Source organism: Oryzias melastigma, linkage group LG4, assembly GCF_002922805.2.
Source record: "Oryzias melastigma strain HK-1 linkage group LG4, ASM292280v2, whole genome shotgun sequence".
In the NCBI taxonomy this organism is placed as follows: domain Eukaryota; kingdom Metazoa; phylum Chordata; class Actinopteri; order Beloniformes; family Adrianichthyidae; genus Oryzias; species Oryzias melastigma.
Window position 1 is genome coordinate 8,827,910 of NC_050515.1, and position 72,089 is coordinate 8,899,998.

At 36.6% G+C, this 72,089-nt stretch overlaps 1 protein-coding gene and 1 long non-coding RNA gene across 36 annotated transcripts in view; both read right to left on the reverse strand.

The window, feature by feature from the left end:
- Positions 1-24,526: 24,526 nt before the first annotated feature.
- On the reverse strand, positions 24,527-54,882 carry LOC112150758. Of its 2 annotated transcripts, XR_004947734.1 has the most exons (6): positions 53,927-54,882; positions 53,728-53,789; positions 51,589-51,746; positions 34,782-34,850; positions 24,967-25,054; positions 24,527-24,815 (listed from the first exon to the last, which is right to left on the reverse strand). It is a non-coding gene; the product is annotated as an uncharacterized LOC112150758 (long non-coding RNA). The 2 variants fall into 2 exon arrangements; XR_002920009.2 differs by lacking the exon at positions 51,589-51,746 and having other exon boundaries at positions 34,782-34,871.
- Positions 54,883-69,024: 14,142 nt separating this feature from the next.
- adgrl2a (adhesion G protein-coupled receptor L2a) overlaps positions 69,025-72,089 on the reverse strand; it is a 222,131-nt gene continuing 219,066 nt past the window's right edge. For 17 of the 34 annotated variants that reach the window (XM_024278248.2, XM_024278274.2, XM_024278271.2 and 14 more), the window contains one exon: positions 69,025-71,513. In XM_024278248.2, the coding sequence (XP_024134016.1) occupies positions 70,675-71,513 (839 nt within the window). In that variant the 3' untranslated portion in view covers positions 69,025-70,674. The remainder of the gene's footprint in view (positions 71,514-72,089) is intronic. The other 17 variants (XM_036211497.1, XM_036211495.1, XM_036211488.1 and 14 more) reach the window with 6 other exon arrangements.

Below are 72,089 nucleotides of genomic sequence, written 5' to 3' on the forward strand. Positions count from 1 at the left end.
CTGTGGATTATGACACATTTTGTACAGCCATCAAGCTACGGTTTAATTCTAACAGCATTTGCTGTATAATCCTTTGTCACCTCATCCAATAGGTCAGAATTTGTAAATTGTTCTGTAAGTTTTTTTAACATTTCAGGAAGGAGGTCATGAATACTGCAAGTAATTAAAGTGAATTTTGAATGAATAGATGTCACTTGTTTATTTATATTTGTTTTTTCCATATCAGTTTAGAATAAAACGGTCTTTTTCAATTGTTTAAGACTTCCCAGTCACAGCTAGTTTGGCTTCCAAAATATTTAACAAACTGATTTGTCCAGAGGTCTTACAGAATTGTATAAAATCACTCCAGCCTGTCACTCTTGCCTGTTTTTGAGCCTGTTGCCTCTCATTATGGATCGTTTCCCCTGAGCGGTATGGAACAGTATGGTAGAATGAACCGTTTCCACTCACAGTTGGACTGTGACGGCGGATGCGGGATGAAGCTAACAGCAACAACTACGGAGGTCATCCAGCAACTCAGTTTTTTCCCACTTGGTTTTTGGTTCCTCGTATATATAAATTATACTTGAGAGCAGCCAAAAAAAAAAATTCCAATGTACTCGTTTAATTTAACATACAAATGGCAATAAACTCTCTTTAATCTTTTAATCTTTAATGTTGTTTGAGAAAAGATTGCGGGTGGAAAAGAGGAATTTTCTTTTGTTTTAATGGTCAATTTCAATGTCAGCTCCATGCAAACTGGACCGTTTTATTTTACCAAATGTTAAAGATTTGTCTGGTTTAAGGGGTTGATTTTATAATGGAAATGTTCAAAATACCCGACTTCACCATACCACAGTGTACTGTACCACTTGGTGTTCCACTGATACATCATAACAGTTCAGGGAGTTTGACATTTTTTTGTTTTTCTAGCATATGGGTGAGAAAAAAAATCTTAAACATATCAAATTCTTTTCTTTAGAGTTACATTACATTCTCATCACTTTATTTTTTTTCTGTTTCGCCTTCACATGGCCAATCAGCAGTCATCAGATTTCCTCTGACTAGCTGTAAGAATGTAAAGTAATGAAGCTGTAATGACCACACGTCACACTACGCTAACTCTGAGTTTTTAGATTTACAGAGTTGCTTTTTTCAAGCTTTAACTCAGACAATCCTCACGTATAGGAATGAAAATTATTACTTTTCTTGCAGATTAATGAAGCAGATTGGATATTAAAGTGTATAACCTGTGCAGTCTTCACTGATGAGAGAGAACAGAATTTAATCCTCATAATTTAAGGGTTCTCTAAATTTAGAAAACAAAAATATTGAATTTGTGTTGTAAAAATTAACTTGTTTTTGTGTTTATATTGCAACAGACAAAAGAAGAAACGTTTTTGAACAAAATTTCCAAAAATTGTTTTGCATTAGTGATAATTACATGTACTTCTACACATCTTAATAATTAGTGAGTATAATGTATCTTTCCTTCATACCAAATTTACAAATGAAGGGGAAATACTAAATATTCATTATCTGTTTTTAACTATATTTTTTCCTAAATTAATAGAAAAGAAAACATACTTTACTGCATTGTTTTAAAGTCCCACTCCAAACATCTTTTGATCTATTTTTAAAGCATCTTTTAATTATGATTATTCCATTTTTAACCAAAAACCTTCTAGGACATATTTGCTCCAAAGCGACAGTATCAGAAATCACCTCTGTATTGTGGGTGGGGTTGTTGGCATGGAGTAAGCCTGTACATATTTCCCATCATCCCTTTGTTTACACTCTTTCCTGCTAGCTTACAGCTCCTCACAATCCCAACAAAAATGGTAGAAATATCTGGGCTGTCCAGCCGGAGAGTTTTGATCCAGATTCCAGCTCAGATGAGGAAAACAAAGACGTACACGGATCTATTTGTGGATCCATCGGAATGGAGCAGAGCAGGGAGCTTGTGGCCTGCCGATTTAAGATTTTTTAACTTTTTTGGTTGCTTCTGCGTCACAATTTGAAAAGAGAAATAATCAGAAATGCTATTTTAAACTTAAATGTATTTCTTTATGTCCTCAATCATGAGAAAATGCTCCAAAAACACATTCAAAACAATAGGCTAAGAGACTAAATGCCAAAAACACATTTTCACATAAACGTTGTTTATAATTAATCGCGAAAAAATTAACTATTTTGAAAATAAGATTGTAATTATTGGTAAAATGTTCCATCTTTTCTAACAATGATCTCATTATGACAGCATTTGCCACAATAATTTTAAGGATGTCTGTATATGTTTAAGGTCAAAAACTGGAAATTAATGGAATTTCTCTCCAACCAGCCAAGTGAAGCTTTACATTGAAGATGACTTTACTGGATGTGATTCAGCATTAACGGACTCATCTCCATCTGATGATTCATTCTGTTGAAGCCTCAGTAATAACAAAGAACAGCACTTAAGAAGCCCCTGGCTAAAGAAAGTCCATATTTCACAGTGCTCTTCTTTTCTCTCTGAATTTCATTCCTTTTCTGCAAAGCTCTAGTATGAATCTCAAACTGGAGTTGTATAAACTAAACTTTAGCCGTCTGGTAATAAACAAGTAGAATTTACCTCACAGTAAAAACATTTCCCTCTAAATGTGTTTTTTTCTAAATCTAAAAACACTTTTTTTCTCTTGTATTCTCACTAGAATGCTTGACCAAGTTGTGAGAAGTGTTTCCTCTTCTGTTCATGGCTCAGAAAGAGAGGACATGTGCTCTCGCCACATACACACCCATGTCTGTGAGCTGTAAGAGGGAAAAAAAGGGGTTTGGGATGTGCCCTATAATTGCCTCTTTACATGGTAAGAAAGTTCTGCAGCTGTCACCATGATATTGTGATTTACAGATTTGCCTGCCAGGACAAGAGTAGTCTGTGTATGACAATTGCCAAATGTGTAGCAAAGAGATGTGTGGCTAAAGCCAAGATTCACCACGCCAAGCGTCTGAGAAAACACTTGCAGGAGACTGTGATTGTTTCTGTTGTGTATCTGCTCCGTTTTACTGCCCTGCCACAGTAAATGGCTATTTATCATGACAGAGATGGATCTGACCGTCGCTCCTTACCTTCTGGATCCAGCAACAATCACAGGGTAAATTATGCCCTGGATTCAGATGGAATCAGCTTTATGAGGGGACATCTATTGGGTGACAGACTGGCCTGCAGGTAGCGAGGCTGTATAACAACTAAAAAAGCTGCTGGCGAAATATGCAACTAGGAGAGGTGACTTTATTCCAGCAGTAACATGACAGACGGTGGGTGGCCATCAACACACGCTTTCTTTGCTGAATTATTATAGTTTCCAATGAAAGTCGTGTTTTTGGAGTTTTTAACATGTTCTCCTTGCATTTTTCTCATTATGGAAGGCATATATAAAGTAATTTAAGATTTAAACTATGTATGTCTAAATCTTGGGTTTATGTTATGTTGTAACTTTGATATTTCTACGCCCCCCTTTTTTTTCTTTTTTGCTACGCTAATGTTAGCTTGAGCTGGTGAGGTGCTACAAGCTAGCAAGAGAGTGTAAATGAAAGGATGTTGCTAACTTGCACGCTAACAATTCCATCCACAAACCAGAATCGAATTTCTAATGAGTTCCTGCTGATCTGCAGAAAATATATCTTAAAAAAAAACACACATTTTTTTGTGAAAAACTGCATTATCATAATTTAAAAACCACTGGGAACAATTTTACAATAGAAAAAAATACTGATGCAGGTAAAGAATTCATTCATAGCCAACAATGATCTGATTTTATTTAGTATATAAATAGGTAAACAATGAGCACAAAATATTTTTTTATTGCAAAGCAAAAAATAATACTTTTAACTCTTTAAATATTGGTACTTTGCCATTTTTTGGAGAATGCACCAAACTGATACAAATTACAAATTGAGTAATAGTTAAGTTTGTATTTAATTTTATTTTTATAGATTAAAAATTTTTAAAAATCTGACTTTTTTTTGTCTAAAAACTGCATAATCATGATTAAAAGACATCTGGGTTTAACAAAAGAAAAAGTACAGTTTAAGTGGAACTTCTATGAGTGAATGTATAGCTGACAAAAAACTGTTTTGTTTTTTTAAGCGATAGTATACAAGGACAGCAAGCACAAAACTTGTGTTTTTTTGTTGATTACAAGGCAAAAAAATAGATGATTTACCTTCTACAGTTTTAAATTTTTGGTATATTGCCAATGTTTTATTTTTTAGAGAATGAGCTTGAAGCAGCTGATAAAAATTGAGGAACAGTTGTGTGTTTTTTTATTTTTTGTGAATTTAGAAAAAAAAAACTGAATAAATTGTTTTCCATTTTCATTGTTCACCTTGACAAAAAAGCTTCACACAGCATTAAGGACAGTCATATAACATAAAAAATATTCAAAATACAGTGGCAAGAGAAAGGATGTAAACCTGAGAGTAACTCAATTTCTGTACGAGATGAACACATGTTTTTCTTTTCTTATGTCAATCTAAATCACAATGATGGAGAAAAACATTGCCTTCTTAGATCACACCAATTTATGTTTTCATGTTTTTATTAAATACTCTCACAAGTAATTCCAAAGGGTTGACATATTCTCTCCTGCAGCTGTAAGTAAAATGTAAAATTTGTGGGAATAATTTGGCTATTTTTCCACCCCTCGTCCCCAAAATATCCATTATTATCAAGACAGAAATATGAAAGCACATTTCAAACATAAAGGCTATGGAGTGTTTGCATAGACTCTGAAGTTTCAGTGCAGGCAGCACAAAAAAACCCAATCAAAGACGAGGGAAAATTGCTGAACAACAAAAGCGTCTCTTATTGTTCTTTAAGAAACTGATTAAGGAAATGTTTTCTTCTTACTAATAATACAAATATTTTTAAATGTCCTGTTTGGAGATTTGTTTTCTTTTATTTATTAAGTTGAAGAAAATGATGGAGTCTCTAAAAATCCCTTTTGAAAAAAATAAAACAATAACATTTAGAAAAGATTTTTTTAAATCCAGTGTTTGAAAAGTTCTGAAACGCTCAACATATAAACATTTAGATAAATAAACCACTTTGGTAAATTAATTAATTGGATAAAAATGGGTTTATTTTGCTTTTTTTTTATAGATTTTGATGGGGTAATATGCTTAATGAATATTCAGAAAGTAAGTACAAACTTTACATAATAAGTAAATAAATACAGTATGTTTTAAATTAAGATACTTTAAAAAAATGTGCATGTAAACACCTGACTAGTTGCTTGGAATTATTAGAATCTCACTGCTTTTAATCTATTTTTACTCATCCCTTTTGCCCTTCTGATATCGTCCTGATTATCCTTTGTAGATCTGCTTTTGCATTTTTGTTATCAACCAAAAAAACAGATATTGTGTGTATAAATATGTCGACAAAAGGAATATTAGGGATCCTGATAGTCCTACGACCTGTGAGTCACAAAGAAATTAGAAAAAAAGGGGAGAAGGGAGGTTCCACAAACATAACACAAACATCACACTAGAACATTAAAATAAACTATCCTGATATAGAGTAAAGGTTTGGACATATTAAGACGATTTCATTTAATTAAAAGGAAAAAAAGGCTCAGTCTAGTGAAGACAGAAGGAATAGATGTTGTTGCCGTGCAGTCTTTAAACACAAACACCCACCGATGCGTTGGTGCAGATGGCCTGGAGGCAAAAGCCTGACTTGATTTAAATTGGGGCTCATTTCTTCTATTACACTCCTGGAAAATGGTTGTAAATGAAAAAAGTCTTAAAATATTTGATCTAAGAAGAGACATTGAAATTTATAAAGATGTGAAGGTATTTTTGCCATTAACCTTGTTATGTTGTATTATGTTTCAGTGAAAAACTGGATGGATCCCACATCTTGTTCCTGTAGTTATTTCAGTTGAGTTTTTTTTAAGACTTTTACCAAATGTACTGTTCAAATTCCTCCATTCTTCTCTACATGACTTTTGTGCGGAAGTGTGAGGACGCACATACAAAACTTCATTAAATGCAGTCTTTCTTCTCCAAAGAAAAAAAAATTATAATCACCAAGTCACCTTATGTAGAACCAACAAATCCACTTTTTATTAAACTAAAACTATTGAAGCTTGTATACTTGATTGATTCCAAAATAAATCAATTCATGTTCAAAGTTAAAGATAAACAATTACCAGAAAGTGTCCAAAAGTTCTTCCAGTTGAGAGAAATAAATACAGTCTGAGAGGAGCAAACATTTACATCAAACTACCTGTAAGAACAAACATTAAACTCCACTGAATCTCAACAAGAAGGGTGCAGTTATGGGATAACTGTAGGGAAGACATCACTTTATCAAACAATACAGAAATTAAGGCACTCATTAAGGGTGATATAAATTAATAAATATGGAGAAAATGCTAAAAAGTACTTTTTTATATGTATATATGTGTGCAAGTGTATATATACAATATATATATTACTGTTATTTTGCTGTCATTTTCAACAAATTGCTGTTGTTTTGTGTTACTATTACTCTGTACAGATAAAGAGATTATGTTAATAGTCGACTAATCACCGATTATTTTTTCCGATTAGTCGACTAATCGGGTCAAGGCAAGGCAACTTTATTTGTATAGCACATTTCATGTGCAGACACAATTCAAAGTGCTTTACATAAAACGTTAAAAGAAACAATCAAAAGAAATAGTAAACATGTGATAATTAAAATAAAATTAAAAGATTTTAATTTAAAACAGACATAGATAAACAGTGCGGACGTAAACTGGATGTAAAGCACACACCTTAATCATCATTAGCTTTAAACTAACTAAAAACTAGATATATAGCATTACCTGTGAATGATAGTGTGAATGCTGTGAGCTGAATTTGCCAGCTGAAGACACTAGTGCTGATAGCTAAAAACACTAAAATTGATAGCTGAAAATGATGAAGCTGATGGCCAGCTAAAAATATTAGTTAAATGCCAAATTAGGCAAAGAAACTTAAAAATAATACTAAATTAGCCAAAATAGCTAGCATACAATTGAAATATTAGCTAAACTAAAAAAAAAAATCCTTAATAAATGACAAAATAGTCCAAAAAACTAGCATAATGCTGTTATAGCTTTACACTTTACTACTCTATATAATATAGAGCAACAACTAATCGACTATGAAATTAGTCATAGACTGTTTTAATAGTCGATTAGTTGTTGGTTAGTCGACTAATCGTGGTATCCCTAAAAGTGATATTTGTTTATTTAATGTGGGCTAAATAAGAACAAAGTGGCTAGGACTTGATTAGCTTTTAGCTTCATCCAAAGCCCTTTTTTTCTAACCCTGAATATTCTTGTAACATCTGAGATTTGATTGTGGGATAATTTGCATTGTTTCTTTATATTTTATTTTTTTTTTTGGGTTGTTCGAAATAAAAAAAAAAAAAAAATCAAGAAAAAAAATTAAATTTAATCTAGGACACCGTATTTGGATTTTTAGACATAAAAAAAACACAAGTAAGATAGTTAAAGCAAACAAATGAAAAGCTTTCTTTATCTCCGTGTGAAATGACAATAAAAATAGCTCAAAAATGTTTTTTAAACAGGCTGTAGCTAGATGCCCTGGGGTAATGAAATTTAATATCACTCAACGAAGATAGAAGCTTCCAAGGTCTGTCCTCCTGTTAGCTAAAACTTTTCTCTGAGAGCATCACATTAATAAAAAAAATGTCTATGAAGGAGCTTCAAAGAAGATCAAGAATCAGAAAAAACTTGAGGTCAAAATAAAAATAGCAAAAAACAACAGCAAGTTAAATCATTCCAAAATGGTGGAATAAAAATCAAATGAATAATTTATACATTTCAAAAGAGAAGACATTGATTCAAGGATGAACATGCGACGTTGTCAGTGTTCAACCCATAAACGAGCACTTATCCTTGCCGCAGCAGCTGAGCCCATTCCAACATCCTAGATATGTGGCACTCCTGGGAGGGAGAGGTGTCACTGGATTGGGATGGCAGAAATAGTTGTTGGTTTCCATGTAGCCTTCACTCATGTACCCAGCAGTAAACATCTGTGCCATTACGAGCGTGAGCTCTAGAGGATGAGGCCTGGAAAGGATCCGAGCAGGCAATTAGACAACCTTAGGCCAGCTGCTCTGCATCCCGCAGCAGCGGGCCTTCTTCTCTTGAAGCTAATTACATAACAAAGACAGTCTTTAATCAGGTCTTGCCTGTGCGCTCCCCTATCCCCGCATCCCCCAGCAACTTCCTTCCCCATCCTTTTCTGTCCTCTATGTCCCTCATCAGCCTCTGGCAGATTGTATTATCATGCAATCTATGAGATGGGGAAAAAGAAGAACAAGAGAGTGAAAAAAATAAAATAAAAAGGCCTCTGGTTGGTCTGCTGCATATTCTGGTCAGACGGCTGACCCTTCCTGTGTAATGATGGTTAGTAGGACAGAATGCAGACTCGCGGGAGGAAGACGTTCAGGTTTAAAAAGCAACACGATATTTTCAGCAATTCCATAATGCTACAGGGCAAGAAATTCAAGAACAAACCGAGTCCGAGCTCAAATCGGAAGAGTGGCAGCCAAAGAACTGCGCGTGGGGAAAACCGGAGAGAAACCACGGAGAGGCTGCTGATACGGAAGAAAATACACGGGAAAACTTCCAGAAAATGAGCAGAGCTCAGTCATGTATACAGATATTTGACTTTATTTTTATAGTATTTTTCTTTTTATTTAAATAAATACAAAGTAGTAGTTAAAAATAGCAATCATAAAGACAGATTCCACAAATACAATCAGTTGATATAATCAAATTGAAATTTTAAAAACGACTTAAAAGCTTTGCTAAAAAGATTAGTTTTTTTCCTAAAATAAAACCTCCACAATGGTTGAAACCCTCACATCCTCAGGCAGACTGTTCCACAGGTGAGGCCCACCAAAGGTTTTTATTTACAACTTTTGGGACTACCAGAGAACCTGCACCTGAGGACCTGAGGGCACTTGGAAAAAAAAAAAAAGAAAAAGGTCCAATTCCATTTAAACTTTTATAAACTAATAAAAACAATCTACCCTGAAGCTGATTGGGAGCTGGTGCAAAGATTTAAAAATTGATGTAATGTGCTCATTCTGTCTGGTCCTGGTTAAGAGGCATACAAATGAGTTTGAACAAGCTACAGCTGATTGTCACATTTTTATCTAAAGTGTGTCTTAAAAAAAAGTCTAAAACACACTTTTTAAAATATGTAACAAAATAATAAATAAATAAGAAGGAAATGAAAGAATGATCTCAGATGCAGTAAAGCCGGGATGTCGAACTCAATCGCAGAGGGGCCCAAAATCCAAAACACACCGTAGGTCACAGGCCGAACAGGATAAACATTTATTGAACAAACTAAAACTACATTTTTAAAACTTTAAAACCATAACACTTTGACGTAACTATGAATAAAAACAAGAAGGAATATTATTCCAGAATAAATCAACAAATCTCCCATTATTTTACTCTCATAAAAATATATTTTGTCTAAATTATACAAGTTAGAAATAAGATCATCGGGGAAATACAGTAAAATAAGATGATCTGGAGGGCCGGATAGAATTACCCAGAGGGCCAGATCTGGCCCCCGGGCCTCGACTTTGACACATGCAAGAAAGCTTTTACATATTCACACATATATATACATACTGTTTTTAAATGAAATAAAAATAGATACATTAATAAGGATTAAATGCTTTTAATTATTTCTTTTATTTGTCAAAAATAATTTAAATGTTCTTTGAAGTAAATAGAGTGACTTTTCTTGTACTACTCTTATTTCACAACCTGTCCAGATTTTTTAAAGTACACGATATATAGAATAGAGTAGAGTAAAATAGAGTAGAGTAGAGTAGAGTAGAATGGAGAAAAGCAGAGTAGAGTAAAATAAAGTAGAGTGGAGTAGAACAGAGTGGAATATAGTAGAGTGAAGTGATATAGAGTAGAGTAGGATAGAGTAGAATATAATATAATACAGTAGAATACAGTAGAGTAAAGTAGAGTAGGACAGAGTAGAGTACCATAGAGTAGAATACAGTAAAGTAGAAAAGAAAAGAGTAGAGTAAGATAGAGTAGAGTAGAATATAATACATAGAGTAGGATAGAGTATAGTAGCATAGAGTAGAATACAGTAAAGTAGAAAAGAAAAGAGTAGAGTTGGATAGAGTAGAGTAGAATATAATACATAGAGTAGGATAGAGTATAGTAGCATAGAGTAGAATAAAGTAGAATACAGTAAAGTGGCATAGAGTAGGATATAGTAGAGTAGAATAAAATACAGTAGAGTAGAGTAGAGTTGGACAGCGTAGAGTACCATAGTGTAGAATACAGTAAAATAGAAAAGAAAAAAGTAGAGTTGGATAGAGTAGAGTAGAATATAATACATAGAGTAGGACAGAGTATAGTAGCATAGAGTAGAATACAGTAAAGTAGAAAAGAAAAGAGTAGAGTTGGATAGAGTTGAGTAGAATATAATACATAGAGTAGGATAGAGTATAGTAGCGTAGAGTAGAATAAAGTAGAATACAGTAAAGTGGCATAGAGTAGGATATAGTAGAGTAGAATAAAATACAGTAGAGTAGAGTAGAGTAGGACAGAGTAGAGTACCATAGAGTAGAATACAGTAAAGTAGAAAAGAAAAGAGTAGAATAGGATAGAGTAGAGTAGAATATAATACATAGAGTAGGATAGAGTAGAGTAGCATAGAGTAGAATACAGTAAAGTAGAAAAGAAAAGAGTAGAGTTGGATAGAGTAGAGTAGAATATAATACATAGAGTAGGACAGAGTATAGTAGCATAGAGTAGAATACAGTAAAGTAGAAAAGAAAAGAGTAGAGTTGGATAGAGTAGAGTAGAATATAATACATAGAGTAGGATAGAGTATAGTAGCATAGAGTAGAATAAAGTAGAATACAGTAAAGTGGCATAGAGTAGGATATAGTAGAGTAGAATAAAATACAGTAGAGTAGAGTAGAGTTGGACAGCGTAGAGTACGATAGAGTAGAATACAGTAAAGTAGAAAAGAAAAAAGTAGCGTAGGATAGAGTATAATAGCATAGAGTAGAATACAGTAGAATACAGTAAAGTGGCATAGAGTAGAATATAGTAGAGTAGAATAAAATACAGTAGAGTAGAGTTGGACAGCGTAGAGTACCATAGAGTAGAATACAGTAAAGTAGAAAAGAAAAAAAGTAGAGTAGGATAGAGTATAATAGCATAGAGTAGAATACAGTAAAGTGGTATAGAGTAGGATATAGTAGAGCAGAATAAAATACAGTAGAGTAAAGTAGAAAAGAAATTTAAAAGTGCTCACTGGTCACCACCTCATTCATGCCCTTTCTAAAATAATAAAATTTTCATTTATTCCAAAAACTTTAGGAATCAAATAAAATAAGTAAATGAATAACGTAATATATAAATAAATTGTCATATCACAAAAATGCTTACCTGAAAAAAATATATTGCTTGTTTTTTTTTTACTTGTGCTAAACAACATTTCACAAAAACTCTATTATCATCTCTTGTTTAAAAGCGTTGTCATCAGAAAAAGACAAAGATGAAAGAATGGAAAAGGTCCAGTTCTTTCTTTCTGTCTGTAGAATCGTGTGTGAATGGGAAACGGCTCACAGAGTCACAGAAGACCCGGTTTATCACTGCTGATCATCATCCGAGCTGTGTGCTGCACCATCCGAGACCGATGTGTTTAAACGGATCTTTACTTCCTTTCAGTTTGTCACAACTCCCGGCTGGAGAAGTTCAGCGGCTCTGAGTCAGGGATAAACGATCCATCAGATCCTCAAAAAAAAAAACCTGGGATAACCGGATTTTCACAAACAGAACCGGTGCAATTTACTAGTTTAGTCAAGTGGTGGCTTTGTTTAATTAGCTGGGTATGTGCGGGGAAAGGGAGGTAAAAAGACAGAATTCTGTGTGAGTTTTGAGAGACTGTGAAAACAAAAGAAAGATAAGTGAGAGTGTGCACATAGTGACAGCCTAAAGACACATGGAATTAAAAAGAAAATTAGCAACTCATTGAACAATTTGCACTGGAAGCACTAAAAGAATCGGATTTAAAACTACAACATAAAAACTTCTATTGTACCACAAACCAAAGTGGTTATGGCATATTATTGTAAAATTATAATAAAATATCTTAAAAAATACTTCATAATTAAATTAGCTAGTGTTGTTTGCAATAAGTGTATGCAGGTTTGCCTTTTCTCCATAGACGGAATATGTTTATAATTAGTCTAAAGTTCAGTAAATGTCATTAGATGTTAATTGCATATTCATTTTTATGTAATCTGCCTTGGATTGCATTTCAAATTTGCTTTTGTTTGATAAATTAAGGGACATGAAGTAAGAGATTAGTCACACTTTTGAAGTCAGATGTAATTGTATGAAAAAGGTTCAAATTAGCATTGGTCTGCTAATAATCACCTTCATTACAATACTTATTTTGTCCTCTCAGAAACATTGTAATAACTCCATGACTTTTGCAGACAAAGGCAGCTACTATTCTTTTGGAAAGACTAATGCATAGCATTGTAAAACAACAAAAACTCCTCTTTATATTTTAATATTCCAAATTCTGATTTACAATGAAAAGTCTGCATGTTTTAATTAAAATAGAGCATCTGAGTCACAGCTTTGCAGGTGAATTAGGGAGGGGAGATGAATTATAAATGTCTGAACAAACTATTCTCCCAAAAAAATCATTAAAAATAAGTGGTGTAAATGCATTCCATGATGCACTGTTAACATAAAAAGGAATTAAGTTCAGAATTTAATGCTAATCATAGAACTTTTCATTATTTATTGCATATATATATATATATATATATGTACGTTAACAATCAATGTGAATTATGTAGAATACATGATTTCAGACTAGAATTGAAATATCCTGATAAGAAAAACTACACCCAAGAGTCCACAGTTCACACAGTTCTCAGTTCTGTCATACATTTTCATATATAAGGCCACTATATGGTTCCGTAAAGCCTTTTGGAAGATTGTGTTCCTCAGCTAGAGCTCCAAGTACTGAGGTGATCCGCTCTGCATCCCACACTGCATCTCATCTATCCGGCTTTCTGAATCCAACCTGCTACGGTGTCAGATGAAACCAATCACATCTCCCACCAGTCAATTGTTCCCAGCAACAGAAACAACATCAAACCCATCGATTTAGAGCACGGCTTCACATAAGGTGATCAACCCCTCACAACTGTTTTCAGCCGCATTGATTTTTTTTTTTTTTTTGGACACTGCACACTGAGCAGATAAGTAGGTATTGTAGACAACTTTAACTTCAGATGTTTTTGATCGAGGAAAACTTGCTGTGAACAGAAGAGTTCTGTGATTTTAGGAGAACTCTTGACGTTAAACAATACAAATCAAAGAATAACCTCGTTTCAACCCTAGTCAATTTGTTCCACACGCATGTTTAATGCAACATTTATTTTTCCCTTATTAAACAGACTGGCTTTTAGAAGACTCCAAATTGTCAGAAGCAAAAAAATCTATTATTTACATGATTTGCTGTGAAGCTTTGCTGAGACAATGACACAGCAGTGGGTAAGTACACAGTTCAATTTAGTTGACAAAAATGTCATTATTCCCAGCAGGGAATTGACAGTGTCACAGTACGAGTTTACAAGTGAAATGTGTCATTTATTAAACTCTGTATTGTTTTATTTGATATCAACAAATGCGTGCATCTTAAAGTCCCTCTCCTTTTCACTTTTGACCTTTTTTAAAAGCGTTCCCAGTGGTATTTTAATTAAAATTTTACTTTTTAGCTTAAAAAAAATAAATAAAATTTTTTCTAAAGGTGCATTCACACCTTATTTTCTTTATATATATATATATATGTCTTCCATCACATGATGGACACACAAACACCACAAAAACATTATTAAAAGACCAAATAACATAATTGTCATCAAAGTGAGTATTTTAAAAGTCAGTCTTTAAGCATCTTTCAGCGGCATTAAACTTTTTTGAAATTTTAAAATATGTAGATTGTGTGTATTGAAGGCATTAATATGTAACAAAATATTTTTTTTATATAATGGGTAGGTATAAAAATAAAAAGAGCAGAATTCTTTTTTTTTTTTTACTTTGTAAAAACTTTATAGGTAAGGTATGCTAAAGATGCAATCTCATCAAACCAAATTATTTCTTGCAATTTGCATTAGTGCCTGCAATTAAACACATACGTGATGCAAACATCACTGAAAGCATCCGACTCCACAGGATTTGTTTTCATTAACAAATTTGACAAACTGCCTTGATTGGAATTAATTAATTGCAGGTATAGTGTGTCATCAACACTTTAAAATTAAAAAGATTGCTATAGAAAAAAAAAAAAACAATTGAAATAAAGAAATTAAATATGAAGAAACGAGCCGGAGGGGAAAAATCTAAACACCCGAAAGTTTAATTTACCAGCTGAGATAAGCTTAAGTGCAGAAGAAATGGGGGGAGAGATGATAAGCACAGGAATTAAAAAGAAAGTTCCCTTGTTTTCTGCACTTAAAGTGTGAAAAACACTTAGATAAACTGCATTATTAGCATCACTCAGCTATACTTTGTATTTTTGCTTTGCAGTAATCTAATTTCTCCGTCTCACACACAAACAGAAAATGAATGGGTTAACGGAGGAATTATTTCCTCTGCATTAGAATTTCCTACAACCAATAACACTTAATTTCATTGCGTAACGCTGCTCTGCTTTATTCTCTCTGCCTCCAGGAAGGCAGATAATTATATTAACTATGTCTATTGTTACTTTCATATACTTTCAACCTTTTGGTTTAACAAATGCAGTGCTCCGTTTCCCTCCTCTCAGAGGAAATATTTAATAATGCACTCTGTGAATTGTCAACCTTGTCACTCAAAACAGTACAGAGACATTTTGCCACAAGGATATGTATTTCTTCCCTCCTTTGTGTCTATGTGGACTCGGAAACAAACCTTCTGCCCTTGTTGGTGCTCAAGGACACACAATACAGTGTGACCGGTGTTGTTAAATAGTTACAAAGACAAACACCAAGAGCTGCAGGCTACAACTGCCCCGAGAAAGTTTTCCATTTTTTATGCAGCATACTTGATGCACCGTCTGAATCACTGTTTAGCAGTTCTCCGGACATAAATTCACTTTACATTGAAGGATTTGTGCAATGGATTTAACTTAATTTAAAAAAAAAATTCTTTCTTTCATTTTCTAAATTAAATCTGATCAAACTAGACTGTGCTTCCCTTGAGTTTATACAATTAACAAGCCAATTATCATAAAAGATCTTTTTATCCTCCATGTTACATAAAAAACCCAATCCGTTTGTATTTTGATCTATTGTGAAAGCATTACCACTGGATTTGAAAAAAAAAAAAATAATTATGATGATTTTTGGTAAAATCAAAAAAGCGTTGTCATTTTCTTGAACATTGTTTCTCCAGAGCGGGAAGAGTTCATTAGAAATGTTGTTTTAGCTATGGGAGCGATGCTAACCAGCCATTCAGTGGCTAGCGTAGTATGCTAGCGAGCTCTGGTGTAGCGAGCTTCTCTGTAGTGAGCTAGCGAGTTCCTCTGTAGCATGCTAACGAGTACCCCTTAGAGAGTTAGCGAGCTGCGTTGTAGCGAGTGTCACTGTAGAATGCTAGCAAGCTCCGTTCTATAAAGCTAGCAACTTTTCCTGTAGTGAACTGTAGCATGCTAGTGCGCTCCTCTTTAGCAAGCTAGCAAGCTCTACTGTATCGAGCTAGCGAGAACCACTGTAGCATGCTAGCACGCTCCGCTTTAGCAAGCTAGTGAGCTCCACTGTAGCATGCTAGCAAGCATAAGACAGATTTTTTTTGCATCAAACAAACCAGCAAAATCATTGGTTCAATCTCACAATGATGAATAATATATCTGAAATTTTAATTGGTCCTAAAAACAGTCTCGATTTATTTTGGAATGGATCTATTTGTCTAATTGTTTAAATACTTTTTTTTTTAAATCAAAACATCACAAAAGTTTCACCTCCTTTACAAAAAAAATGTTATTTATGCAATAAGTCTTGCAAAATTAGCCAAAAAAAAAGTATTTTTTATAAGATTCACTCTTTGAAAATACAACTGAAGCTTGTAAGCAAACCTAAAGCGTTTTAGTTGATAACATTCTTCACCATAACAGCACAGATTTATGATCCGACACAGTTTACCTTTACAAACATGTCCGTACATCCAGAACTGTTTACTTCCTCATATTAGGAAACCTTATATTTATACACAGACAAGCATGTGACATATCAAGCTTAATTTTTTCAGGAAAGAATTAAATGATCGGCTGCAAAGGGACATTACTTACAAGAATTTGAGAACCAATTAACTCTCTCACCGTGTGGCTGAGTAAATACTGTACAATAAAGAGAGATCTCCCAGACACGGAGGAAACAACATGCTGCGCCTTGCAGACACTGCTGTCCAGACAGTTAAATGAATTAAGCTGAATAAATTAGAATAAATGTTTTAGGAAAGGCAGTCACAGGTCTGAACTCTGAGAGGCTGACAGGACTGACTCCTCTAATTCAAATTTAGTAAATGCAATTAGACTCTTTTCAAAAGGGGTGTGCAAATGTAAATGCAACAAACAGGTCAAAATCGAAAGCTTTTAGGAAAAGGAAGCAGTCAAGACTAAATTCATTTATTTATCTGCAGAAATTTTGCAATCGTTTATAATACAATCTGCTTTTAACAAAGTTCTGGTTTATTACTGAGAATGTTATATTAACATGATATATTTAGGGTTTTATTTATGAAAAATATATCTGGGAAAAGTAATCAAAAACAAATCTTTTAAAGGTTTAATGATGATGTCTTCAAGATAATGAGTGGCAGTGAGGGCAGAGCTGCGGCCAGGTAGATAAGCGTCATTATAGTGAAAATGCACAGCAGTCGTTCAGAATACTTAATACCCTTTTAGTAGATAGAAAATTAAATAAATCATTGACTGAGGAGATAAATGAATTTTGGGGAGAGGAACAATTTATCTTCACCGCTTCACTGCACTTATTTGCCAAATCTTGGCTTTTAGAAAGGCCGGTAACGCTGGCCTTAACCTAGGAAGACATGTCAGTGGGGCTTCTGTGGCAGCTGTGGTCATCATTCATCTCAGCTGAATTCAAATTCCCCAGAGACACCCAAACATCTGAATGGTTTTCGAACAGACGCTTATGGTGCAATATATCCCAGCAGCTCGAGTGAACACGTCTAGTGACTGTATTTATGTTTCCCTAAAACTGAAATGTTTTAGGAGAATATAAAATATCAGATCAAAATCCAAACAGTGTCTTTATAAAATATGAATGCAAGCAGCATAAATAACAATAAAATGATGATTACTTTTACAATTTACAGAGAAAATCAGTATTTTACACAATAAAAGGTAAATAGAAATAGATCTTCCTTGTATGACAAACTAATAGGTACCAAAATGCACAACGATAAGAATATGACACATTTTTGAAATATGTGCCCATTTAAATTGGATGCCAGGTGTTTCTAATTAACATTTTTATTGCTGTGATCTTGCTTTAAAAACAAATGTTTATTTTTTTTTCCATGATAATTATGATCATGGTGGCTGAATAGATGCCAGCCTTTTGGAACACGGTCCATATTTTTTGGGGACCAAACAAAGCTGGCTTTTCCTGCCTGTTATGTGCAAAACAAGAGATCAGATCCTTTGACACCAAATAATCATCCTTTTGTGGTTAATTATTTGAGACGGTTACATAAATTAGGGAAACATTACAAGTAGTTCCAGACAACCACGGGGTCTCTAAATTAGAAGGAAACCTCAGAAGAAAAAGAATTTCCCTATTTGTTTTCTTTTTTAGTCTTTTAAAAAAGCCTTTGAACCACTGAATTTGTTGGGTTTTGAACATTTTTTCTATCCTAAAATCATTCCTAGTGAAAGAAAATAAATAAATAAAATAACATAGTTCTCAGTGGTCTTTGAATTATACAGTTTTTAGCCAAAATCATAAAACCTGTGTCATTTTTTTAAGACATATTTTCTACAAAGCAGCGGGAGCTCATTAAAAAGTCACTTCAGTTAGCCTGCGCTAATTTTCCATCTTGTTTACATTAGCTTATAGCACCTCATAAACTCAAGCTAACATTAGCTGCGTTTCCATTACACTTTTGCGCAAAACTTTTTCGAAATTTCTAGAATTTCGATAAAACAATGTTTCGAAAAAACAGCGTTTCCATTAAACCATGATTATGCGAAAAACTCGAAGTAATTCCCGCGATAAGTCATTAAAAAAACATGACGACGGATATAAACACTATTTTCATGTGCAGTAGATTCATTCACATTTCTGCCACGGAGCTAGCTCTCATCCTTCCCATCAGAGAAGACGTCTACGTCTGATCCGAGCCTTGGAGCGGCAGGCTCCTTAAACGTGGGAGCGGCGTAGAGTCAAACAGTTTTGGGGAATCGTGGTTGAAGAATTCACCGAAGAGCTGTGGATTCAGCATTTTCGCATGACACGCTCAACTTTTGATGAGCTGTGCGGTGCTCAAGGCAGCCAGTTGCTGTGAAAAAGCGCATTTGACCAGCTTTTCCTGCTTCCTGTCCGAAACGTCATATCCGGTTAATGGTCACGTGACTCGTTTGTTTCGAAAAAAGTGTTTCCATTACAGTTTTTCGAAAAACTACTGTTTCGATACGGCCCAAATACCACCTCCTCTAAGCGCAAAAACTTTATTTCGAAAAAGGCGAGTTTTTTCGAAATTGTGGTGTTTCCATTAGGATAATTTAATATCGAAATTCCGTTTTTCGAAATTTCAGAGTTAATGGAAACACGACTAGTAGCGTAGCAACAAAAACAGCGAGTGATGTCGGAGATATCCAGCCAAACAGTTTTGAACCAGGTAGCAGCTCAGAAGAAGAAAAAAAACCTTAAAGTATCTATTTGTCTGCAAGTGTATGCATCAAAATTGTAGGGGCGATTTTGGCCCGCCCATGGCAGTTGCTGCAGTGTTTGAATAAAGAAATACTCAGAAATGCAGATTTAATCTTAATTTTATATATGTGAAAGATTCACAAGATTTGCATTGTAAAATTGTGTTTGTAAATCAGCATTGGTTTAAAAAATGCTACTAATTCAAATTAATATCATCACAACTTGGAACAAATAAGGATTTCTGAGAATTTTTGCTACAAAAAGAAAAAAAAGTTCTTGTACCGGAGCGACCAGCTCCGTTTTTATTAGTTTTATTAGCAGAATTAGATTTATGAATAAGCTCAGGTATTCAGAGGAGAATCTCCAGAGCTTCGAGAGCAATCTCTGAGTCCTGAAATAGGAGCAGCGTAGGTCAGCCTGGTTTTAGCCTCTCAGAGAATAATCTTCAGTGATTATGTTATTGACCACAGGAGTCTCTTTAATGAACACGGAATTATCCTTGGAGAAGGTAAGGTGAGTTATTTTCCAGGGAAGGCTCACAGCTGGGAGAGATGGCCTATTTGAACTTGGTCTATTTGCAGGCGCAGGTAGTTAGAGGGCAGGTGAGTATTCAACAGATGAATAATTACGGCTGGGGTATCCGATATCGAGTCGCCTGAAAAATTTAGGTGAAAGTTTCAAAAATCTATAAACTAGAGTGGGGCAGAAATCTAGAAATAGAAGACTATGACAAAAAGATGGCGAAGGACGAGGAATAACAACATTGAGGACTTTAGTAGACACTTTTAGAGAGTCCTTGACAAGTAGAAGTGATCTACAACTCAGGTGAAAAACATCTAGCACTCAGTGCCAAAGTCACCAATAAAGAAGAAACAAGAAGTCAAACTGTGATGCAAATTTGAGCTCAATTCTATGGCTATTCTTGGGGGCATGGAAATGCCATCAGAACTTTGTCCGTACAAAATAGCATGGTTGTAGACTACTCGGTAAGCCTGTAGAGCAGGAATCTCAAACTGTTGGCCATTTGCAGCCCCCAAGTCAGTATATTGCATCCCTCACCTTAATATGAAAGTTCATTGTCTACTAAGCAATAACTTCTGCATGTCTACGCTTCTTTGATGGTAAGATTTGCTTTGTGATGCTTTAGCTTGCTTTATGCTAAAAACTGTTGCATTGGCTATTGTCGTTGGATCTCGTTGTCAGAAAAGTCCTTAGCAACATTTGCTAGCTCGCTAGCTCCTGGACACACACACACACACACACACACACACCCACACACAATAGCAAGGTTGATATGAACAGTAGTAGTTCACTTTCAGCTTATCTCTTTCGGGGTCGCCACAGCGTAACAGCACCCACTGTTTCGCATCAGTGATTTGGCAGAGTTTTTACGCCGGATGCCCTTCCTAACACAACCCTGTACTTGAGGGGAGGGGCACAGGGACCAAGTTAGGCACCAGAGTCAAGGGTCTTGCCTAAGGACCCAATCTGGCTGGGAATCAGTGGACAACCCTGGGAATCGAACCCAGGGCTCCTGCATGCCAGCCCTTCACGTAGCCCACTGAGCCACCTAGCCACAAGGTTGACAAAAACATGTTTTTGGCACAAATGGAACCCCATACAGCTCCAAGGTAGATCAAGTTTAAGAACCCTGTAGTAGAGCAAAAATGTTTGTGCACATTTTTTTATGGGAATACTACGAGCAACAGGTTGGGGCAAACGCTTGTTCCAAAAGCATGGGAAGTAAGGCAGGGTATAGGTGTATAGGAATGTTATAAAGATTGTACTCACCCCCAACCCTGCGGACTGCACAAGGAGCCCGTAAGTCAACAGTCAACCCCCATAAAGGTACATGTGACTACAGCTTGATGTCTGCCTCAGTTGCCACTCTCTCCCTTCTGGGGTACACCCTGGATCTCCTCATCCATCTACCTCCAGAATTTCTCCTCCTCCAGCTCACATCCTATGGGGGCGCATAACCACTGACAACATTCAACAGCACACCTTCAACTTCTAGCTTCAGACTCATCACCTCATCTGGTATTCTCTTTACCTCAGAACTTTTAAAGAAACCCCTCCTTCAGGCTCACTCCTACTCTTATCCTCTGTCCATCCACACCATGATAAAAGAGTTTGAATCTTTAAGCATTTCTCTTTATCCATTTGGTTGCTTGAACACACAATAAATCCAGCTTTGTTTTTCCTTCATGTCAGGCCAACTCTAGTTAGTCCCTACATTCAAAGTTCCAACTCTAAGTCCGACACTCCCACATTTTCTTTTCTCTTTCTGCCTCCAAACACGCCTTCCTCCTCTCCTTTCTCTGCTGACTGCAGTTCAATTCCAATTTATCGTATTTCAAATGTAAAAAAGATTCTGCAAAGACTTGCAACCCTTACAGATAATTTGACACAGATTGATGCCAGTGAAAAGCTTGGTCTATTTTAAGTGTTTTCATGGTTAAACTTGTCAGAAAAATGCATTGTTTTAGATTAATTTTGTTCACTGCTTTGGTCAACTTGAAGACTTTGTGTGAATTGTTACTTATTCCCTGGATCTCCTTTTCATTTCCACTTAGATGCAACTCGTAACTCTAAAAGCTGCTTTCTTTCTATTCATCCATTTCTAGGAAACAAACCTGAAAATAGATTTGCACCATACTCTCTAAAATGTGATTTGCCATTTTCTTGTGCTGCCTTTTTGCCAGAGGATTTCCAAGAAGTCTCAGGATTATTTAGGTTCTATAAGTACTTCTTCACTTGTGCTCTCTGTATCGAGTGATGGAAAAAAAAAAAAAGAAAACTGTGTGAGAGGGAATATTCTGTAATTGCTGAGCTGCTAGACCATCACTGTCCATCCACAAGTGTTAAAGCAGGGGATCCAGAATGTAACCACCGCAGCTGCAGATGGGTGGGCTGCAGCCTCGTTCATCAGAATAGACCCAAGATTTGCCTGTTTCTGCCTGAATGAATCTTCCCACCACAAACCACGGCTAACCAAGATACTTAGGTCAGTGGGATGGTTCCTCTTATGGTCGTTAAAGACTTAAAATCTGCAAGCTCTTGCCTGCATTTAGCCAAATGAACCGCAATTCTGTTACAAATAACACAAACCTCATAAAGATGCACATCTGGCACATTTTGTCAGATGTGCGTCTTGTAGTGGAGTTTCATCTTAGGTGCATGTCTACTGTTAGAGACTGACACAGGTGGTGGAATTAGGACCAAAAAGTTATATTTTGGTCTCATTTGACTACATGACTTTCTCCCAAGAATCCTCTGGTTCATTGGAAAACTTACGAATGGCCCGGACATGTGCCGCTTTAAGCAGGGGAACCACCCGTGCCATGTATGATTTCAAACCATGTGTATTATCTACAGTAACCTTGGAAACAGTGGTCCCAGCTCTTTTCAGGTCATTGACCAGCTACTCCCGTGTAGTTCTGGGCTAATCCTCACCTTTCTTGGGATCATTGAGACCCCACAAAGTGAGATCTTGCATGGAGGCCCAGTTCAAGGGATCTCAACAGTCCATGTATAGCTTCTTCCATTTTCTATTAATTGCTCCAACCATGGAACTTTTTCATCAAACTGCTTAGTAATTGCCCCCATTGCCCTTCCCAGCCATGTTGAGATCTACAATTTTGTCTCCAGTGTATTTGGACAGCTCTTTGGTCCTTGCTTGTTAGTAGTTGGAGTATTACCGATTGCATGGGGTGAACGGGTGTGTTTACGCAGCAAATGGTGGACTGTTAAAGCAGTGGTGTCAAACTCAATCGCACAGGGGGCCAAAATCCAAAACACAACTTAGATTGCGGGCAGAACAGGGTAAACATTTCTGGAAAACCACATTTTAAAACTTAACTTAACCTTGGGACGCTGCCAGTACTGGTACCTTATCCCTAGCCTGGTCTACTTCAGGTAATGTGTCCGGAACCAGTACTGATCCACGTCCGGCACTGACTGTCCGGTACCGAGTTATGGATAGGGTTAGGATATCACTGCGGTCCACGTCCCAGTACTGGATGGGTAACTGTTTGCGGCCTGGAGGTTGGGAAGCCTTGATTTAATTGGACGTCAAACAACGACGAGCGGGGAACACCCAGAACGTCAATTTTTGACATGAAGGGTCCTTAACCAAAAGTCATGTGATGACTTGGGAACGAGTGTGTTGCAATATGTTATCACCCAGCCCGGTCGAGACTCAGACCCGGCCCCCGGGCCTTGACTTCGACACATGTGGTTGAAAGGCTAACTAACAGATCTTTGAGGGTCAGAATTACCTGACAGACAGATGTTCAAATACTTATGAACCAGTAGTATACAAAAACCTTATTAAAAAATAAATATATTTAATGTGATTTCCAGATTTTTAGTCTCTCTCAGGGGACATGCAGCTCAGATGAAAACTGCAGTTCCCTCCATGATTTTTAAGTGGGATAACTTACAAAATCACAGGGTGTTTAAATATTTGCTTCACTCCAAACAACTGTGAAAAATGAGATACTCAAGTGTTCCTATAATGCTAAACTCCTTATATTGAATTCTTTAAACACTGTGATTATATATGTGCTATTTCCTCCTCACTTCAGTTCACCCTCATTTGGACAAAGTAGATTAAAGTGAATCTCAGCGTTAATCTTAATGAACGTCTGCATGAGAGACACGCCAACACTGTCTGGTCAGAGGGCAACATTAGATGCTCATTTCTGTGGGATCAGTGAAGCATTTTGTCCAAATTGATTGAAAGAGCAGGTTGTGGGGCACGGCTCAGCATACATTAGATTCATATTTGTTTTTAGTGTCATTTGTATGATTTCGTCTTCTTTTTCTTGTTAACCACTCGCTCTCACATGGTGCCAAAGTGTGTTTCATTTTAAATACACACTCGCAGAAGCACACATGTTCAAACGCTCAACCAAAACAATTCTCGGTCCAACACCATGAAGTCATTTTTTGAGACAGTATCTGCAAAAAGCAGATAAAGTTTGGACTTGTCACTGCCCGACTACATTGTAATTAAGCACGGATTACCAGGCTGGAGCCAAGAGCCGATCACTGAAGGGGATACTCTGCCACTGATGAATATCTATCAAGATAGGGAAGGAAAACAACATGCCTCCGTTGATCATTCGGAAACTTTTGGCAGAAGTTGAAAGTCTTAGTGAAAACTGCAGCTTGCTCTTAATCACTGTGTGGTTTACTCAAGGATACCAATGTTTACAGAGAGGAGCCTGATGAAAAACCTTTGATTGCATAAAGAGCATCCACATACTCCCCGTTTCTACGTTTTGGAGCTTCACATACTGTAAGTTCAACGTCGTCAACTGCAGGCCCCAAAAGAAAATAGAAACCACCAGGGATCCCCGTCTAGATTTGTTGTCAAAAAACTTTGAAATCTCAAAACAAACTAGAACCCTTATGATGCTAAAATTACAATACGCAGTCAACAAGTTATCTAACTTTTATTTCAGTTTGTGTGGTAACCTAGAACAAATATTTTTGGTTTGGGTTTGTTTATTGTATCATTAAAAACTTAGAACATGACTGTGAGCAGAGTTTATATTTTTAGGAAACCCACAAGTGGAGTGCAGAATGATACACTAGGACGCAAAAGCAAAGTCAACCCAGAAAGCTGCTCAGTGTCTTACATGGATAATATTAATTCAATCACAAAAATCACAATAATTTAGCCAACTTTTATGTTTGACGCTTTTTTATAAAGAAATTTAAAACTCTTGTGATCAAGCATGTTAACAATATACTCAATTAAATACATTGGTAAGAAAAATAAAAGGTTGCACTTTTTGTACGGTGAAAATCTTGCTTTGTATAGAATCTGAAAAAAAGAAAATCAAACAAATGAAATTACTAAGAAGTAGTAAAAAGGAGGAGAAATGGTAATTTAATTTGTCCTTCAGAATATAAATAAATATATAAAAGTCTGTGTTTTTGTTTGGATTACAAACTGGTACAAATCACAGCCATACCGTGAACTGGAATTGCTTTTTAATCTGCTATGGCAGTGGTCCCCAACCCGGGTTGCCGGTACCAATCCATGGGTCACTTGGTACCGGGCTGCAGACAGAAATAAAGAAATACATGCACTAACTTATATTATTTCTGTTTAGTCTATTTTTTATCCTGAAGGAAGTTTTATTTTGAAAAATTGCCGGATTCTGTTCACATCGGTCTCAAAGTGCACGGCTGAGCTAGTAGCCAAAAGCTAACAAAAACCAAACAATAAAAAGTATTTGAAACGTTTCTTTAAAGAGAAAAGAGCCAGAAGAACAATAACTCACCTTTAAAGAACGATAAAGCTGCTGTTTACAGACAAAACCGGGAGTTTTTCTCGACGCACAGAATTATTGAGACGGTTGTTCTCATGTTGCAGAAGCCGCTCTAATACTAATAAAAGAATTTTGTGGATAATAAAGTTGGACACACAATTTATTATTAAGAAAATACCAGTTATTCGATGGTTACATTATTTTAATTTGCTTTATTTATCCGTGCCACCTTAAAAGTCAGCCACAGCTAAAGCTAACGTTGACTTGTTAGCCTCCACTTTGATGTTAAAGGGAAAATCTTCATCACGTTTTACATTTTATAGAGAGTGAAGATTCAATCAGATTTAGTTGCTGATTTGTGAAAATCTGTAAAAAAAAGAAAAAAAAAAAAAAGGAGTTTTCCTACAGGCTGCATTTGTTCAGAAACTTTAGCACAGAAAATGTTCTTTTAAGCTTAAAAAAATACCCAATAAATGAGGATTTCTGTAGAGAAAAACAGACAAATCTTTTTGTTCTGAAGATAATCGGAACCTGGATTGAGCGTTAAAATGTCATTCTATGGGGGAAAAAAATCATGTGGTGTTCCCTTTAGGAAATCAGAAACGACTTCTTAAACAACAACTTTGTTTAATTGAATCTTCATTGTCTGTATATTAAAATATCTAATATGTTTTAGACTTTTTAAACTACATTTCTTGTATTTTAACAATTGATTTTCAGAAACCAGAAGCTCAAAATGCAAACTTCTACTCCATTTGATCCGTGAAAATATAGTCTAATTTAAACCAGTCTGATGCCTGAGAATCGAGACCACCATCACCACAATCAGGTAGCTTAAACTCAGTGGATGTGGACGGATGTATGGACCTAATTGACATGATTCATCTTTATTTTTTTATTTTTGGTTTAATGAGCAGCCATTTGGACTAAATTATCTAAAAGAAACTCTTGACACGTGATTTTTAGGCTGGAAACTTGATAAGGACCCACTGGATCTTCACCAGGCAGACAGTACTGTCTTGTTCAAGTTTCAAAATCACCAAGAATGACAGCGATTGTGTCTGTTTTGATTTTTAACATTTAAGGGTGAGACAACATGAAAGAAAAAACAACACTTAAATGGTGTGAAATAGGTTGTGAAATTGTTTTTAATTTTCAATTTAGACAGTTGCACTCTTAATACTTTGATGCATCATTGCTCTTATTCACCAAATGGAATATAAAGTGGTTCTGACTCCTGAAAAGACCATTTGCTGACAGTCAACAGTAACGCCTACAAAGACATTTCTGGGTCACTTCCTGATTGGCCTCCGTCGTCATAAATGATTTCTTCACCTGAAATATGATTTCCAGACTTTGACAGTGTCAAAGATGGTTTTCAATGTGTTATTAGTCAAACTGTTGAAACAGAAACTACCTGCTTTTTTTCCCAAAGCAAATAGCTGTGAAGGTAATTTTTTGAGGCCAAAATAACTGGGTGAGAAAAAAGGGAGTGCGGGAGTCATTATTGTAAAGATGGAAAAGAGAGATTAAGACAAAACCTATCAAGCTTTTGTCGTTTCACAACTTGTATAAAATTCTCCGTTGAGTGATGACTAACTTTAGCTGTCAGAATGGGCCGCACTGTAACGCAGCATGACAAACACCTTCCTGCTGCAGATGCTGCAGGCAGCAATTTGCTCGACCAACATGATTTTTTTTTTTTTTTTTTTTTTTTCTGCTGGCAGATTGCGTGACAACTGCACATTCCTAATGCACAAGTGTGACAATTGCTAAGCTTTTAAAAAACTTGCAGTGTTTTAACCCCCCCACACACTTATAGCCACATATGTATTTCACTGTGATGGGGGCCATTTGCTGTGATGGCCTAAAGGCTCTTTGAGGAATGCAGCATGACCAGATTTAACACAAAGCTGGGCTGGATCTGTTAATGATTGGCCCACTTTGCAGAGCGAGATGTGGAGTTGACCTACAGCTGCCCCCACGCCTTCCGTTTGGCTTGTTCTCTCAAAACTTGTAACAGGTGTGTCGCTGAAACCTTTACTTAACGCTTTATATATTCTATTCTAGTAAGTATTTTCCCCTTGCAGCTTTAAAAGAGTAAATATTTGGTTAATGATGCTTATCTATGTCTTATGTTTATATATAACCTTTGTTGACATCATGAATCTATGCAAAAATGTGGTTCTAATGTGCATCACAAGAATAATATTAAAGTAGTTCAACATAAAAATGACTTTGTACGGATTTTTTGTGTTGTTGGTCAAAAAAACTTGAAGTGTGCTTAGTTTAACTCTTCAACACTGGAGCTTCGGTCTCTACTTTCTTTGATTTACTGTAATTTTTTTAATTGTTAACACGCCTCTTTTCTCATTGAGAATCTACTGGAATCATGTTGATCATGTTAACAGTTAAAAAGTTACAATATGTTAAAGATTTTATGTTTAAGCGTCACTTGTAACGCCTCAGGTGTTAAAGGGTTAAAGTACAATTTAAAAAATGTGGCAAAAGAGATGGATTTCTTTAAAATGGTCAAAATGAGTTTTAATTTAAATTTTACTACAGATTTATGAGGTAGAGCACCATTTTTTTTTATTTTATTTTATTTCAATCTTTTTTTGTCAGAAAATTTGATTTTTTTAACTTCCAGATTTTGCTGAAATGAGATTCACTGCAAAATCAGACTTCCTTTCTAAAATTCTTTAAAAAAATAAAAATAAAAATAAAAACATTAAATAAGCAAAGTGTCTGCCAATCAGGAAAGAAATGTTACCAAGACTCCTTATTTTAGGAGAAAACATTCTAGTCACTAGCTGTGTTTTTATCGACTAGGAAATTGTGCAAATTGGATTTGCATTAATAATTTGGCCTAAAAAGAAAAAAATGTTTTTGCGCTTGGAGGAGGTGTTTTTTAGGAAATCGACATATTTCCCAAAACTGAAATGTAAAAACGTTTTCAAATTATATGAGTCATGTGACCAACTTAGCTGTACAGTGAGGTCCCACAGCATCACACAGCTCATCAAAAGTTAAGCATGTCAAGATGAATTGTTGGATCCACAGTTCCTCTTTAAAATCACCAACCACAATTTCCCAAAATCGATTCATCCATAGCCACACCTACGTAGCTCACCGCTGAATAAGACGCCAACGTCTCCTTTGATAGATGATGTTGAGCGCTGGTGTCAGAGCAGAAATTTATATATATCTGCTGTGAATTCAAATATTATTCACATCCGTCGTCGTGTTATTGAACGACTTATTGCACGAGTTGGTTTGTGTTTATTCGCATAAATATGATTTCATAGGATTTTCTAGGATTTCGATAAAGTTTGTGCATATGTGTAATGGAAAAGCAGCTACTTAATTTCTTTACGATTATTATTATAGTAAAAAGACAAAATAGACATATAACAATTTAAATGAGGTGCTGCAAAACTCTCAATATAATGTTGACACGAGTAGTTAATACATTTGTAAAGTCTGTAAGCAGTTTATTAATAAAGCTTTTGGAGACAATAGCCTCACTTTAAATGATAATGAATCTTATTAATTATGTTAATAAACGTCTTTCGGCTTATAGTGGTAATAAATGTCTTACAGCCTATAAACACATTAATAAGAATTGTTTGTGTTGATGAAGCTTGTAAAGGAATCTTCTTATAGTGTTTCTTTCTTGAAACAAGTGCCTTTTTACTTTCTGAAGATTCCATTTTTTGCAGTGTGTCCATAGAAATGTTTGACATATAGCAGGTTTTATGCAGAAAGTGAGTAAAAACGTTTGTGATTTTACGCAGACATTTGAAACAATACTTTTAACCTTTGCACCAGTCAGCATATGAAGCCATGTGCTTGGACTCATCTAATAGCAAACATGAGAGGGCTTATATACAGTTATGTGTACAAAAGCATGAAGAGTTTATTCTGAAACCAAAGGGCGTTACAGGGAGATCCACAAACAGACATTAATCACGACGAGTCAAACAGATTTGTCAGTGGGAAATTATGTCTGTTTAGTACTTTTTTGACTCTTTATTTGGATTTTTTTTCCTAAAAGACCACAGATTTTACAGTTCTTGGCCCATTTCACAATATTTCATTGACCTTTTTCAACCTTTATTGGCATTAAATGTTCCTTATTACTTTACCACCTTGTATTGTGAATTTATTACATTGTTATATTAAGAATTGCAGCATTGAGGCATAGCCTGACATGTTTAAATTCTTTTTTTCGCTGGTCTGTTGAAAACTTAAGAATTCTGTTGAATTTCAAACAGTAAAATTAAGATTACAGCAGGTTTGGAGATGAACGTGTGTGTGGTAGGAAGCTGTGGAATGATAAGAAAAAGTTTGTCAAGGATGTTTCAGAAAAAATCTGTTTCTTATTTAGAATAGAATAGAATAGAATAGAAAATACTTAATTATTACCTTTGGAAGTCCTCAGGGAAATTCAGGTACCAGCGTCCGTACAGCACACAAATGGAGTAAAATACAAAATAAGTAAAATAGACTGAATATAAAGTATAATTTAATTGTAAGTAATTTCATAGACAAAATATTATTTGTGAGAAAATATTACACTGTAAAAAGTGAAACAATGGATCAATCAACAAAGGTTCTGTAATTTGTTACATTTATTTATTTTTTTAGTTTCATCAAATTAAAATTTTGGTCTTATGGTTGACTCAACTTAAAAATTTAATTAGATAAAAACTAATATTTTGAATTGTAATAGATTACAGAGCTTTTGTTAACTGATCCAATTTTCCATTTTTACAGTGATAAACTGCTGCCTAGGAATTAAAACAGCTAAAATGTTTATAAGCTCATTTTTTAAATAATTTACTAAGAATTTTTTTTTTTAAAATTCTGGACTTCAACTGTAAAGTTAAAAAGCAGTCACACTTTTTAAGAAAGAAGCTGTGCATTAAGCTTTTTACTTCTAAGATGTTTTTTTTAACCAGTATTCAGTCTGAAGGATCCAACTTTTAAAAAAAAACTCTTTTTCTACATTTCTCTCTAACTTAGATACATTTCATGTGCACCCTTTAGATGTTTAACGTCTTGGACCCAGGATTTTGGACACCAGAGTTGTAAATCCATTGCTCGTCTTTTCTCTTTTCATATGATGGACAATGTTTACCGTGGCCATGATAAACTATTTCCTCATAAACGATTTTGTCGCGCCTTTCTGCTGGGCTGTCATGTGGGATTCCGCCTGCAGACTAAAACAACCATAATTCACCGGCTGTATTTACCTCCTCAGAGGACAGAAGCTTGACAGATGATAAATTGCCAGTACTGACAATCATCAACACATACCGCCCTGTGTTTGCCTTGAGTATAAGTGGCGCCAGGACATGGAAATAGGACTTTGACATATTACATATGTGGAGAAAGATAGAAAGAGAAGTACAGAAAGAAAGAACAAAGACTTTGAGAGGCACAGTGCTATAAGCAACTGGTTGAAATCTTTGATATGTATATCAAGCATGTTTGTTTCTTTGCCTTCATGCGAGTCAACTGCGTAATATTTTCCCACTGTGAACAGATTGATGCCGTATATGCTAACCCAGCAGGAGAGAAACAGCTGTTTTTTCTTTTCTTTTTTTTTTGCTTATATACGACACGCTTACAACATTTATAACTTAAAAGACAACACAGTCAGAGTGATAAATGTCTCTGTCCTTACAGCGTATTATTGTATGATAACATTTCCAGCAAACCTAATGACATGTGAAAAGTCACCTGCTTTGCACAGACTCTGCAATTTTTGTTTTTTGCAGCACGCACAAGAGGGAAAAGCTGACCTTCCTGCACCGAGAGCTCTCTAAAGGGGGCAGTAAACAAACAGCATCTTCTGGTTCTTTACTGGTTTCTAAACCCCGTCTTCTTACTTTTAAGTCTCAGCAAACAAAAGCAGAAATAACTTCTATATTACAAGTCTAAGCCACAAATATTACCAGAAATATGTGGATTCAGTTGTGCAAATATATTGTGCATTTAACCCTCTAACGTCAGAACTTCAGCTGAGATGTGGAGATTCTTTCTACTACCGTAACTCTTCATTCCAGCGGATTCTGAAATAGAGAAACGCCGCTTTGTGTTAAAGTTAAGTGTAAATCAGGAGGTTTTGTCACACAAAAAAGTGGATGCATTGGTCATAAATTCACTCCACTCTTGTGTTCCAAATAGGGAAGTACCTGCTGGTTCCAATGGGTCGAAATCCCATAAACTTCTTAGAAGAAATTGACAATTATTCCCTGAGTTATTTTTTTTAAATCAGAATTCTTGCTCTGATACCTTCTTCTTATAACATCTTCGTTCTAATCCAGATTTTTTTTAAATATATATTTTTTCTTCATCGCAAGTTATGGAGAGCGTCAACTAAAAAGTATATGTGACCCTATACGTCTTTTACTAAGTAATGAGGGATTTTGGCACACTTCTAATCGATATCCTGCATCAGTTTTATTTAAATCTTCTGGTGGGTTCAATCCAAGTTCTGGTAGGGAAGCCCCTTAGTGTCGCCCCGTCATGCTAATAATGCTCTTTCTTTGATTTCTCTTGTCCACAAACTCCCAATCTTTACCAAAATAAACAACCATGTAAGGTATAGGTTTTGGGAAGTTTATTCATGAGAATGCACGTAAAAAAATGTTTTGGAAGTCACTGGAAGTGCATCACCCAAACATATAGGAAACCTCCAACCAGAAATACAAAAAGTCACCGCTTGAGAAACCAACCCCCTCTGCTCCACGCTCTTACAAGCTGGAAACCCTCAGTTAATGGTGCAAATAAACAAAGTCTGTTGCTGCGGTTGAACACTGGAAATCAAAGACCTGCTGCAACAACCTAGAAATACTATACAATAATCATACTCCCATATTTGCTTATGCAGTGCGCTGGTCACAGAAGGATGTGGGCTCCTAAACAATTTGGAGAACTGAAAAAAAACAAAGCATAGAAAGAAATCCGTCTAAACTTCTGACTATGAAGAGCTCTCCCTCCACATAGACATTGATACCAAGCACCTGCACTCGAGACAATCTACTCCAGGCAACACACCCAGACAAAGGTCGACTATAAAGACAGGTAAATCTCAGTTTTATTAAAACAGGCCAGGTCAGATTAGGAACCATGAGGTCTGCTCATAAAGCAGAACCTTCACAAAATCCAACTGTAGGGTAAGCTTATAAGACAGCCATAAGTCAACATAGTGGGAAAAGCAGAGAGAATAAAAAAACAATAAAAGCCAAGGCAAACCCTGGCCAGACAAAGCAGCTGCTTTTTTTTTTTTTTTTTTTTGCATCTTCCAAGGTTAGTTATGTGCATCATTTCAAGCATACAATCACCATGACATGAGCAAGGGATGTTAAGGTAGAAATATTCACACTGCATTTCCACCCAGGTAACTCCTCTTTACAGCAAAACAGGAGTAAGCATCCAGATTACTGAGCAGTCGGTGAGGCAAAACACACTTAGAGTCAAGATGCAATACTATTAAATAAATCCACACAACAATGCAAGATCAGATTGAGCCTATAAAGTTTTTTTCAATAAAACAGAGGTATGTAGTGCAAACATAACAGCAGCTGTTGGGACGGAAATGAATAAAAATCCTTCAAAGAAGACAGGTCGTAACCAATGACTGTATAAGCAATGGACTGGTTAACCCCTCCCCTCTCGTGTTCCAAATAGGAAGCCAAATAGACCTCTATTAAAAAAACCAAAAAATGATATATTTTCTTTATCGCAAGTTATAAACTGGCCAATCAGATACAAAATCGAGCAATTGTCCGTACTGCAGAGAAATGGCGACTGAATTGACTTAATTTCATTGGAACCTGAAATACGGCATTTTCTATTAGTGATGTCATAGCCTTGTTTTGTCCATCTTTGTTTATGTCAATGGTCTTAACCTTTAATAGATTTTCAAATTCTAATTCATTTTATCTCAAAGTGCTGTACATAAAACAAATAAAAATACTAGAAAAAAACATTCTACACTCATGTAATAAGATGATACGATAAACCCATCATAATAATAAACAGAAAAACAAACAGATATAATAGAAAATAATAAAAGATTATAAACAAACCCAAAGCAAGCAGTACACAAAGGGGCCATTTTGACACATTTTGAAACATCCTTTTGCTTGCTTTTTTGAACAGACTGGTTTTATTTTATTTATTTACTTTTTGCTTTAGTGGTTTTGGGATAAACTTTAGCTTTTGGTTAAAAACTTTGGGTTGTGCAGGATATCAAGGTTCACTCAGTGGCTCAATGAACCCTAAAATAAATATCTTTACAACTTCACCTAAATTCTGCACTTTTGCCATGTTCAGTGTGCTGTGATGTTTGTATCTTCCTTTTTTAATAAATGTGACACGGTGCATTTATATAAATTCTAGTTTTTGTTCTGTGTGTTCAAAGGTTATTTTCCTTAAGACTGTAGCTTAAACTTTTTCAATCTTTCTAAACACTTGGTGCCATGTTAGTTCCTCTCCTGAGAACCTTTTTACAAGAAATCCATACTGGTTGATTCTGCTTTTTAAGTGTGCTACCACTAACATTTAAAATGGTAAACAAAAGCAGAGCCCGGGATCAGTTTATGGGTTATGCAATTTCCTTCAGCATTGTAAAGTCTGATCTCTGGGTGAACCTGCTGAGGTGTCCAGTTCCAAAAAGAATGTCATCCTTCTTAAAAGTTTTTTTCTCTTGTGAAGACTCTTTGAAGCCTGTAGAAAGATCCAGACCTTTTGAGCCCTCCTACATTCACTTGAACAGCTTCTCTAAAGCCGCTTTTCCCTTTGACCACATGCCTTTATATTTAAGGTGCTTAAACTTACAAAATCTCCACTTGCTTGCAGTTATTAACCTAGTGACCAATTCCCAAATGCAGCCGATTCATCTGGTTACCATTTTCCTTTAGGCCTTTGGGAATTATAATGGTTCACTCCTGTGTTAAAATATCTTAACATTTTCCCTGTCAAATGTCATTCATTTGTTTGGTTTGAAGTAATATATATTTTAGAACTACTGATAGTTTGTTGATGTACTTATGTTCTGTCAAAAAAGCATTTTTTTTTCTTTAGCATAGTTGAAAAAGAATCCCAGAAAACAAGTCAGACGCTCAGGGTAGCAGATATAAACATCAAATGCTTTTTTAGGCTGAAAGTCACTGCTTTTTTATCAGTTACAAGATATGTAGCCTTGGAGAGCTTCAAAATTCTGTTTTTGCCCTGTTTCAAGTACTAACTTCCTAAGCCAATTGACATAATTTGTTTTTAGTGAACAAGGTAGTTTCCTTCAGCATGAAACAATTTTCTCAAAATATTTCTCCAACATTTGCAACCAAATCAATCGTATGTCAGCATTAGACATGACAGATGTGACCATTGATCATCTAGATTTTAGTCAACCTTACAATGGACTGCTTCTTTTCTTTGACACAATAAACTAAAGAAAATGTACGATTTTCTTTCATTTCTTTCATTGTTTTTGTTCTCACCTTCATGAATCTGCATCAGTGGTGGCCTGAAGACTGCAGAGAACTGGTGGACTCCTCCGTTGAATGATGCTGCGGGAACAGTTGAGTTCTCTTTACATATAGAAGACAAAGAGGATCTCTGAGTTTGTGGAGATGTTTAAACAAGTTTGAAAAAGAGTTAGTGATGATAAAAGAATGAAATTGACCTAAGTGTTCACTATCTGGACAGTAAATATATCACTAATACGCTACAAAAGAGTCTACATCTGCTATACTTCTTCAAGTCTGATGCAGAAAGTGACATTTCGTACACCCTGAAGACACTGGGAACATGTAGCAGTAATGAAAGCTACTTGAACATATTTGCAGCAAAATGAATAGAACATTTATTGTCAGTGCCACTTCTCAAAACTGACAGTGCATGTCTGGCAGAACTGCACTTCTTGATGAGTGAGTTCTGTCCACTCTACAAGCATACCCTCGCCTTTGTCCCCTGTGCTCTGGCAAGAGAAGTCACTTGTTCTGTAGAGTAAAGGACTAGAATCCCAGAGACTGCACAAATTTGCTCACGGAAGAGTCCCCTCCACTAGTCCAAAGCCTAATTTCCACCGTGCAGTCTGGTATGGGAGGCGTAGTACAGGACAGACCAGTTAATTCTGGTGAGTGTTTCCACTCAGTTAAGCTTTGCTTCCTCTTAGAGGTTTGTTTTCACGGCGCATGCGTGGTGTAGACTGCTAGTGTGCCATTGCACTGTCGTGCAACGACTAGAAAAGCAACAACAATGGGGGTCATCCAGCATCTTTCTCTTTCTTTACTTTTTGTACTATATGTATAACAGGAATTGAATGTTGTTTAAAAGATAAAAGATTGCGGATGGCTAAGAAGAATACCGCTGTAGAGAGGAAAACTGAATTGGTAGATTAGCACGATACTGGTGATTTCTAATGTTGTCATCACCTTCTGCAAATTCGTGGGTGGCAACAGTGTCTCCGTCCCAACCATCCCGTTCTATTTTCTATGGACCTACAACGGATGGGGGTCCTCAAGAGCTATGGGTCAGAACTGTTTAATGGGTCCATTTAACAATGGAAATGCTAAAAATACCAGATCAAACCAGACTTCCCAGTGGAAACTAGATTCAAGAGCTCATCATTGTGGCACAGTGTCTTTTGTCTTATAAAGGTAGACATCTGCAATTCATGAATGCAAACATCACAATGACAGCAAGATCATCAGCCAAGAAACAAACTCCTCTGGAAGTTTTTTTTTTTTTAAGCACTTCCATGTGCACTTCCATTCTAAAAGTACAGTTGGAGGTAGAACCTTCAGCCATCAAGCCCCTGTTCTATGGAATAAGCTCCCAGCTCATGTCAGAGAGGCAGGTACAGTTTCTACCTTCAAAACTAGCCTTAAAACATTCCTCTTTGGACAGGCGTTCTGCCAGGCTAGCTAGTAATCAGAGAATATTCCCTCTCATGTGGTCCTTGTGAGGCTAGATTAATAAATTAATATTGATGCGTTTAAATATAAATTTAGATTTTCTATCAGTGTTATTCTTCAGATCAGCTCTGGGGTTCTGTTCTCTATTCTCATCTACTTCTCCTCTCTTCTATTCTTTATTATTTATTGTATTTAGTTCTCCATGCTTTTGTTGGTGCAGTTCCATTCACATGTTGTTCTTCTTTCCCACTCTCCTCTGGGGAGCGGGAGAGATTTCAGATCCCCGGTGGATCGCCCACGCTCCCACTCTTGGCCGTGGACCACGCCCCCGACACCATCCTGCATCTCTGAGTGAGAGTGATTCCTGCTGGGTCGTCTTTCCTCCTGGTCGTGGACTGCACTTCCTCTTCATCTTGACTATGGACTTCATCATCACTCGTCCCTCAGCTTTATCTGAATGAACTTTTAGATTCGTAGTTGTAGAAGCTAATTTTTCTTTAACTGTTCTGGTATCGCCTGTCCGTCCTGGGATAGGATCTCTCCTTCATGTGGGAATCCCTAAGGTTTCTTCTTTTTTCCTGACTCAGGTTTTTTAGGAGTTTTTCCTTACCGGGAGGGAGGGTCTAAGGGCAGGGATAACCAGTTTATGTAGTCTGTTTAGTTTTTAACAATTGTTTATATTTTGAAGCCCAATGAGGCAAATCTCTTTGTGATTTTGGGCTATATAAATAAAATTGAATTGAATTGAATGTAGACTTGGCCTTGCAGACAAGGGCTGGCTGGTCCTTAGATGTGAAGTACACCAACACTGCCCTGTCTTACGACCCAGATTTAATTTGCAACTCGATGGTCCAGTCATTAGGGTGATCACCACAACAGTACTTTGAGAACGGGAGGGGGGCAATGCAGCAGAAGCAGAAACTTGTAGCGATTCTAGAATTAGTCAACATAGGAATTACAAGAAAATGTCCTTTGTGATGCAGACAGATATAAACTCCCTAAGTTTCCTAAATTAGTCTGCAAAACATGAGCCTGACTCTCATCATCACATAAGTACAAATATTTTTTTCAGTTTTTTCTGTTTTTCTTAAATGAAATGTGTTTTTTAGACTAAATTTCATGAGTTAAAGCACAGACTAGGTATGCTGCAAACCAGGTAGTTGTTGCTTAGTGAGTTAAACTGGTGTGTGTGAGTTTGGCAACTCTTAAACTCGACAGTCACTGTGTCTTTGGGCAAGAAATTTAGCTCTAAATTATCATCAATAAAATGAAATGAAAAAAAAACTAAGAGTTGCTTTGGATAAAAGCCTCTGCTAAATAACTAAATGTAAATGTAGAACACTAGTTTGCCTTCTGGAAATAATTAAGTATTTTTCAATTTGAATTGTAATTGGTCTCTTTCCGCTCAGAGATTATTCTCAGAGTTTCTGTATCAACTGGGAAAATAATCAGAAAATTAATTGCAATGATCGTAATTTGCAAAACGGCGTGTTCAGCTCCACCTCATTTAACTACCACAGAGAAATTCTGTTTCATGACATTTCCATTATAATGGAAGATGGACTGTCAGTACAATGGTGCAAAAGTACCAGGGCAGAAAAATCTTTCAACAACTTAAACAAGTGGACTTCTTTAGAATCATGGCAGCATGGGTTATTCACTTATGCGAGTATGTATTTCTACCACAAATAAAAATTAAGACACTAGTGTACCATTATCATTATCGTTAACTGGGATCCCACCTTCAGTACTCAAATAAAAAATAGGTTTATACAAGTTTTGTCCCATCTCTCTTTCTCAGAGCCACTGTTGCTGAACCAACAGCCTGGCTGCTCTCAGTTTTCTACAACTTTCCTTTAATTCTTGCTGACATCCCACCTGAGTGCATCATCAATGCATTCCAACCTGGTTGCACTCTTTCTCACACTATATTGCTCTAGACTGGAGGATTTTTTGCAAAGAGGGCCATGGGAAAATGAATGCCTAACACTTAACTATTTCAATAACATTCAATTTAAATGATCTATTTAATGAACATTTTATTGCAATTGCATGCTTAGAATTTCTTTACATAGAACAAATGCATCTAAATTAGTTTCTCAAAATTTTTGCAGCATTCATTCCCAGTTATCTTGTCATATATATTTCCCATCTGATGGTGCTTCTTCATGTTCATTATATAAACATAATTTAGCCAACCACAATTATGAAATCGTACACAGTTTTTAAAGTGTCTGGGGGGCCATTAGAAATTTCAACGTGGCCCATATCTTAACCAAGGGCAGGACTTTGTATTTGCCTAGTTTAGCCTGTTGAATTTAAAGTCCTTCACCGTCTTCAATTCTGCTCCATGTAACCTCACCGTTCCATTTCTGTCCCTCTCATTTACACAGTATCTCTGGTCAGCAGTGGATGATCTTCAATCCTCTCCTATCTAGTGCAAATCTCCAGCTCTCTAGATATTCGTCTACCTGTTTCCTGCTCTCACTATAGACCACAGTGTCATCTGCAAACGTCATGATCCGAAGACATTCCCGTCTAACTTCATCTGTCCACAGCAATGAACAAGAAGCTAAAAGCTAATCTTTTGCGTAGTCCAGCAGCACCATTGTCGTACAACTGTCACGCCTTGGACTCCAATGTTCTTCCCTGCCTTCCTCACAAACCACAGCTTCTGTGTCTCTCGACCAGGGGTAGGCAACCCTGGTCCTACCTTCCACATTCTTTATTTTCTCCTTTTATTTCATAACATGCAAAAAAAATATTGGATTTGACCTGCAGACCGGGATCCCATTTAAATTTTGGCTCTTTGAGCGACTCTCTCTTGATCTACAAACAGAAAACCTTCACTTGTCTTCTCAAGTTGAAGAAGACCAAACACATGATCAAAATGTTTTGTTGTAACAACAAGGTATAAAAGATGTAGAAAAGAGAAACGTTTTTTGTCCAAACCCTCTCCAGTTAACTTCATATTGAAGATGCAAATTATAGTTGAGTCGCAGGTATATGCATCAAACATTTAGTTTAAATAACTAACCAGAAAAGAAATATGTTTCAGATGGGAATGTGTGGAGGCTTCAAGCAAAATAAACCAGATGTTTTCAACTTACAGTTGAGTAGGAAAAAAAGGGCTAAAATCACAAATACAGACACATAAACTGTAAATACATGTGTTTTTGTGTTTACTTTGCTTTACTGCACTTTCTGTGTGAATGTTAGCACTCGTTTGTAATGCCGTATTTGCTTCCAGCATCAACATTTTGACAATTGCAGCACAATATCACCAAAGCCAAAGACACCTTGAGCATATCTCAGAAAAGCAACCAGCTTTTGTGACAGGAAAAGCAGCATTTGATGTCCTTGGAATGGAGATGGGTTAACAGTAAAGCTAATGAAATGCCTCTGCAACTTCCATCCCCTTTTTGCTGCATATTATCTATTTGTCAAAGAATTAAGAGATTAGTCATGTCAGACCTTGCTTCCTTTGTGGGTTATTTTGTGAATTACACTCTGTGAAGGACATTTCTGCCAGCCAGCGACAAAAGGATTCATCTTGTTTGCAGGTTTTCCTGCATACATTGATAGCAAGGCTTCCTGCTGCTGTCCCCTAATCTAAGGTCTGTCAACAATCAGTTCAGCTGTTTGCAACTTGAGCAAATGCATTCAACATTAAAAACAGATAAATGTATAAACATAAAAAAAGATGCGATTTTAACACCCAGACTCCAAACGTCCACAAAGCTGAACTTTTCAACCAAACTCAATCTCTCTCATCACAAGTGTACAAGGTTACAAGGGAAGGGACTTCTAAAGAAAAATGGTGATACATCTTTTATCCAAATAGTTTGAAAAGTGCTCTGTGGATTTAGATGCTCGAGTCCAGATACAGACTATTTGATTTGTTCAATTTCATTCCTGCGAAAATCCGTAGAACATAACATTTTCAGAATGTCAATTTTGTGTATCGTAGCCATCGTAATGCTCGTATATCCTCCTTCAACACTCTAAGGTCTCTTCTGAATCCCGCGCACATGCCAAAAAAAGATGATTCTATGACATATCCAGGGATTTAGGATTTACTCCGCAGATGAAGTTATTTATGACCAATAATTCAATAGATATTTTTGTACATAAGGAGGGTTCTGGTGTCTCAAGGATAAAGTAAAGCAACGTTCTGCTGACCTAAAATTTTCTCCATCAAGATATAAAGATTAATTAGGAGTAATTTGTTAAATAATTTCCATAAGACATGGTCAGATCAGGACTGGGTGATCACTGGGGACAAATTTAGGGCTGCTATCAGATTTCTACTTAAACTCAGCGGCAATATTTTAGATAATGTTAATTGAGATTATGAGATAGAATTCTTAAAAGACTTATCACCTAGAAAACACCATCCCAAGCCCAGAATTACATCCTAAAATTAAATTCCGTCATGTGAGATGGATGCTTAGATTTCACTAAGCTTTTGGAATAAATCTAAAAAAAAACAATAAAAATTAAGATAAAAATAAAAATAGCTGCTTCCGGATATGTCAGTAAAATGATAACATTTCCTCATCCATCTTTTCTGGCAGCAGGCTGCCTTCATGGAGCGTATCTCCTTTTCACAAGGCATTTCTCCTCAGACTGATATAAATAGGAGAAGACAGGCAGATGCAGACATTCCCGACTCCTCAGTGTCATTCTTTGTTTTCCTATGACTTGAGACACAACTGATCTTATTACTCTATAAATTATATTAGCTGCAAGTCAGAGGTTTGCCTTCTGGAATGTTTTTATATTGTAAAACCTTTAATTGACTCACATTTTTGCTGTTTGTGAACTAAAGGCTGACAGTTCTTCGTTCTTGGCCCTGTTTATTTTACTTAAATATCTTGAAAACTGATATCAAAGAGTTAAATGGAATGTTAGTCGTGGAAACATATTTTATTCAGGTGATGAGCAACAGGAGCTGTGGAAGAAACCATTTCTCCTTCCTGCCAGCAGACAGACGCGTCATAGACTGATCTTGTCTAGCTGAATGAAGTGTGTGTGTGTGTGTTTTCTGAAAATTGGCAAGCTTTGACTCACTAGAGGCCCACTATGCTGTTGTCAATAACAACGACTGCCTGTGGCTTTTTTTTTTTCCTTATCTGCCTTAATCAGTCTGTGTTGACAGTGACATCTGTGCTCAGCACTATCCAAATGCTCCCAGTAAGGATTTTTGCACATATTTGAATTGTTTCAGGTCAGATGGCTGCGTTGTAAATTGGACAGTTGTATTTGAAGACACAGTTGACCATCTAATTTTGGCTTTTGGCACATATGTGCAGCACGTTTTGGTTTGTAAAGATCCGACTTGAGCCAAAGAGACACTGGAGGACGATTAAAAAAAAACCCTCTAAGAACCTGTTACGTCCTGTGCCGCACTCTCAACATACCCTGCCATTCTGCTCACCTGCCAGGTACTTAAGGCAGACGAGGCCTCACCAAGACAAGCAGGGAGCAGAGCAGCAGGTTGTGTAGAATTTGGCTTTTACTTTGAGTTGTGCTGGTATGTTTTCTTCCTTTTAGTTTGGGGTTGAACCTTGGTAGTCTTGATTTGCGGGCTTTGTTTGTTTTCTTTAGGTAGTTGGGACTGCTGACTCTGACGGTCGACTTGGATGGGTCAACTGTCCCCCCTGACTTATTTGGCAAAAGTTCCAGTCCCTTTTGGTTTGTCTTATTGTTTTAACCAGCACACTTTTGCTTTTCGGTTCACGGGAACTCCTTTATTTAATAAACTGTGTTTCTTTTTCTCACTGGTGTCCAGTTTTTGTTATGCTCCCATTTTTGTTTTCCCCCCTAGATTTGAGCCCGATCTGCCCATTGGGGCCGTAACAACCCCGCAGTTTAAAAGCATACAGAAGAACGGAGCATAATTGAATCTTGAAGGAGGACTTTGACTAAAGAAAGACCCTAAGAGTATAATGCTCTGTAAAACAGTGAAAGATAAAAAGCTTTTCACTCTGGACTTAGATTTGACAAATGACTGAAAGTTCAACAGCAAGACGGTGGCCTTTTGCCCTCCAGTCTCCAACTGAACAGATAGCTAGTGGTTCTGGACAGCTGTATGATTGACTGCATCTCCACTGAGGAGCACATTTTTCCACTTTTCTGCCCGGCTCAACTGCTGGGTATGCCGAGAGGCGTTCGCTTGTCTTGAAAAGCGACGCCGGCCACGCGGGCAAATCTCGGTGTGTATGTGTGCGTGTCCACGTGCCGTTCTGTGTGTTTTATCATCCAAGCCTACCTCTTTCACTTGCTGAAACATATCCGTCCAAATTTGACAGCACGGGGGCAGACAGCCATGCTGCAGAATTCTGATCATTTAAATGCTCAGAGGCCTGCTTGAATAGCAGAGGTGTTAAAAAAAAAAAAAAGACAGAGACGCGAAGAGACAACGATTGAGAGCAACCCTTCACATGCCTTGGTATCACATGAGGGACTGCCTGCCACTTTCCTCTGAAAAATAATGCTCACTTGTCAGTCTTCTAAAAGCTAGTCAGATAGCCGCAATTCCCCTGGAGACCTATTGAGGTGTATGCTTTGTTTCATCTGGGGCACGCCCCAGAGGAGATTGGGACTGTTGTATCTACGAATTGCTTCTAAAATATAGGGTAAGAAAGGAGAAAAGGAACATTTGAAACAACCCTTGAGCTGTTGCGCTTTTGTGCAAGCGTTTACAAAGTAATCGCAGGAGTCATTTTTCTTTTTTTTTCTTTTAATAGACAGCAGTACTGCACCAAAAACTACAATAAACCATAGAAGGCTCGACATAAATGGCATTTATGGCCTTTGAATTTGGCCGTGTTGTTTTAAAATAACAGTTTAAAGTACATTTCAGTAGCAGAATTCTCCATGTTTTATTAAGTAAGATGTATCACTGGCCTAATTACGGAAATTACTGTGTGATGATAAATCAACATGCATGTGGTTAAGTACACAAAGGCACTGCACTCCTCCAGAAAAAGCAAATCTCTGTAGTCTGCAGCACAAATTATAAAGGTGTCAAGTGATTTATCTGTGCGGAAATGCAGCTCAAGAAAAAAAAAAAAAAAACATTTCCAGAAGGTCACGGCTGAGGATTACATGACCAAAAAAAATTCTGTTGTACCTTTTATTACCCTCAACTCTCAGTACATAAAAAGCAAAGAAAAATACTTACTTATATAGAGAAGAAAAATTTTACTACTTTTTTTTTTTCATGAAAGTTAGCGATTAATGACATAGCCTCTCTCAAGTCTTAGGCAGCCAAGCATGTCTGCAGCCCACATCTTCTTTGTGGAAAAGATTTAGTCCTCAGCTTTGCATCCCAGGGGCCACCTTAAATGAGGAGGCTTATTTCAGGGTATCTTGTAGGGAGACCAAATGTTTTCAAATTATGCAAAGCGATTATAAATCACAATGGTGTCATGTTTCCAGTGATGGGAAAGAACGCTTTCTCATTTCTTAACACAGATGACATGGAAAACAACAGCTGCAGCAATAAAAGGCTTTGCCATTAAAAAGGAATGAATAAATGCAGAAAATGCAGAAGCCAGTGCTCACCAATAAACACGTCTACACCAGCTCAGCACCATGCCAATACTTGCTGTTGTTGCTGCTTTTTTTTTAACCCATTATGGTCTGATGCAACATTTGAATTCTAAACCACGTCATTTTGAATCATATTTCTATTTGAGAGTGTCATATTTTTCAAGTTAGCAGTTCAGTTGGACGAGTAATAATGTAGATGATGGTTTCTGGCACATTTATTGCACACTTTAACCCAGCTAAACCAGAGCACTGTTACTAAAAACCTCATTATGTAACCTCAAAGAAAAACACAATCACTTTTGTCTTCCGTTTTAATTCTAAAGCTTCAGTTTTGTGAGTAAAAATGCTTTTATTATTTGAATCTATTATTTTACTTCACCAGTATGAAGCCAAATGAGACAACTGTTTGTGATATTGTGATATATAAATAAAATCAAATTGAATTTTCTGATGGACCAGACTTTTTGCCTATTATTTAGTCCCAGAATTTACTAAATTTCCGGATTATAAGTCTTAGGAGCAAAAAACTTCTAATCAAGAAGAAGAAAACTTTATATTAGTCAACTCTGGAGAATAAGTTGCACTTTTATATTTGCCATGGCCAAAAAGTAAAACAAGAATAATAATGCTTTGATTGAAATGTGAAAAATGTCTACATTTAAGAGGAAAACAATCAGATTCTCACACTTCTTCTTCTGGCACAGTCAGAAGAAAATACGGCGCCCTCTAGTGGTTGATAGCGAAAACAACTGCTAAAGGGAAACTGATTGCTATTGAAAAAATAACGAATATACGTTTAAAAAAAAAAAATCACAATTTAGTTGCCTCGAGTATAAGTCACACCCCTGGCTAAAATATATAAAAAAAAAAATAGCGACTTTTACTCTGGAAAATAATACAACACTAATTTTAGGAAAAGTTCTCATCTCAAAACTCTTTATGCTTCACAGTTTTGGTCATAAGTTTACATACACTTATAAATAATAACATGTCAAGACATTCTTGAGTTTCCGGTTATTTCTATAACTCCGATTTTTTCCTGATAGAGTGATAAAAAACAATCATGAAGGTTGGTTCTTTTATGACTTCATTATGGGTCAACTGAAAATGTGACCAAATCTGATGGGTCAAAAACATACATACAGCAATGCTAATATTTGGTTATAAGTCTCTTGGCCATTTTCACTTAAATTAGGTGCTTTTGGTAGCCATCCACAAGCTTCTGGCAGGTTTCTGGCCGCCTTTCACCACAACTTTTGACAGAATTGATGCAGTTCAGTTAAATTTGTTGGCTGTCCGGCGTGGACCTGCTACTTTAGCATTGTGCAAAACGTCTTGATAGGCTTTAGGTCAGGGCTTTGGAAAGACCATTCTAACACCTTAATTCTAGCCTGATTTATCCATTACTATCATAAAATTTCTGATCATAAGTCATGATCCAGAAAATGATAATTCATGTGAAGAAAATTGTTGGGTAAAGCCGGGGTGGGATTATATAAGTTCGCTTCCTTCTACTTCCATTCAAGCAATCTATCATTTGATGTCTAGTTATCTTATCTTTATGGATGTAAACCTCTGTTGATTGATTGGATTGCACATTCATTATTCTTTATTGATTGCTTGAAATAAACAATTTCTAATCTACTCTAATTCAGTCACCACTTTTTTGCAATACGGACATGTTGGAGTCAAATGTTGTCAGTGATTAGAGATTGGTTCCAGTCGATCAGAGTCAACATTTCTAGGCAAACCGCTCTCACCAATCAGGGGTGAGCTTCCTGGATGGCCACACCCCTACTACTTGAAAGCGGACTACAAGAGCTGCTGTCCATTTTGTCCCAGTTATTAAAACTGTGCAACAAACATACAGGCACTCAGTCTTTCATAATGTTTACTGAGCTGCTTGGCAGGACAAGTGCTTCTCTTTAATTAAAATAATAATGATAATAATCGGTTAAATATACAACATAAAGCAAATCCATTAAAAAATGGTTGTTGAATGTCTAATAAAAGAAAGAAGGGAACTAAGGCAAAAAATTATTTCAAAGTCACAAAGACAGGAAAATTACTATTCTCACAAGAGTTTCATGGCTTTAGAAAATGAGAAAATCTGACTCATTCTCCACGAAAATGATCCAAATTCCACCCAAATAAACGCTTCAGTGTAGCGAGTGCACCGTCCCTTGAGGATAAATCAGAAGATAAATCAATGTTGTCTTAGCTGTTTTCCCATGAAAATACTGTAAAAGCCAATAAAAGACTGATGGGGATTGATATTCTGCGGCGGTTCTTCCCTCCGTTTTAACTCATTTTACTGCACTTTGTCATTATGCACGGCAGCAGTTGAGGTGGTTAACTACACTGAGGCTGGGTATGAACATGTGGTGACTCCGGCTAATGAAGGTGAAACACACTGACACTCTGTTTCCACATTAGCCTTCCCCTTTCCCCTTTTCTTTTTCCTCTGTGGGTTAGCTGTGACCTGATCCTTCCTGTGCATCTGTGACTTCTTCAAACACACTAAAAACACATTTTTTATGTTACATTTCTGGGGGACCGGCTACATTTTTTTTTCTTAAAATAATAATTTATGACAAATTATCACATTTTAAAAGCACCAAGAGAAAGAAAGAAAGCAACACAGCTCAGTTTTAGTTTGGATTATGTTAAACATCAGTGAAAACAGTAAAAAACAGACCCCATAATCCATGTTTTTGCTGAAGCCGTTTTTATTTTCCTTGTTTTTGTGTAGATTTTGCTTCTCTGCTGTGTGAGGAGAGTTTTAACAATGTATTTCAGCAGAAGTTGCTTTGAGCTACAGTATCACAGCAGGCATGCAGCAATGCTTGATCTCGCAGACAGCGATTTAAAGACAGAAGAGAATATAAAACATTTACACAGAGGGCAAAGGTGAACAGCTCACAGGAACAAACTGGAGCTGCAAGTGCCAAAACCAAGGGATGCTGCAGAAGTTTTCCACTGACCTGTCAACCGGCTTGTTTTAAAATGTTTTCCCTTTTTTTTCCTTTTTATCTGCGGCAGAACTGCTGAAAGATGATGTTTGTCCAACACTGAACACTTGTTAATGCTTTCCCCTCAAATCCAGACTTTGGAAGTAGATTGCGACAATGATGCCTGTAATTACAAACGTCTTCTTATGACTGTAAAGTACTGAGTTTTTTTTTAAACGGATAATGAACTTTGTCTGTGGAGTGAAGACTTTACAGTTAAATTAAGTCAAAGCTTTAGACATTAAACTGTGAAACAGCGTACTACTCAAAGCTTACACATTATTGCTTAATATTGCTAATCCACATGAAGGGAACTAGAACACAAAAAATGTTTTAATCTCCAGTGTTTATTTTAATTTTTTATTTTTTTTATAAGGATGCATGGAAAAGTATGTGTGTGAAAACTGGACTAAGTGAGTTTGATGTCACCCATAGAAAAAGGCTTTCTTCCTACTCCAATAAAAAAAGTGAATTTAGTCACAGTTTTTTTAGGGTGTGGACGTCACCATGTTGGAGCCAGACATTGTCAGTAAGAAATGATTGGTCCGAATTGGTTTGAGTCAATGTTTCAAACACTTTTGTCAATCATAAATGGGCTTGTTGGAAGTCCACACCCCTACCACTTGAAAACAGGCTCAGGAGAATCACACATTTTAAACATTCAACATGAGATCAATTAGAGCAATCTGATTGGTCCGTTTATAACTTGAACTACAGAATTTAATAGAATAGAATTTTTAAAACATTTAAAAGTAGCAGAGCAAGAATGGTTGTTGACAAATGTCATGACTGAGTAGAAGTTGATGATTTCTCAATATAAGTATATAGGATTTTGGCTTCTTGGAGCCAGTGGGTCTCATTTGGAATTGGAGGGGGAGGAGTCAGTCCAGTTCTTATATTAAGTCAATGATGTAAAGAAGTGGCGTAACGATTAATCGATGAATCAATTTATATTCCTCAATTAAAATCGACCTATATCATTATAAATTCATTTCAAAATGAAATAAATCAATTACATCATTATTGGACAATACCAATACTTCTTTTTGAGCAAGCACACTAATTATATTTTTGCTGTGTTCATTTTATTTTTATTGGTGTCCATTTTGCGTTATTGTCCCCTTTGTTCCCCGGACACAAGTCAGGTCTACGCACAGGGGGCGTAACAAAAACAATACACAAATTTAATTTACATTTCATTATCTTGCAATACACTGGAAAACTAACTGTTCATTAGGTATTCATCTGAGACTCACCATGGTTGAAGTTTTGGCTAAAGATCTCCTGGATCAATTCTAGGTTACTGATTCGGATTGTTCAAAAATGAACCGATATCGAAGATCAAATTGTAAAAATAAAAAATTACATCCCTAATATAAAGTAAGCCATCTGTGGGTCTTAGTTTATTTAAACTCAGTGTGAGACATTTAAAAATTCCAGTATGTAAAACTCTTGAGTTCTTGTCACCTGTTTTCGCTGTTACAAGATTAATCTCCTAATCCTTACCATTTTTTTTTAATTTTCAAGTAGTTTACTCACAGCAGGACAGTTTAAATTTAATTGAATGCCTTCAACTGTCCTGAATTCTCCATTCCGACTGTGCGTAGACTCCAGATGCCATATGCATGATATAGTAAAAGATGTGGAAATGGGTATTAAATATCTGACCCCAATTAGCACTTATCCTATGGGTGCTGCAATCCAGTGAGGCGGATTTAAAGCGATCATCTTCAGTCAGCCCAACTTTAGAAAAGGACACCGTCTCCCTCTGATCAGGCGGTCAGTTTTCTCCTCTAAAGATTAACCTTATTTCTTTTACTTCAAAAAAGAAAAAGGTTTGCAGGCACACATCTGCTGATGCCTCTACATCAAGGGACGCCTTTGAACACGTCGTCAGTGATGTCCCTGGGATCACTGGGGGTTTTGGATCTTTCAACATCATGCACCCCCCCTCCAGGTGACCCCACCGAGGCTGATCAGACCGCGGCTTGTGTCCAGATGGTTGGCTGCCGTAACTCCGTGCATCTCCCTTAAGCAGGGTCACATTAATAAATTGAGGGCCCTGGGGCTAGTTTTTTTTTTTTTTTTTTTCCCCAAGAACCATAAAAATAACAAATGAATTCCAGTAAATGCTTCAAGAGGGGAACAAAACTCTTTTTTAAAAGCTATTTTTATGCACAACCTGCTTTTTACATTCTGGGCTACATGAAAAACCAAAATTTAGCTCCGCTTCATTTAATAGTGGAGCAAAACTTTAATTTTAAAAGTGAATGGTTAAGTGGTCTTTTTCAGCTTTCATCAGTTTAAAGAAATGAAGTGTTAACTGTTGACTGTTTTCCTCATGTAGTTCCCATTTCCTCCTTTCTGCTGTCACAGTGGGCACTCTAATTAATTCAAGATTCATATTTGATGCCACCTATTTATTTTTTTACTGCTAAGACACTTGTTATGTCTGTGACCTCTGAGAGCCTCTAAATATTGCATTACTCTGTCATTTCTTTCACATCAAACGTGCCATTAACCATCCTAACTAGTTCAGCCGCAGTCCTGCTCATGAAGGTCATTCTAACACAAATGTTCCTGCAGGCGGATCTAAAACATCAAGTAAATCAAGTCTTGACAAAATAAATGTCCTTATCGTTTATGATAAAGAAATAGAATATCATGTCATTTAAAAGGAGATTTGAAGCATAAAAACACGCTACATTCCTACTGATCCCAGAGTAAGACAATACTATTAGTTAGTAGTGGTTAGTAAAACTGGGGTTTTGACTCATGCCTTGTAATCAAACCGTCTTCTTCCTACTGAAGTGTCTACAGTTTATCATCAGTAAGTCTTTCTGTAAAAGCTCAATTGTGGTGCAGAAAGTAACTTTACTGTTAAAAGGAAAGTTAAGTTTGCCTATAAACGGCCATGTTTGACAAAACAGAGGATTGTTTCATCATTTCTTCATCAGGTGACTAAATATCTGAACTTTTAATGATTTCATGGATATGTTTAAACATCTAAGATGTCTTGTAAAACTTTCATGTGGAGTTGTGAAGCTCCCACACAGTTTTAGCAAGTTATTCTAACACAATTGTTTTTTTATTTTTTTTTATTTTAAGGGGTCATACAATGAAAAAGCTACTTTTTTATATTTTAAGTGAATTATACCATTCATCCATTACTTTAAACAACCCAAAAGCGGTATTTTGATTTGTTCACTTATTTCTGAGTAATCCTCTAAAAACCTGCGCTCTCAACAGAAGCCCCTCCCATACCCACGAAAACGAGCGGGTCCTCACGTGCTGATGTCACAGAGTGAGAACCGCCCCTCCAGGAAGAGTCTGCTCCACCCCCACAGTAACACTAAGGTTGTGTCCGAATCTCTAAACCTCTAAACTAATAAAAAAAATAATATAGTGCCCTGGATTTTAAAGGTAATTCAGGCACGATGCTCACTACTTTTCTTTCGTTTTTTTCTAAACACCGGAAATGACATCGAAGTGAAAATCGAATAAATAGGAACATTTCGCGACGTTTTATTTACGACTCCACTGTGTTCTGATGGTGAAAATGTGGTTGGTTTATTCAAATATTACATTTAAACACGTTTTTTTGGTCGAAATTGTTCGACCACAATGCATTGTGGTCTATATTTGCTAATCTAGGGAGCATCGATGCACGCTAGACTTCTGGGAAATTTTGAGTGAACTCGATTTTGGAATTAGTGGATTTGGACAACACTAGAAAATGGCGAATACATTATATAGTGCACTATATAATGGGAATTCAGACAAAACCAAACTCTTTCTCAGTGATCAGCTAGCATCCCGTCACCTATGAAGCTACTTCCTGATCATCCTTTCTAAGATCTCAACTGCTAAGATAGTGACACTTGTATAAGTCAGCGTTTTCTTTTTCTGAGCAGCGGTTTGATAATTCTGAGAGGCATGTGGAGGTGTTGATTAGATCTAAAGGTGTAAATCTAAGATGAAACTCACCAAACCAATATATATTCATGAGGTTAATTACAAGACGTGCTAAAATGATACATTTTTATTATCATGTCCATTGTCAGTCAGCATCTTACACCAAGGGGTGTCACATTACAAATCAGTGCAGATTATATAGACGTGAAGAGTCAATACTTTTCTCAGTTTAGCTGGTTTGGGATGTTGTTAAAGCGTTGTGCTTTACAATTACAGCAAATTGATTTGAATCCTGCTGCTTATTCACTGTGTGCTGCTTTCACTGTGAACTGGTGCTTAAAGATAGAATGAGGTGTGTGGTCAGATCGAGACTTAATGAATATGTAAGTTTTTAATCTGTGGAAAACTTTCAGAATATATACCTGATTTATTTCAGGTAAACTCTATGAAGAAAGGAAAATTATTCATCGCATAACTAGAACGTTTTTGAAATTGTGTTTCTCAATCTGTAGGTATCGTACGTCGTGGGATAAGGGGGAAATTTGAGCAAAAAGAACACTTCTTACTGATTTGCTATTGTGCTTCGCATTTGGTGTTTTTATATCATATGCAACCAACAAGTGGCTTATAAACCAGTTCATGCCTAGAATCATGAACAAGAGCAGTATTGTGTTGCTGTATAATCACCTCGCTTATTATTCAGTGTGGCGTGCCTACTGTTGATTAATGCCTCTGGGCAAATATGTACAGAAGTCCTGCCTAATCTCGGTGTTGTTTTAATCAAGTGGACCTTTTTTAAGTCCAGAATGCATTTTGTCCACCATAACTACGGTCCTTTGCTTATTATCCAGGCAAGAAGTTCAGAAATTTCATCAACTGCCATTTTTGCTTTGCAGAATCACCTGTTACTTTGCTTTTGACTCATTTCTCAGTGTGCTCCTTCCTCCAGGAACACTCCGTGTAGCTGTGAATCCTGGGAGTATTCCATCACGGACTGGTGACAGTGGGCACCACGGTCTGCCGTGACCTCCTGCCACCATCGACCAAGTGACCCAGTGTACTGTTAAGGGGAAAACAACATTTCATGCTGCTGCTGCGAGGTCCCTGAGCAACAAGAGGGGAACCAGCAGTGTGACTGATGCCGGGTGACAAACACTTTGAACTTAGACAACAGGAAATGACTGCAGAGAGTGCAGCTCAAGGCGCTGCACATCACATGTGGCACGCTAAAATTGACACGTCTATCTGGATGACACATGTTGATATCATGACTGTTTATTTATTTATTTATTTATTTTTTTAACGGTGGCCCTAAAGTTCAAATAACACATCACTTAACGCAAAAAAGCAAATAAAATATAAATAAATTAAAATAAATGTTAGAAATCAAAGTTAAATTCCAGAAACAAAAACATAATTCCATAAAAAAATACATTTAAAATAAAAAGGAGCTAAAAAAAAAACATATTTTGGAGGGGAAAAAATATATGTTTTCAGAAATGTTAAAAAAATGCAAAAAAAAAATAAATAAAATGAAATAAGAAACCAGTAAATGAAATATCAAAGAACATCCCTATAGTTGTAAGATGATGTATAAGGTTTGAAGAAGATGAAAAGAAAAACGAATGTTTTGGTCAAACTGTAGTCAAGATTTGAACTTCTGCTGTGGGTTAGCTACTTGTTGAGGTGACGTTCCTCTTGAAGCCTCCTGAGGAGACGATTCAAGTTCAGTCTGAAGTCTGACCTACTTCTGTCTTAGAAATACACTGCAGTCCATTTCAGTGTTTTCTGATGTTCATTCTTATTTACAAAAATAAATCAGAGGGAGAACATAATAGTTTGACTTTGTACGAGTTGAGAAACTTGGCTGACCATAGAAAAGGTGACTGGTGCCATGAATAAAATAAAAAATACATAATAAACAGCCTGAGTTTTCCTTTCCTCCTCCATCCAGAATCCAGGTGCTTATCTAACCTTTCAACCAGGTATTGCTAATTAACAAATTAAAAATAGTAAAATTTGCAAAACTGCAAAGTAAACACAGAAATGTGAGAAGAAGTTTCATTTTTGCTCTAACTACTGTTTAAGTCACCACAAACATTCATGTTTTTGGGTATAAGTCACTTCATGCCAAATAACTTCTGGCTAAAAAGGTGAACAAACATCATTATCCAATCAGTGATGTCCCAGAGTACCTCCTTTTTCTGCTTATTTAGTTTCATTTTTTAACATTTCATTTTGATTTCTGGAAATTACTTGTTTTCCAAATATTTTCCTTTTATTTATTCATATTTTAATTACATTTTTGCTTCTGGAATTTTTCTATTTATATTTTTGTAATTATATTATTGTTTTTTGCTTTAATAAAAGTCATTACGACCCTCATTCCATTACAACCCTCAGTACTTTTTATTTTATTCATTTTTTTGTACCAAATATTACATGCACCTTTAAACCTGTAATTCCCAATATCATATTTTATCATTGTTTCATTTTTTTTTCTCTCTTTTTTCCTTATGTTACCACTATTGTGTATACCTCGTGACTTGGCAAGTATATGAGCTTCTCATTACAAGCATTTCATTAAATTGTTAACCTGTGTTGATTCTAAATAGAGCTTCATTCATTCATTGTTTTTGCATATTTTCAAAAGATCCCATGAAACAGCTGCATCATGACATCTCATTTGGATATATTTTGAAGCAACTTATTTTAATATTTAATCACAACTACCAAGTAGAAAACAGTAACTCTACATAAACTTTATTGCAAATTTTACTTACAAGTTTTGTTAAAAAATTACCCTTTGTCATTTACAAAATGCGAGGATTACATTAGGTGCTACGATGCAAAAATACCAAATATCGACCTTGTAGAAAACTGATGTGTCTTTACACATAAAGACCCTTGCAGTTTCAATGAACTACAAATATACAATGTATTTTTCAGTTAAAAAAATATGCAAACTAATAAGGAAAAACAGAATGTTTGACTTTTTATCATTCTACTTCAAGGAAAGCTCCACAAACAAATGTTGCTACCTGGATTCTCTGGTCAAAGAGCAGATTAAAGAAACTCCCGCTCCATCCACTGAAGCACCAACCTGGAACCGCAGGCATGAAAAGTACATTTTAAACAGTTATATTCTACCTTGGTGCTGCATGTTCCCTTTTTAATTCGATCTTAAGTTGCTTTAAATGTCTGTGTTTGTTTAATGAAAATAATAGTAGCACATCTCACCCCAGTTCCTCTTTGTTATTCTGGTCCCACAGTGTCCTGCACGTTCCAGTTCCCACCTGCTGCTCATCAGTCTGTGAGTAGTTCAAAGGTGCTCGGAATTATCGCTTGCGGCTCCATAATTAAACAAGCAAAAAGGCCCAAACCCTCACATTCACTTGCTATTTTTTATTTAATTACAAATCAAAAAAGTTTGTGTCTTTTTTAATCAGATTTATGCTTTAAAAAAACATATCAAGTCAAAAAATATATATTAATTGAAATTTTCTTAATGTAAAATACCTAAAAAAAATTTAAAGAATGGTCTCATGTCTTCTTCCACTTGTCATTTCACCATCATGTGGTAAAAAAGTGAGGCTGGGATTTTATGATACTATCTGACAAAATTAAGACAAGTGCAGGTTAATGAAGCTCACTATGTCATTAGTTCTGTTGACATTTAAAAAGATGATTATAGAGAAGATTGGCTTGCATCACTGTTTTGGAAAAAGCTCATCTTCCACTGGAACTCCAGTGTAGCCTTAAAACTTTATTAGCTTGCTTTTATATGATCAGAAGGCCAAAAAAAGAGAAAAAAATTAGAAGACTTTTTTTTATTATTTCCTAGTGTGATTGCGCCATCCTTCCTTGGCGAATTATGTTTCTGGCTACCTCAATGTAACCCCTATGAAATTGGTTAAAGTATCGGCATGAGCGTTTGTTTTCAAACTAGCCTGCCTCCGAGCCGCACCGAAACCAACAAAATTTGAGGCATGAAAAACACTTTTACTTGTGCCAGTGTCAGCTGGAGATCTAATTTCGCTCATCTGCCACTCACAGCTGTAAGCGGCAATATCCAAGTGAGCCATAATACGGTTGCTAGTTGATATCACCTTCAAGCTGAAAAGACCTGATGTGCGCGAAACAAAACAACCATTCGGCATCTGTTAGAATCCCCCAGCTCGGAAGATGTTTTCAGTCCCCACAAGACAGGCAGCAAGATGAGCATTGGTTTTAATGATTGCACCGCACTGTAAGCGTATGCTTTGAGCAGCATAGTCAGGGCATATAGGCTGTGATTAAATTGATATTCCTCTCAGGACACATGCATCTACAGCCAGACTTCACAGAAAGGGTTAAACTAATCAATGAGGTGGCAGTGCCACTGTGTTCTGCTGCAATCAACGTTGCTGAAATAAATTTAAATTAAAAGCCCATTTCCAGGGCTTCTGCTCCAACAGTAATAGGCGCCATTCACGGAGCTGAGTGAGGATTGTACGATCATCACAAATAAGCTTAAGGCAATCTAACTTTCTGTATTAACAGAGAAATTATTCAGGAGGTGGAAGCATGCCGGCTGGCCGGCCGGTCGGCGCTGGATGATCTGATCATTGAAATCTATTTTTGATTGTTGGAGATATGAAACCTCAGCTCCGATGTCATTAATTGCTTGTCTTCCCTTTTTCAGTCAACATAATGCTTTTTCCCTTCCTATCTGCAACGTGATCCATTGAATCTGAGAAGTAATTTTCCTGATTGACAAGACATCTTATTGTCATTGGTCAAACATCAGACGTCAGACATTTAAAAGGGAGCTCTAAAGGACAATCTGGTCATTTCAGAAGCTATAAAACAGTGAAAACTTTTCAAGGTTCGCTTTAGGCATAAAACAACATTTCTGCTCAATATCTCGTTTTTTTGCAGGATATCTGTTTATGTATTCTGCAAATATTTTGGTTGACTTTTTTTATGCGGTCTAACTTTTCTATGAGATGCAACTGATCAAAACTGGAGCTTTCTTTAAGCCCCTCTGATTTAAAACATGTTTTGTGTGTTTTTAACATGTTCTTGTGGCATTTTTCTCATGATGGAGGTCATATATAAACAAAATGAAGATTAAAATGGCATTTCTGAGTATTTCTTTCAAATTGTTGTGAATCAGGAGCAGATGACAAAAATGTTGTTGGAAAAGGCTTGTATTGTAGCATTAATCACCATTTTTGTTGCACCAGTAAAATTAGAGAAGGCAGAGAAGTCTAGCTCACGTTGGCTACAGACAGCTGCAGTCCTGCTGTTCACGCAATAAACTGCCATTTATTTAGGAAGTACTAGTAAACAAACCCTTATTCTGCTGTGATTTTGAATTATATTCGCAGCACTTCGTTTTCTGTGTGACTCGTCTTCATAAAATGTGTTAGCATGTGTTTACTTTTTTCTGATATAGGCTCAAACCTTGTGCTATCCTTGACATTGGGAGTGGACAAGATTTTCAATGATTTTTGATAAGAGAGCACAATAGTCAAATGTACATATTTGACTATGTTTACACCACTGACATAATTGGAGATGGACTAAACAAGGCTGTGACATCACCAATAGAGAATGCCTTACCTCGGGTTCTGATGAAATGAAGTCAATTCAGTCGCCATTTTTCTGTGGTGCGGATAACCCCCGATGTCGCCATTTTGGGACCAGGCGACGTTAGTAATCAGTGATAATCTGTCAAACGCTTCAAACGTTTGAGCTGGGGCCAGCGGGCACTACACGCTTTAATTGAAGCATCTGATTGGCCAGTTTATAACTTGAATAACTTGTGATTTTAAAAAATACATAAAGAAAATAAAAGTTAGGTTTAACAAGAACGTTTTAAAAAGAGACACCAGAGCAAGAATGATTATTCTGACAAACAGAATGACTGAGTAATAGCTGTTTATTTGTTTATAGAAATCTATTGGAGTTTGGCTTTCTGGGACCAGCGGGTAGTTCCTATTTTGAACGGAATGGGGGGCGGGGGGAATGATCAGTTCATTTTTCTTTATGTACTATGTGTTACATGTATTCTGTAAAAATGACGTAATATTTTCAACACTGCCGAAAACAGTGATTAGAGCGAAAATATTTTGAAAAATGTACCGGATCCACTCTACGCTTGCTAGCATGATTTATAGCTAAAACTGCACAAAAAGTGCTCTGGCGCAGTTCCTGCGACGGCAAAAATTTAAAGGCCAACAAAAAGGATACGGACTGGATGCAGTGTGAGCCTGGGGTGAGGGGCTATAAGCTAGCAGGAGACCGTGTAAACAGATGTGAAGGGGGGTAGTGTTGATCCACACCAAAGGTCCTGCCCACAACTTTAGCTATGTCTGAATTCCCACTAAAAAACTATGGCTGGATTTTATAAAGCAATTTGGTCACCAAGCAAAATACTTTACTTTCATTTTGTTTAACGCTGGATATGACGTCACCAATTTTACGACTCACATTTTACGACTTCTATGTGTGACTCCACTGTGTTGTGATGATGAAAATGTAGGTGGTTTTTTAAAAAACTAAACTTAAACTTTTTTTTTTGTTTGTTTCACAAAAAAATGAACATTGACGCTCGGTAGGTTTTGGCAAAGACTTCTGGGAAATTCCTAGTGCACTCGATTTTGGAATTAGTAGATTCGGAGAGCACTACAAAATGGCGAATGCACTATAGTGATTAGAGAAGGAATTCAGACATACCCGTGGAGGTCAGTTTCTTTTTAACTACTGACGCTCTGCAGGAACTATGTCCTAGAAAACTAGAAAAAGAAAATGGAGAATTTATTATAGTTTCATAACATCTTGCTCGATTAAAAGTACAATAAAATATTCCTACACTGTATATTTTTATTTTTTCACATCAGCTGAATTATGCTAATAATTTTCATTCTTTCAATGTCTAATTTTGCAAATGAATAAAGTACACAATGTTTAACATACTGAAAGGTATTTTCTTTTACAGTCTTTGAGCTGATTAGTACTATGTTGAAGTGCACGTGAGAGACATTTTACTGTTCCCCTTTAAAAGAGAGAAATAGAGCACGTTTTGCATTTCAGTGTCTTTTATTGGACAAAGACAAACTACTATACAAATAGGACAATGACAACACAAAGGCAACGGAGGGGATATGACAGAGATCACACACAAAAAATGTTCTTGGAGATACACTGCATGCTCTCACACAGTTACCAGGACCCTGTGGGACCACTTGCCCAGGATTAGCATGACAAGGTTCATCTGCAAAAAGCCCCTCTGAATCTTAATGAGAGACTACAATCCAAAGGAGACATTCATAATATATTTTTTATCTTCTTTTTATGGTCCACTCGCACATTTGCCACTAGCAAGGAAACTCGGAATCAATATTCAGTTCCAATGCACACTGATACTCAAGGTTATTACTGCATTCCCTCTATTTATCAATGATGAAGACAGCACCGGCTCAGAAAGTGTACAGCATATTTTGAATATAGATTTCACAGGCAACACCTGTTTATAAATTTTTACTTTGTTACTTGTTTTCATCATCTTTTTGTCATAACACCATGCCTCCGCTAATAAGTTCTTTATGGAAATGGGCTTTTGCTCGTATTTATTTCAGCGTGTTTGGCATTTTATTGACCATCTTTTACATGTATCTCAGTGAAAAACGAGGTGTTCTGCAGAGAATGGGGAAACGCTGAGATGCCTGTCTGATGCATTGAACATAAAAATTGACCTTTTAATGCAGACGTTTTCGTCCAGAGATTGAAGGTGGGGTTTTTGTGTTAGCATGTGTTGCAGTGCGGTTGCTGTAGTCGAAAAGACACTCTTGTGATGTGAGTCATATTTATTTTTGATGAAGACTTCAGGCAAACCTTTTTCTGGAGAGGAGGGGTCTTACAGTATATCAATTCTCTGAATGGAGATGAAAGTCTACAGATAAAAAAAAGATCTTTGGGCAGTTCATCCTAAAGCTCCCATAAACGTACATGACAATACAGACAAGCGCTGATTTTCGCTCTTGTATAGTTTCAGTTAAAATTAGGACTTTAATATTGTTTTTAACATAGTGAACTCAGTAAGCCTTTACCACCCTTACAAAACAAAAATATATTGCAATATACTGGAAAATATATGTATTATATATATAAAGAAATATATCTCAATGTGTCAGTCATTTATCCATATATTTTTAAATATATTGTAATATATGGATGGTTAACACATATATATATATATATATATATATATATATATTAGGGTGGTCCATAAAAACACACAAACAAATAAATTTCATAAATTCCTGGATTTGAACCCTGCAAACCTTGACCATACAGGCAAAGGCTACAGGGTTAAAATTCCAGGCAAATCTGAGATATTTTAGAGGTTGCACAAGCCGCTTGAAGTTCCAAGACTTTTCGCTCAAATAGCAAAAGCATGTCGGTTTGTCGCAATATAATGTCTTATGTGCTGTTAGTGATCCAGTATATATGTACTCATCATACTGTCCATTCTACCACTTTCATTATATACTCCATTATATTTCTTTAATAAGCCAAAAACCACTGCACCACTTGTAGAGTTGTATCAGTTTAGCAGTGGCAGAACAGGACTGACAAAACTGTCAAATCACCAACAAAGAAAGAACACAATTATGCATTTTGTCAAATGTCTAACCCTGTAACAAGAAAACAGGCTGAGAGGAAAAGTTTTTTAACCTAGTCAAAGGACATATGGAGTGGTGTGAGAAGCTTGAGCACTGAGTCTGTGACAGTTCATCATTACAGTTATTGTTGGTAGGTACAGATATTATTTTCATTTCTTATGGTAACTTCGTCAAACACCATAATGTTTTCCTTCAGTACTGTTTATATTTATTATTAACCTCAACAGTGCACATTGGACTTATTGTATTTTTTATCAGTTACAGCAATCGATGATGGCATCCTGCAGCAGTCAAGATACCACTGAGAAAAAAACAAGAGCCAAAACAACAATCTGGTTGATTGGTCCAGTAAATGAAACTGTTGAGCAAAGAACAAAACTCCCCACTCTTCGAGAAACACTTGCAGTCTTTTTTTATTATCATAAAGACCAGAAAATGACATTGAAGGAGAGTGCATGCCATGCAGTTGCAGAAGTGATCGAATTCTGGAGGAGAAACTGATGTTCTTACTGATTTATATTATCCAGCGCTTATGGTAGATGGGCCGTTTTTCTATGACATTGTGCAACCTCTAAATGTTGTTTATTTTACCTAAAAATTTTATGTGTTAACTAAAATGGGTAGTAGACCAAAATGCATTGCTCAAATTAGGTGAAAAAAGGAAAAATGTTTTTTGGGCCACCCTAATATATATATATATATATATATATATATAGCAACATAGAGCAATATATCACAATATATGGACCATTATATTATAATATAAGAAAACACTAATAGTTGGAGTTTTTCAATATATTTTAATATATGGATAAATGTTGCTTCCATGTATGTAATATACTGTAAATATATTGTATATTGAGAAATATATTGTTGTTTCGTAGGGCTAATTTCCTTTAAATAGTTAACATTGGCAGCATATAATAACAATACATTACCGGGTGCAATAGGAAGATGATTTAGAAAAATAAACCCTGACAGAGAAGTGTATAACTGAGTGTTAAGGCCACCAAAAGAATAAAAAAAAGAATACGTTTATGAGAAACTTATGTCTCATATGAGTCGTAAGATTAGTAGAAAATAGAATAGTCATGATTTTACAAGGAAAAAGCCATCCTTTGTTGGTTATGTAAATCTGCATCCATATTACATGCTGACTAAAACTGCTTCTGTTTATCATAAGAATCTATGTGCCATAATGTATTTGGGTCTCTATACTGCCGATGGTGCGGGTCCAGTGTGGGTCCTGGAGCAAGACTCTATGCTACTACCTAACTACTGTATGTGTTGCCGCAAGGAGGCCAATTCTGGGTCTCTCCCTGAGCCGGCTCCCAGCCAGGATAAAATACAGGGTTGTGCCAGGAGGGGCATCCGGCGTAGAAGTCTTTGCCAAATCACCTGTGTGAAACAGTGAAAAGCGGATTTCGCTTTGGCGACTCCTGAAGGGATAAACTGAAAGCCGGACATGACTGACTCAAAGACTGAGCGGTCTGGTAAGGAGTGGTACAGTACGGTCTTGTTAATTCTCCATTAAGCCTCGCTTCCGGTGAACGGTTTGTTTTCATGACGCGTGTGGTGTAGACCGCTAGCTTGCCACGAGCTCACCCTGTATCACACCATCGTTAAAGGATGGCGAGGAATGTTTGCAGTTCCACGGCAGATCTGTCCTTGCTGTTGTTTGCAGGCATTTTTAATATAGACACGCAACCAAAAGAGTAGACAGGAAACTGCAAATCCTTACAAACATCGGAAATCCTGGTTTAACTTATACTGGCGCTTTCTAATGTCGCCATCATTTTTTTGCCAATCAGCGGGTAACTACAGCAGCTCGCCCCAACCGTTATGTTTCACGATTCAATCGACCTACAACCGATTGGGACCTACAGGAGGTATGGGTCGGTACTGTTTTAAATTTTAAATTCGAAACGCCCAACACTGAGGATGCACTCTACATCTCTATTGGTTCTTTTTTATTTATTTATTTATGCTATTGTTTCTATTTTTCTCAGTAACACAAACTTTTGCCTCATAAATTTATGACTTTGCTCTAGTAAGTTATCATCTAATAATTTATGAAATTATAACTTTTTTGTTGTAAAATATTGACTCAATTATTCCAATTTCTACACGTTTACACTCCTAAAACTTTTTTCCCATAGCCTTATTATGTAAAATAAAATTAATAACTTTTGTCTTATAATTATGCTACTTTATTCTTATAACATCACATTTTTTTCCTGATAATTTTATGGCTTTATCCTTGTAAATATATTTATATTTTTACTGTTATGGTGATCCTAATACTGAATTGTAGATCTGCCAAACTCCCTTTTTATTAGACTTGAGGGTGATATCTCACAGATTTAATCAATACATTATCGATCTATTAGTGGAAGGACTAGATTTAAAAGAAAACGTATAACAAGAAAAAAATAAACATTTAACAGGAAATGTTCTTCCTAATTTTTAATGGGTTTTGAGTGGCTTAAAAAAGAGCCAATTTGACAAATTCAAGATATAAACTGATTTACAATCTAGGTTTTAAACACGATGGCAAAACGTTGCATGAAGTGTCTGTCAACTATGACTTTGAAGAAGTGAAATTTAAGCCGTCTCTTTAGTCACAAAAATGTTGCTGCCCTTATTGGAATTCATTGACAAATCTAGTGCAATGTCAACCATTCCAAATAAACGTGGCGCTCTAACCTTTACCTTTCCAACTCAATAGATTTTTGCAAGATTTACATCCTTTTTCATTCAAAATGTATTTTAGAATCATATTTATTGAACTACACACTTCTTGTGTCTTCAAACCATGACTGGAAATGTTGATGCTGACTGAAAACAGGCTGCAGCAGATGGTTTTTACAAGAGACTCTGCTTGCATACGTAATGCGGGTACATATGTTGGCCTGTTAAAGCTTGTTCACAACAGGAGTTCCTGCCGTCATTGCTGGAGGTGTCCCCTTCACTGAGCGTCGATGAGATTTGCTGATGAGATGGAGTCTGTAAAGGCCCTGAGTGAAAGAAGATGAGGATGGATGCTCCCTAATCACTGAAGAACAGTGCTATAAGTCACACCATCATATAGGAAAGCCTTGTTATTTAATTATAGCTGCTAGATGATTTAATACGCGTATGCATTATTCTTGACAATCTACATTAATAATGAATATGACATTGTGATTTTAGTATGATGGTAGCTAAATAATTACAGTGGTATAATTGGTAATGTAGGTTTTAATATTTTCCTACTTTCCCTTTTTCTCTTTTTTACTTATAATTTCTGGATTTTCTCTGAACTTATGATTTGGTCAAAGTGTGGTACATATATAAAGTTATATTCCAGCATATTTTACTTTTTAGTTTCAATATAATACCAAACTGTCCAATCGCCCACAACTCAAAGGCCATGTCACACATCCAACACTTATGAAATTTTGTTTTTTTGTGAAACGTGTAATATATGTAATTCACAAGTCTTTCTTGTGTTAATCATTTGTCAATGTCTGTAGATGTCTGTCAAGGTTTTGTAGCCAACAGGTCTTTTTGTGAATTCAGTTTTGAGCTGTTCAATATTGTCTAATGAACTTTTCACGCACGTACCACCAATGTATAACTTTTAAATTGCATATATCATGTTGAATTTACATAATTGAGGCATGAATCACCAATGAATTACAAACAAACAGCACAATAATCACGCATGGTTCATGTTCTTCATTGGTTACCTGCGGATTGTGTGGTTGATTTGTACTTCTTTAGTGGTTTTTATCCATCCATCCATCAATCTTCATGTATGACCAATTTTCATCAGTACAAATGCCTGTGTGACCAACACATTCTCAACCCCAACTCATCATATATGAACATATGGTTCAGACCCACTCCGTCTCACTTTTTGACATTTTAAGTGTCCCCAACTCGTCGTTTTTTGATGTGCTGACTGTTTCCATTAAATCAGTGGTCCCCAACTTTGGGCCACCTTCAGGTACCCGCCTAACGGGCATTTGGTACCAGGACACAGACAGGAGAAAAAAATGCATACACTAATCAGGGGTCACCGCCCCCAGTCTGTGTCCCGGTACCCTAACCCTAACCAGTCTTTCCTGTATCAATCAGAGTACTAATTGAAACCTTCACTTTTTGATAACCCTAGATTTTAACCCTAGCACCCCAACTAGAAACTCTTACCCGGGAAGAATTTATGTGATTTCTTTATTAAAATGTTCCCTTTTGAGTGACCCTAACCTCAACCCTACAGCCCCTGGCTAACAGCTCTGAACTGAATCTCTAAACCAAACTTAGGGGGAGGGCCCTGACCCTAACTAGCCTCTTTTTGTACCCTACTAATAATTAAGTAGAACCTCCTCCTCTGCAGCCCTAAACCTAACCCCATGACCATCTGAAAGCTCCTATTTAAGAAACCTATGTAATAGGCTAGGCCTGGAGCCCTAGTCCTGGGGGGGTTGTATGGAGTGTGCACTGATCCTGCCCTCTGATGGAGGGTAGGGCCCAAACGCCTTCTTTTCTAACCTGGTACCAGTTCCCCATCCTGATGGTTGGGGACCTGTGATTTAATGGGAATAGCTGGAATGAGTTGGGGACACCCAAAAAGTGGCGTGGAGGAGGCCCAAACCATATGTCCATATAGGACAAGTTGGGAGTGGATGTGAAGATTTTCCCCCCAAAAAACTGTGAACATAAATGTGGTTTGAACACCTTTAAAGCCATTTTTGTCCTAAGATTTAATGCACGTGTCAAAGTCAAGGCCCGGGGGCCGGATCCGGCCCTCCGGGTAATTTAATTTTATTGTTATTAATGGCCCAATGTTCTCTTGCGGTTACTTCTAACTTGTATAATCTTGACAATTTTTTTATAGAGTGTAAAATATTAAAAGTTTTTTACAGTTTAATTTGATTTTTTCTGGAATAATATTCCTGCCTTTTTATTATTTATAATTATGTTAAAAAATATGGTTTTAAAGTTTTCAAAATTGGCATTCTGCTAGCTTTTTGGACTATTTTTGGTATTTACTAAGATTTTTTAGGCTGTTTTAGATTTAGGATAACATTTACATTTACATTTTGGTTAATTTAAGCTTTTTTCAGTTTTTTAGGATATTTTGAAGTTTAGCTATTTTTTTCAGCCGCATGCTAGCTGTTTTGGCTAACCTAAGTCTTTTATTTTGTTGTTTTTTTGGCTATTTTGTCATTTAGCTAATATTTTTGCTGACTATCAGCTATTAGCTTCAGTGTTTGCAGCTATCAATTTCAGCATTTTCAGCTTCAGCGTTTTTAGCTATCATTTTCAGCGTCTTCAGCTATCAGCACTAGGATCTTCAGCGGCCAAATTTCGCTTTCAGTATTCACACTAGCATTATCGTAGGTAATGCTATATATCTAGTTTATAATTATGTCAAAAAAGTTACAGTTTTAAAAATGTAGTTTTAGAGTGTTCAACAAATGTTTATCCTGTTCGGCCCGCGACCTAAGGTGTGTTTTGGATTTTGGCCCCTTGTGCGATTGAGTTTAACACCCCTGATTTAATGGATCTGTACCGTTAAAAGTTGTATGATTAGTGTCTGAAACATCTTTATTTAAAAAAGCTCTAACAACAAAATAATTTAATTATAGTTATAAAAAAGACATCAAACTTACATTTTGACTTGGAACTGAAGAAGAAAAAATCTGTCTGGTATATCATGGACACTGTAGACCAAAAAATACTGTTACTTTTTGTTGCATGGGTGGAAAGGACCACTATGCATAATACATGACTTCATAGTATAAATGCATGAAACATGAGAGTCCGTATCCATTAACCTTAGCAGCTAGATTAAGATCCAGCCCCTCCCCCCCAAGTGTTTTTGGCTTGTTTTATCCTGATTACAAAGGTTTCTGATAGGCCTCAACTTCAAAATTCCCCGTCTGAATCGGTTGTTCCTTCTGGAGGTAAATGAGAACTGTATCCTGGCAAGGACTGGTTTATTTCACCTTTTCTATTCCTGTGCCAGTCACTCTCATCCTTTTTTTAATTTAAAACCCTGCATCTAGTAATTTCATAATTATGGGAGGGGATTATAATGAAGGCAGCTGGAGCTGCAGGTTAATTGGATTTTTCACCTCGACTGGACCAGATCTAAGTTTCCCATGGGCCACAAATTTGTACATTTGAAGTTGGGGACAGGACAAAAGAGAAAGGAGGAGGAGAGGAGTGAGCGGTTAAAAAAAAAAAAAAAGGTCCGCTTTAACTTCAAGAGCTGGGAAGTTACTTTTGTGCTGCCAGTTACTGTTTGTGGTCTTTGAGGTTTTTCTTTTGCCGGTGTAAAAATCACTTTCATCCACGTTGAAGGATCTATAATTCTATGATTGCCAATGCTTTCTGCTCACGGCTTTCCTTCTGCAAAAGCTAATGATAAATGCAGCGAAATCTTGAAGACTGGGAAGGAAAATTCTTTAACTGAACATGAAATAAAGATGAATGTGGACCTAGAAAGACAGACGGTTTTCTTGAAGAAATTCAGAGGATTTTTTTTTTTTTTTTTTGTAGAGATGCATAATTAAAATTTTGCAGGAGCTGTGACTTTTAGGAAAGAAAAAGAAGAAGAAAAATATTGTTTCATTTTGACAAGCATGAATTAAATCAAACATGTGGCAAAACTGCAATGAAAAACTTATAGATATTTAAAATATTCATGATTTAAAATGTCATTTTCTCAATCTGTCCCCCAAAAAATACAAAAATATTAGTAGTTTTTGTCTCTTTTTTATCTTCCCGTGTTGGCCTGTAATTACTCTCATACTTGTGTTGGGAGTGCATCGGTCTTAATCAGTTTCCCCGTTCTGCTGACGGCGCTTTCTTCCTTGTTTTCAGGGCCGAGCAGCTCTGTGGGAAGAACCGAGCTCCCTGCCCCTCATCTGCAATCCTACATCTTAATCAATGTTTAACGAGGGGCTATCCTCTCCCTCAGCAAAACACATGAGCAATGCACTGCATGTGATGAGGCCACACGCAACGTCTGAAGGTGCAGAGGCCCAACTCCGTCTCCAACAAGTCACAGATCATATTTCCCTGCCCCCAAATCGAAAATAAACCCACTTACCCTCAAAGTTTACCAATGTCTAAGGGTCAGAGTGTGAAGATAAACAAAGACTGAGGGGGTGAGGTAAGGGGTGAATTTTTCTTTTTTTTTTTTTTTTTCAGATTGGAAACAAGAGTGTGAGATGCAACTCGTTTGCTGTTTTTGTGAAATTCTCCTTTGAGGAGATTTTTCTTTTTTTCCAACCAAACAAGCTGCTTCAGAAAAGTGGCTCTTTGGAGTAATTCATGCAAAAATAAACAACAAACGGAACCATTTTTGGAAGCGAGGCCACCTTTTCATTATGTGCTGAAGAGAAACACCAAAAAAAAAATGTGTTTTTTCATATTTCTCAGGACCGCCTTTTTAACTGAAAAATGTTGTTACATGTTTATAGAATTTAATTCTTCTGTCTTTAAATATCCATTCCAATGAAAATTGTGTTTTTAACATGTACTTGTAGCATTTTTCTCATTATTGAAGTATTTTTTAATTCAAATCGCTGTGAATTAGGAAAAAAAATTGCTGTTTGAAAAAGGTTGTAGCTAAGGGGGTTGCACATCCAGGGAGGGGCCTCTGGTCACGTGCAAGAAAAAATCTCTAGCCGGAAGCGGAAATTTTCTTAAAATTTAGGAACTCTTTCAAAAAATTGTATTAAAAACTTTTCAGAACTATCAGCTTTTGAGCTTTTAAATGCAAATAAACTGTAATTGTCTAGCAGTTGCAAGATGAAATGGATCAAATGGAACTGCTTTATTTCCTTCAAGTCAATATAAATAGGTGTTCCAATTTGTATATCTACACCCGCTGATAGCTTATTGGTATGTCGAAGGGAAAAAAGGTCGAAAGCCTATGTGGTCGAGGAGTTCCGGCTAAGGATTTCGGGCACAAATGATGTTCTTTTGCGTCAGGCTCCGCCAGGCGGAAGGAATTCCGGCTAATAATTTTTAAGCGCCACATTTTTTCTCTGTGGCCAGATTCTCTCGCATTCAGGGGGTGCCAGAAAAATAAAAGGACAACCTCCGCTAAGGGTTAGCCCTGATTCGTGTACAAATAAATATGAAAAAGAGTAATAATTAAAACAAAATATAAAATAACTCAAAGGTTTGACATCATCAATAACTTTACCGGTGCGCTGCCCCTCCTTCCCTGATGCTGTCTAATAAAAACAAGCTCTCAGGGACAGATTTAAGGGAAGGAAGAGGAGGACATACGAGCTCAAAGCAGAGGTTTGTCTGTTTAAAATAAAATGCTTGAAATTTGAGGCCTGTGGGCCGGATCCGGCCCGTTGTTATCTTGTATAATGCGACAGAATATATCTTTATGGAGAAAAAAGTGTTGAAAGTTGATTTATTCTGCAATAACATTCCTGTCTGCTTTTATTCATGTTTATGTTAAAATAAAAAGTTACATTTTTAAAGTTTGAAAAATGTAGTTTTTTTTTATGTGTTTAGTAATCAATCGTTGTATTCGTCCTGCGACCTAATGTGTTTTTTTGGATTTGGGCCCCTGTGTGATTGACTTGGACACATCTGGTGTAAACAAAGGGATGATGGGAAGGCTTACTCCAACAATCAGAGGCAAGTTTCTAGCCGCTCTGCAGAAACTATGTCCTGGGAGACTAGAGGTTTTTTATATAATTTTATAAATAATAAAAAAAATACTGGGAATGCTTCCATAATAAAACGAAAGATGTTTTTAGTGAGTCTTTCATTTCTCAGACATAAGGATTTTTTCAATTTTATTATTTTATTTTATATTATTATTATAATTAATTATTATTATTTTAAATTAGTATTTTTTACATTATAAAAGACTTGTCCTGTCCAACAGCTAAGCAAACAAATAAAAGCTGAAGGCCTCTTGTGTTGCATAGATTTTACTATTTGTATATATAGAGGTATTACTTTTATAAAAATAGATAAATGTTGTTTTCTTTGCAAGTTTTTTTTCTCCTCATTCTCATGCATGTCCCTATCTGTGCCATTTCAACTGGCAGCAAAAAACCCAAAATGTTTGATTCTTAACTGACATTCAAGGTTTCTGTGTGAAAAAAAAAAAAATCACAAAAATGGAAATAATTCTTTTGACAATTGGAAGATAATTGCACAAAATGCCACATAATTGTTGCAAAAGTTAAACAACACACAGCAGCGCTATGCGTGCTGACATAAAGTGCATTCCTGCCACATTCTGAGTCATTTCCTTCAATGCCAAATGGTAAACAGTGCAATTTCCACTCACCCTGCTGTGAGCTGTCACTCCGCCTCAACTGCCGTTATGTCAAAATGCTTTGTAAATTAGCATTACCTGAGGCGTAAAGCACACAGGAACGGAGTGTGGGCTTGAGCAGCAGCAGACATTAATTAGAGCAAATATGTGTCACAGCCAGGAATATTATGTATTATATCTTCCTACAACTGCAGCCATGTGTAACATTGACCACTTGTTAGGCCCCAGACTGTTCTCCACTCCCACGCAGCCAATATCTTCCTGCAGGATTTCCACTGTGTCAGGCCCTTTAATTGTTCCCAATCTAGTGCTCACTCAATAATGTACTAAGTGGACAATTCTTTCAACCAGTGTCATTTTTGAGCCTTTATTAGTGTAACAACCACACAGAGGAACATTTACAATGCAACTCTCCTACCTGAGTTTGTCATCTTTGAATCACATGGACATGATTTGGCTTCTCTAACACACGGTGGCATGAGCTCACTCTACTCTGCAGCGATCGAAGAAAACAAACATAAAAAAAATAAGCAAATAAATCCTCCAGGAACAGATTAATCAACTGACCTTTCAAGGTGCTCGGGGCGTACTTGTAACCTGAGTCGAAAGTGTCATTTTGTCCATAGCAAAATAATCGAACCTCATTTTCTAAAATCGTAGCAAAAACACAAACCATTAAAAAGCAACTGGTATTTGACAAAAAATCTCACATTTATTGTATTCGTTAAACAAGTGTTGAACTTTACATCAGTCTTAAGTGATGAGCCCCTTATGTTTACATAGAAAACATGAGCTACAGTACAGCATGTATACCAGTGCTGGAAAATATTCACACATTTCCCATCCATTTCTGGGAAAGATTCTTCAATAAATAAAATATCCAAACCCGAGCGGAAGAACAACATTTATGATAAAAACTTTATCGTCAAAACTCTCGCCCAACACTATGTGTGACTTTTAAAAATATCTGTTTGGATTACACAAAAAACTGTGCAATGCATAAAATGATCTTAATCGGGTTTTTGTTGTAATCCCACTCTACTAAAGTAATGCCACTTTGGCAAAGTAAGACGAACATTACAATGAGCAATATCAACCAAACTCATGAAGCAAAAAACACTGTTCACAAGTGGAGAATGTGAAGATGAATCATCGCTCCTCTCTTTTCAAAGCCTTTACGTTCAAACGTACCACCATGAATGAAGTGTTGGAACCATAAACACACTGTATAACATATGTGCAACCTCTACACAATAGGCTCTTAAAATTTTGCAATTAAAAGGTTTCTTTATAGTTATGGTTTGCCATGGATTTTTATTTTACACTAGCAATACAACAAAATATATATTTGAGCAGTTTTCCTTGACAACAGTTCAAGTTACAGCTGAGAAAAGATAAGGCCAGGGGCTTGATTGCTAGTGGTTTTACAATCCAAACTTCATAGTGATGGGGGAGTGGCCACAACCTTATCCGGAACATTTCACAAACATGTCCTGGTCCGGGGATGGAGGATCATCTACAGTTAAAAAAAAAAAAAGACTTGGATGTTGGGGAGTGTATGTACAACCAGGAAAACTGCTGATAGGATGTAGCTAGAAATGTTGCTCTTCTTCTTTTTTTTATTCTTTTTTAAATTTTATATATGTTTTTTTGTGTTTTTTTATTTTCTTATCTTAAAAGTTTTCTCAATTCTTCAACAGCAGCAGCACATTTAAATACATTGTTGGCTTGTCTCTTAAATTGAAATCTGACTCTGCATTGTATGTACAGTCTCTTTAAACTTTGCACCGCGGTGCTCCGAGTCCATACGATTTGCTGGGAAGAGAAAAAGACCGGAGTGATTTAGTGGAGAAAGAAGGTTGCAGATGGACGGTTGGGGAAGTTTGCAAATGGAGAGCGTGCGTGTTTAAGTTCTCCTTAAAATGAAAACAACCACCTCCCCCCCTTCGCCTTCACCGGCGTCAGGTCTGAGTGAAGACTGTTCGGGGTTGATTACAATACGTTTAAAGGCTGGTCACTAATTGCATCTGTCCTTCCCGCACGTCACCTTCCGGGATGCAGTCTTCTTTTGTGACGGGGATGATGTAACCATCGTTCTCCTTTCCTATCTGATAATAGGCTTGGAGTTGGTGGCCAGCCCCCATGTTCGGCATGCTCTTGTAGTAAACGTCCTCGCTGTCGCTCCTCTTCGTGGGGGACAAATCCTCCACCACGTCGGGGCTGCTCTCTGGACACGGAGAGTCTCTCAGATTAGGCATACTAGTATACAAGGAGTCTCTGTTTGGGGACTCCAGGTTATCGTCGGGGTTGGTGGGCGTCAGCTGGCTGACCAAGGTGTCCACTTCCCCGTCGGTCTTCACTTTCTTCTGGGGCGCGTACAGAAGCGAGTGAGTCCGCTGAGGGATGAGAGGCGCCTCCAGCTCCCGCTGGTTGTGCAGCTCCAGGCCCACCGCGTCGCTCACGTGCACCAGAGACGAAGCGTCAGCCACAATGGAGGGGCCGTCGCCGCCGCCGGTGCGGCCGCCTACCACCGTCACCTTGGGCGGAGCCCGCTCCGTGTGGTGGTGATGGTGGTACTGCGGAGGCTGCTGGTGGCGGAGTGGAGGGCGTAACGTGGAGGGCTGTTGCTGACTTTTGTTACAGGCACGCAGGTTGTTGTGCACGAGCTCGGATATGATCATTTTCTCGAAGGCAGCGTCGTCCAGACTGAGGCCGCAGTCCACCACCTGCACGCTCTCATCAAAGTCCCCATTACGAAGAGAGTAGCTATTGTTAAAGTTACCATTTAGCGGTAGTGTATCCATTGCACTTGTATCCCTCACTGCGTTGTTCAGTGAGTGTCCTGGAGAGAAAAAGAAAAATGTGAGGGGATTTTAGTCAACAAAAATTAAAAAAAAACTATTAAAAAACAGGATTTTAATGCTGTTTAGGATGCAGTTTCATATGAAAAAAAAACTAAAAAAGTGATTAAAGCCATGCTATAAATCTGTTAGTTCAGGGGTCCCCAAACTACGACCCACGGGCCGAATCCACATTTGTCCTGGCCCCCACACACTATCACAAAACACATAATTTTTTTCTCTCAATCAGGCCGATCGATACCCACATAGAACGTGACGTTTTATTCCACCCTTCTGCAGTCTGTATGAGAGAGGATAAACTATTTATTGGTTTGATTATGTTTGTTGTGATTCACTTTGTCTTTATTTCTTTATTATTGTTATTTTTCTTCCATACATTTTTTGGGACGTCCATAGCTCTTCAGCTCTTGCAGCTATTAAAATATTCAGCTCTTTTTATGCTAGCTTTTTCAATTGTTTTGGCATTTACTCAGGACTTCTAGGCTATTTTAGGGTTTAGCTAATATTTTAGCCACAGGCTAACTGTTTTGGTTAGTTTAGGAGTTTTTCAAATATTT